At 37.5% G+C, this 72,089-nt stretch overlaps 2 protein-coding genes and 2 long non-coding RNA genes across 5 annotated transcripts; all 4 read right to left on the bottom strand.

The window, feature by feature from the left end:
• Positions 1-546: 546 nt before the first annotated feature.
• Positions 547-6,762, bottom strand: LOC132630870 (uncharacterized). Its single transcript, XR_009578717.1, has 2 exons — positions 6,476-6,762; positions 547-870 (listed from the first exon to the last, which is right to left on the bottom strand). It is a non-coding gene; the product is annotated as an uncharacterized LOC132630870 (long non-coding RNA).
• A 9,054-nt stretch (positions 6,763-15,816) lies between these two features.
• LOC132630854 (phenolic glucoside malonyltransferase 1-like) lies at positions 15,817-17,520 on the bottom strand. Of its 2 annotated transcripts, XM_060346458.1 has the most exons (2): positions 16,671-17,520; positions 15,817-16,538 (listed from the first exon to the last, which is right to left on the bottom strand). In XM_060346458.1, the coding sequence occupies exons 1-2, from the start codon at positions 17,383-17,385 to the stop codon at positions 16,030-16,032; spliced, it is 1,224 nt and encodes a 407-aa protein (XP_060202441.1). In that variant the 5' UTR covers positions 17,386-17,520; the 3' UTR covers positions 15,817-16,029. The 2 variants fall into 2 exon arrangements, with proteins under 2 accessions (XP_060202441.1, XP_060202438.1); XM_060346455.1 differs by having other exon boundaries at positions 15,817-17,516.
• Positions 17,521-37,561: 20,041 nt separating this feature from the next.
• On the bottom strand, positions 37,562-39,577 carry LOC132626092 (uncharacterized). The gene is made up of 3 exons (XR_009577082.1): positions 39,124-39,577; positions 38,601-38,657; positions 37,562-37,840 (listed from the first exon to the last, which is right to left on the bottom strand). It is a non-coding gene; the product is annotated as an uncharacterized LOC132626092 (long non-coding RNA).
• Positions 39,578-41,192: 1,615 nt separating this feature from the next.
• Positions 41,193-48,167, bottom strand: LOC132609141 (phenolic glucoside malonyltransferase 1-like). Its single transcript, XM_060323002.1, has 3 exons — positions 47,724-48,167; positions 41,723-41,845; positions 41,193-41,680 (listed from the first exon to the last, which is right to left on the bottom strand). Exons 1-3 carry the CDS (start codon positions 48,165-48,167, stop codon positions 41,246-41,248), a joined length of 1,002 nt encoding a protein of 333 aa, XP_060178985.1. The 3' UTR covers positions 41,193-41,245.
• Between the last annotated feature and the right edge of the window lie 23,922 nt (positions 48,168-72,089).

The raw sequence follows: 72,089 nt of genomic DNA, 5'->3' as shown, positions 1-72,089 counted from the left end.
CACGTCTGAAGCATTGGGCTGCAGAGTAGCGGTAGGACGGACCTCCGCAGGCCTCTCTGTATCTGGGGTTTCAGTATCTGATGCAACCCTCTGAGTCTGAGGCGCAATTTCTAGATTAACGTTAGCGGTAGCCCTTTGACTAGTAGTTGTAGTCCTCTTGGTGTACTTTTTTTTTTGCAGGCATTTTCTGAAATACTAATATGCACGAGTTAGGATAATTCCTGAAAGCATAGCTCTAACTGCACAAACTAGAGTATGAAAGAAGTGAGACAATCCTAGATGTCTTGGTGGTCAACTGTTTATATGTGTGGGCGCCACACATATGTAAAAGTGACCCCACTAGAGACGGTTTCATAGACTCCCTAAGACACTTGAACTTAGGCTCTAATACCAAGTTTTGTTACGCCCCGAACTATGATCGGGGCGTAACACGGCACTCGATTCCTGAATGCATGTGACCGAGCGAATCACATGGCTTACTGACTCAATGTGGGCATGAACTGATGCGAAATAAACTATGAACATGCATAATTTAAGTAAAGCGTGGGATCAAAAATCATAAATATGAAAATATCATAATGTCATAATGCGGAATAGTATGAATAAACATAATAATAATGAGCCAACATAGGTAGACGACTCTGAATATCTAACATAACATAACTGACTAGTCTATGAAACCTCTGACATGAATCTGACTACTAAACTGTTTACCGGGACAAGACCCCCGGCATACCTTAACTGCAAGACTGAAATAAACATAAGTAAAGATAAAACCCCGAATAGAACGCGGCTCACCAAAAGATGATACGTGCTGAGTCCTAACATGCTGATCCGTCATCTTGTAAATCTGCATAGTGAAATGCAGGCCTCCAGGCAAATAAAGGGGACCTCAGCACACTTGAATTGTACTGGTATGTAAAGCAACTAAATGAAATAAACATGACACATGAAATAATAGAACTGAAACTGAAACTGTAAGATGAACATGAACATGAGCATCATCTGACATGAGTAAATTTATAAAGTGAGTAAAACAGGTGGATTGACCCTTCACTACATTGGCATATGTAGTTTCAGGCTATCTGAGCCTTCTCGGTAAACCTATGTTACTCCAAAAAACATGAACATGGATATAGTTAGCATCTGGGCAATGGTCTGTATAACATGGCTTATAATCATGACTTGTAAACTTGATTCATAAACATCGCTTGCAAACATGATTTCATGAGTATAGTATAACATGGATATAGGTACATAGTATAACTTGTATAAAACATGGATACATGTAGAATTTCATGAAAAGATGTGTAGAAGTTCATATCTTGAATTTAAGAATCCATGGAATGCAAAGTATGGATTTTTCCTGGATTATGAACAGATTCTCAATAACCAGAATGGAATATTAAGAACACAATAACGAATTAATCATACAAACATAGTGAATCATGGTACATATACTTAGGGTTATCATGAACATGTTTAAAACCATAATTTTTGTAAACTCTCGTATAATCATGGAAGAACGTGGCGTGGGGAAGAACAATGATGTTCCCACAGGTAGATAGCAAACCTACATACCTGTAAACGCTCTAAAACTTGTAATAGAATTCCAAAAGCTTGAACTTTGAACCTTGAGATGGGTTTTCTTGAAAACCCTAGGTTAGGAATGATGAAACCTTGTTAGATTACATGAAAACGTGTTAGAATTGACTTGTAAGGGCTTGGGATGGCTTACCTTGATGTTTTGGATTGACGGGAGAAGAAAACCTTCGTGCTAGGTGATAAGTTGGTATTTTACCAACTTATCTCTTCTTTAATCTTATATTTTTGCTATATTTGATTGAGAAAATAGTGTATTTAATATCGTTTACATCTATTTTACAGGTTTTATGTGATCTAGAAGTGATCGGAAGAAACCAAGTGAAAATAAAGTAAAAAAGAAGCCAAATTGGACAAAACTGGACAGTTTTGCAAAACTGTCAAAACTGGACAGTTTTGCATATCTGAAAACTTAGGGCTTATTGTTATTTTTGGACTTGGAAAAAGTGGGGAACTACAAAACGAAGACAAGGGAGCAATTATATTCATCTTTGGCCATTTTACAAGCTTTGGAGCTAGGGTTTTACACCACACTTTGGAGGAAAAGATTGGAGCTCTTTAATGATAAATTTCTTAACCCTTTCTTCAATTCCTTGCTTTGTATTGCATATTTAAGTGTGTTGTATTTTATTCTATTACTTGAAACTTGTTTATGAAAATATACATTGTTAAAGTTTTGGATCAAACTCTTGTTATGCTTATGTATTGAATGATGTTTATATCTAATGAAGTGGGTCATTGTTTCTTTAATTAATCTCGTTTTGAATGATTCTTAAGGAAGTAGCTAACCCTAAGACTCACCCATTTACTTTGATTGAGCTCGGAAGAGTAAATCTAGGTGGGAAAGATTAATTAACAAGAATTTGGGGCATAACCCTCATCTAATAACTTGAGCTAGGAATAGGAAAGTTATTTGAGATTCAATTGGTTGCGCTTGATATCACACTCTAAGGCTTGGAAAAGCTTAGAGTGAAATTCATTGATTTGGTTGGAAGACTTTCAATGAGATTTTAGAAACCATTATCTATTAACATAAGCTCGCTCTTAATTGTAAAATCATAAAATATATTGGATCGTTACTTGAGAGTTCCTTGTATCCATGCTTGTGGTCATTGATCATTTTACTTGCTTTCTAAATTAGTTTATTTTCGCATTAGTCATAATTTTCTCAAAACCAAATATTGAAAAAAGTGTTTGGCTTAGCGTAATTGGTGATAATTCCGTACTTGTTTAAATTGCCTAGTATATTGTTCCCTGTGGGATCGACCCCGACTCATAGTTGGGTAAATTATATTGCGACGACCGTGTACATTTCTCTTTAAGGAGTGGATTTGGACGTTATCAATTTTGACGCCGTTGCCGGGGAACAATTTGGCGTATTTAGGCAAGTTTGGGAAATAAGCTAACTTGCTTGGTTCCAAACTTGTGAATATTTGTGTAGTTGTTTCTTTGCTTTATTTTTTTTTTTAAATGGCATCATTCCATGAAAATGAGTCGGATGGTAGTTGTTCACATTTTAATGACCCTTGTCCTTATTGTGGAGGACCCCACTATTGGAAAACTTGTTTAAAGTCTCCCAGGGAAGGATTGAGCGCACAATCTCGAACCCATGAGTGGAGCATATGTGATAGATGCGGAGGTCAAAATGGCCATTGGGCTAAATGTGATTATTTGTCCGTTCTTTCCTCGAACCCCCACTATGACGATTCTACTTTTTGTTGTGACAATGATAGGGAAAGGGAAGTGGAAGAAGTTGAAAATCGTCAAAATGGAGAGTTCAAGCTCATGATGGAGTGCCTACTTGACGGAGGAAATGAAAATCAAAAAGCCTTGGAAACTTGCATCCAAGATGGCTTGATGATTGAAGACAAAAAGCATCCATAGGCATTTGAACAAAATCAAGAAGTATTCTCAAATGCTCAATATGAGAGGGTAATGCCCATGTTGGAGGTCAATCATGAAATAAGGAATCAAGAATTGAACACTCTCCAACCAAATCCATGCTTATTGGAGATGCCGGAGAAGAAAGGAAATTAGAGTCAATCGATGTCATGGAAAATGTTGAAATTGACTCTAGTTCATTTTTGGGTGAGAATATAAAAAATGAGGCAAATTTGAAATTTGGGCGCATTGGACCTCATTCTAACCATTTTTCAACATTGTGCTTAGTGCATAATATGGAAATTGAACTACTCGAGCCTATGGTGGAAGTTGGTGATGAAAACACTTGGTTTTAGTTTTGAAGTTTGCTATGCCAAGAAGACAAAATGACATTCCTCACTTAAAGGCCAAAAAATGCAAAATGCGATACCCGAAAGTTGGCCTCGTTGCTTTTCTACCACCGCCCCATGAGCGTCATCATAATCTTGATTCAAAGTTGGGGCGCAAATTCATATCCTCCAAGTGGAAGGAAAAGTGGTAAAAGTAACCGTCGTGCCACGACGTTAAATCAAGCGCTTAGTGCGAGGCAACCCATCGTTTTAAAAATTTTAAGTCTTTTTTGAAATTTTATTTTTTAGAATATTTTATTTTATTGTTTTTGACTAATCTGCAAAGTTTCATAATTTTTGGAATTGTTTTGAGCAGGGCGGGTTTTCAAAGCAGCCATAAACCAGTAGCTGCTGCTGAAATATGGTTCCAGGTGACATCACCTGCGGTTTGCAGGCCATGCCTACGTTTTGCAGGTGCTGACAATAAAAAAAATCAGGTGACATCACCTGCGAACCGCAGGTCATGCCTACGAGTCGCAGGTGCTGACAGTGAAAAAAAATTATTTTATTTTATTTGCCATCAAACTATTTTATGTTTTGTTTTGATTATGTGCATCGAGGACACTGCAATGTTTGTAGTTGGGGGTGGCATGTGGTGGCACATTATATTTTGGTTATGCTTGATTTGTGTCCTTGCCGGGCTTTTGTCTTATGTATGGATATTGTGTGCATTTGCCGGGCTTGTTCTGTGACTGTTGGTGTGGCTGTGGATAGATGTTGTTACAAATGAAAATTGCTCAAATTTTTTAAAATTTCGTTCTTTTGGCATGTTGTGGATTAGTAACTTTTATTATTTTATTTTCGTTCTTAATTAGGTAGTTTAAGAGTAAAAATGGTGTTGGGATGTGATTTTTTGCCCCTTGGCTAACTTTTGGCTTTCTTGGTATCAACTTATTTAAACCTTGGCGTATGAATTCTTGATTTTTGAAAAAGAAAAAAACGATTGAAGTAAGAATTCTTGTTGTGACTTTTAGACTCAATTTTTGGCTCTTACTTTCACTAATTAGTCTCTTTAGGCTATGAGTGACTTTTTGAGTTCATTTTGTTTAGTTGGTTTTTGGATACATATTTCACTTGAGTTTGCATGTGCCATGTGTGTGTCACACCCCTTTTTGCGCCCCCACGCTATAAACGCGTAGGTTTTATTAGTATTAAAGGGTTTTTCCATTTGAAGTGACGGTTTTGAAAAGGGATTATTTTATTTACAGAGTCGCCACTTGGAATTGAGTTTTGGTGTTCCAAGTCACCTAATGAATCCCTAATAAAAAGGAAATGACTCTTTTATTATGGTCCGCGAAAACAGAAGACCGGGTAAGGAATTTTGTTGACCGGGGAGAAGGTGTTAGGCATTCCCCGAGTCCCGTGGTTCTAGCACGGTCGCTTTATCGATTTATACTTAGCTTAAACTAATCTTTGGACATATTATGTATCTGAGCCTTGATTTGCTCGTACTTTTATTTATTGAACTTTTTAGTGGTCTTAAACCGGATGCGTACCCGCATTCCGAATCTTTTAAGCATCTCAAAGTAAGATGCATAACTGCATTCTTATTCGAAACAAAATTAATTATTAAAATGAGTTCGGCCAAGGTGCGTAACCGCATCCTTGAGTTAAAAAAAAGCGTCTCGAAAAAAGATGCGTAACCGCATTCTTAATCGAAACAAACATCTTGAAACGTGCCTAAAGCTCATCTAGCGTTAAAGGCAATTATTTGTCTCTAAAATCCGAGACTTATTATTATTTGGTTATTATTTTTTAGTCCCTTTTTCACTCTTTGACAATGAGTTTTGAATAAATTCGCAACCCATCTCGCTCCCTTACAATTGGTTTTACCACTCTTTTCTTTTATACTAGACAACGGGGTTTGAAATAATTCGCACCCCCCATCTCGTTCACTCACATTTAGTCAATTAATATGGCCTTAACCGTTAGTCTTGGCCTGACTCTATTATTTTAAAAAAAAATATATTGAGAAAATATACAACCGAATAATTAAATTAACAAGACCTCCATTAATTGCAACGAGCAGAATATCCAATAGAGAAAAGTATAAAGAAAACGACATTACCCCTAATTTTATCAATATAACCGAGGCCTCCATTTTTTACATTTTTGTTTTCTTCCGGGACATCCCACCCGGGAATGAATACATAATATTTAAAAGCGAGTAAAAGAAAACATACGCAAATTAAATGAACCTAACATATTTGCCTAAAGTTTATGTCGGATCTTAAATTTGCTGATTAATGTTAACGAATCCATAAGTGCTTCAGCGATCCAAATAAATTAAATAGAAGAAAATAAGATATTTTAATCCCATGTTTCATGCATAATTCACAATCATGACTCAAGCTCATTTGATTCTAGTTATTAACCCACCCCACTATACTTTTACTACCATTAACAACATTTATATTATTTAAAAGAAAATTCATCATCACAGCAACGGTAATAGCATGATTAAACTAACATACTAACCCAAACAATATTAACTTAGTTTCAATGCAAAGTAATAAATACACCACTTTACGTACGCAGAGCCAAACCAAACGAAACGGATTTATTTCAAAGAGGAACAACAAAGTATGAGCTTAGAAATGGACCTTAAACGGAACTTTGAACCGGAACTCGACGAAAACACCCAAGCTAAACCAGATCTACGGCGAATCTGATGCCGACAATCCCAAACAATAGTCCTCAAAAGTTTTTTTTTTAAAATGAAAATCAAACTCACACCAAAAAAGAACGAAGGGGCGGGCTACTGATTTCTTTTTTGGACTGTTTTTTTTTTTTTTTTTTTTAGTATTTAACAGTGGTTCGTTTGGATGATGGGTGTTTAGGTGAGAAATAGAGATTGAATGATTGGTGTTTAGGTGAGAAATAGAGGAAAGGGTCTGTGTGATGATTCTTTTTGCTGGGTTTTCAGTGAGTAAAATGAAGAAGCTCAAGATTATGATGGGTCCTTTTCTTCTCCTTTTCTTTTTTTTTTTTTTTCCTCCTGTCCGTTACTTTCTCTATATATAAGAAAAAGAATGGAGCAGGAGCATGTGCTGTTACTCTGCAAAAAACAGAAAAGATGCTCTCCTTCTTTTCATGCGTTTTTATTCTCTTTTTTTTTTTTTCCCTTTTTTATTATGTGGGACCCACCCCCTAACAGTAAAATTTTTCAAAAAAACGTGATCTCTTCCCATTTTGATAAGATTTGTTATGGAACTTTGTCATTTTATGATGAGGTGGTGTAATCCCATTTACTCTTTTTTTTTTTTAAATGTAAAATAAAAAATATATATATATATTTAATAACTATTTCTAGATAACTAAAAAAAAAAAAAGTTTAAAATAAATGAATGGCTAAATAAAATTAAAACCTATAAAGCATATTTTTGTAAACTTTCTTTCTTTAAAACGCAAAACCTATACTCTAAAAATAGCAAATATTTTTGTTCTTTTAGATTTTCGCAAATAAGCCTACTAAAAATGAAATAGTAGTTAAAATCCAAGATTAGACTAAAAAAAATAATTAATCAAAGACAATGACGACATCCCGGGAGGGTCAAAAATTACGTGTCTACAGTGTGGTGAGGTTTTTGTGAGTTCTTTTGCATTACTTGTGGTCTAGAACTTGACCGGAATGTGTTTCAAGGCGAAATTCTAGACTACACTTGGTTTGAAAAATGATATTAGGCCTTCCTTGGACCGTTTTTGTGCCTTAAATATCCTACCCTTGCATGTTTTTCCTACTTAACCCCTTTTGAGTCTTTAACCTTTTCTTTGACAACCATGTTACAAGCTTTACCCGGTTCTTCATTGATCCATCTTTTGGTTCCCTACCTCCTTAAGTGCGTTGAAAGTGCAAACATAGGCTAAAAGCCTAAGTTTGGGGGTGAAATTGAAAAAAGTTGTTATGTGGGAGTTACTTTAAAGGTGAAAAGGTGAATTTTTTTTGAAAACTTCCTTGTTATTTTGAAAAAAGAAAAAAAGGAAGGAATAATAAGAGTTGTGAATAAAGGAAAGACTAGTTGGTGAAATGAAAAATCAAAAATGAAGAAAGGGGTGGAAAAGTTTCAAAGGAAATGTATTTTGAATGTTGAAAATTGTAGTGCTTAGGGAGGTTTTGAGTCATTTTTACCCAAATTATGCCCTACCTTAACCAAAAGCCTATATTACAACCCTTTAAGTCCTAATTGATTTTGAACCATGTGTGTTTACATGAGTGGAAAAATACATGAAGGGCAAGCTTATGGTACTTCTTGTGTGCATTTGAACATCTTTGTGTGAGAGAGAGTTAATTCTTTCTATTTGATATCCCATTTGTGTTTTGAATTACATTTTCTAAGTGTGGGATTCTCTCTTGAGTGTGAGGGCACATGAGAATTTAAGTTGGGAATTTATTCCATTTTCCAATTGAGAGGAATGAACAAATGAAAGTTGTTTTGTGATAACGAAGGCAAATATTGAAGCTTTAGCGTCATGACTTGATTGCTACTTTGATTAACTTGGTGTTTGAGCACTTGAAATGAAAATGATGTTTTTGAGAAGAAGTTGGTGATTCATATGTGTTGGATTAATTGTTGGTGCCAATCAAAGTCATGTTTGTGCTTAAAGTAGACTTTTTGACTTGGTATGAGGTTGGTGCACTATTGAATCGAACCCTTAGAAGGAGATTGTATGTTTTGAATTGCTTGAGGACAAACAATAGTTTAAGTTCGCGGGTTTAATAAGTTGGTATTTTACCAACTTATCTCTTCTTTAATCTTATATTTTTGCTATGTTTGATTGAGAAAATAGTGTATTTAATATCGTTTACATCTATTTTACATGTTTTATGTTATCTAGAAGTGATCGGAAGAAACCAAGTGAAAATAAAGTCAAAAAGAGACCAAATTGGACAAAACTGGACAGTTTTGAAAAAATGGGATAATTTTGCAAATCTGAAAACTTGGGGCTTATTTTGTTATTTTTGGACTTGGAAAAAGTGGGGAACTACAAAACGAAGACAAGGGAGCAATTATATTCATCTTTGGCCATTTTACAAGCTTTGGAGCTAGGGTTTTTACACCACACTTTGGAGGAAAAGATTGGAGCTCTTTAATAATAAATTTCTCAACCCTTTCTTCAATTCCTTGCTTTGTATTGCATATTTAAGTGTGTTATATTTTATTCCATTACTTGAAACTTGTTTATGAAAATATACATTGTTAAAGTTTTGGATCAAGCTCTTGTTATGCTTATATATTGAATTATGTTTATATCTAATGAAGTGGGTCATTGTTTCTTTAATTAATCTCGTTTTGAATGATTCTTAAGGGAGCTAACCCTAAGACTCGCCCATTTACTTTGATTGAGCTCGGAAGAGGAAATCTAGTAGGAAAAGATTAGTTAACAAGAATTTGGGGCATAACCCTCATCTAATAACTTAAGCTAGGAATAGGAAAGTTACTTGAGATTCAATTGGTTGCGCTTGATATCACACTCTAAGGCTTGGAAAAGCTTAGAGTGAAATTCATTGATTTGGTTAGAAGACTTTCAATGAGCTTTTAGAAACCATTATCTATTAACATAAGCTCGCTCTTAATTGTAAAATCATAAAATATATTTGATCGTTACTTGAGAGTTCCTTGTATCCATGCTTGTGGCCATTGATCATTTTACTTGCTTTCTAGATTTGTTTATTTTCGCATTAGTTATAATTATCTTAAAAACCAAATATTGAAAAAAGTGTTTGGCTTAGCGTAGTTGGTAATAATTCCTTACTTGTTTAAATTGCCTAGTATATTTTTCCATGTGGGATCGACCCCAACACATAGTTGGATAATTTATATTGCGACGACCGTGTACACTTTTCTTTGAGGAGTGGATTTGGACGTTATCACTAGGGCTTGGGAATTGTGAAAACTGATTTTCTAGTCAGTGCATCATTGACGATCCTTCGACGTATCGACGGTCCGTCGATTCGACCGTACTGTAAGTAGTCTGAGAAAGTCCAAAGAGTTTGCAAAATGAGGTTCCTAGGGATGGTGCATTATTGACGGTCCGTCGATCAATCGACGGTCAGTCCCTTTGGCCGTCGAATGCCACCCGTAGAACTGAGTCTGGTTTTTCGACTTAACTCCTCTTTTTTGGGGTGTCGGGATCCCTGAGTCATAGACGCAGCTTAGTTTAAAGGTTCGAGGTGTTACACGTCAATGGTGATTAAACAATTCAAAAAGACCAACTATGTGGAGAGAAATGAGGAACCTCGAGTGATGAAATACCAGGGAACACCAAAGAGGATGCTGAAGAGCGCGATGCCAGCTACCACATGCTTATGAAATTGAGTATAATTAAAGAAGATGACATATTTTATTTGATTAACTTTAACTACCTAATAAACGAATAAAAAGACAACAAAAAAAATCCAAAATTTGAACCGAAACTAAATAATTGAAATACTTTATTTCAAGTTGAGGTGTTCAATTGCAACAAAGCTTAGTTCGAGTGTTTAAGGGCTTGTTTGGAAAGCCACCCAGGTAATTGCAATTGAGTATAACTACACAGTTTGGCCTTTTTGTTTGACCAAGTAATTACTTGATTAGGTGGGAATTAGGTGTAATTACAGTCTCCAATTCTCGTAGGAGGGGGGGGGGGGGGGGGGGGTTGAGAATTGGGTGTAATTACAGGGTAACTTTTTAGTTTTATTATAATTTCTTTTCTTTATTAATTTATTTTAATTTCTATTATTTTAATTTCTTTTAATTTTTAAAATATATTTTTCTTTTTATATTATTTATCCTTCATTTACTTTCTTCTCATTTCCAACCTTTACTTCTTATGGTTCCATGTAATTTGATGAAAGATGAAGAAGATTAAGAAATGCAAGAAAACCAAGAAGCAAAAGATTGAAATTCAAGAGGAAGAAAGTCCAAGAAGCTCCCCAAAATGTACTCCTTAAAGCTTGCTTTGCAACTGTTATTTATGGGGTGTGGATTGAAAAGAACACTAGACTCTATCAGAACCAGAAATAAGGAGGCCCCGATACATGAAATGAAGACCAACATATGCATCCGGCTTAGGAACAATAAGAGACTTTTTGAGTTCGTGAGCTCTTTGTGAATAGCATACTAGAAGCATAGTTTTTTTTGTTTGATAGTATACATACAGGTGTAGGGCTAACTGGATAGTAGCTCTTGTTTTGTAAAGTTTTAGCTGGTGATTAATAAAATCTTTTAATTGTTAAAAAAAAAAGTCCAAGAAGCTCAAGTTTAAAGATTAGTTTCATCCAAGAATGAAAATTCTTGTTTCTTGTATACTTTTCTAAATAGGTTTCTTATTTCTTATTATAGTAGGGATTTAATTTTCCATCATTAGTAGGATCTTTATCCTAGTTCTAGTAGGATTTTAGTTTTCTTTATTCTTTTTCTAATAGAATAGGGATATTACTTTTCCTGTTTTTAGCTATTTACTTTTTAGAGTAGAACAGAGATTTGTAGTCATCAAAGAAGAGACCATTCTTTCTTTGATTCACGTATAAGACTAGATAAGTGTAGGAGATTCCAGAGGGCCTATATAAAGGGTTCTCATATTTTGTTAAAGAGATCCACGGGTTTTTGAGCTTAAACCCTAGTTTGCAATAGAGTTACTTTCTCATTTTGGTGTTCTTTATCCTTGTTTTTGGTTCCAAGCAAGGTGTTGATAGTTTTTATCTTGTTTTCAGTTGCATATGGTGTTTCTTATTACGTTTATTGATTTCAAGTGGTGACTTAGGAACTCTATAGGTTCTTGATCACTCAAGAACACGTTTGTCGATTTAAAATTCATTCTAGCTAGTTCATCTCTAGAACCTTAACTTTCGTTTCATGGGTCCACCCTAAAAATTTATTTGTTTTACACGATTCAATAGGTTTTTTCATAGTTCAAATCTTCATCTTTCACCTCGTCTTGGAATCACCTAATTCCGAGACTTATAGCCTGAGTTACATCCGTTTCTTGAAATCTAACCCATCAAATCGCTTCATAGACAAGATCCTGGTCGACTGGTTCTTTGTTAACTCGAAGAATCGCATCATAATTGCTCGTAATTTTTTATTGTTTTATTTTATTCATTTAGCCTAACTGTGTTATTATTTTAATTTTTGAAATTACACCTTTTAATATATGAAAGAATGAGTCATTAACAAATTTTGCATATAATGAATGACATTATTAGAGTAAAATTTCATTGTGAATGAGGCTATATACTTATATTTTTTCTTTTCTTTTGAATTATATTTACTTTAATTACGGTGAAAATTATTTATGTACTGTTGGAATTTGACATAAGAGTATTATATTAAACGTTTTTTTTTGGATTTTGAATTTAGGTTATATTATTTATTTTAGTTTGTTTGCTTTAGTACTATTAACTTGCATTTCACATTGCATGTTGTTTATTTTTCACATACAGTTGATAGATTTTTTTTTGTCAAACATTTGAATAATGTTATGACATTATGTTTATAATTTTTTTTTTTGTCAAACCTCCAATCCATGATGTTCTCACAAAAAAGGCCTGCTTTTAATTTTTATAATTATTAAGCTTAACAAATAATTAATCTGAAATATTTTTATCAATTATTATTTTTACAATATTAGATACAAATATATGAATATTAATTAATATATTTTCAAGAAACAAATGTGTTTTTAAATACCTAATTTAATATCATTTATAAAGGCACATGTTTTTTAAATATTAATTTTAATTATTGATTATTAAATTTTATTTTTAAATTAAGCTAACTACGTAATTACACTTGTGCAACCAAACAACACGCTTGTAATAACACTGTAATTACATTATGACAAACTAACAGGTTATTGTAATTACAATATTGTATAATTATTAGGCTGTGTAATTACCATAGGTGAATCCAAGATTTCAAGAGAATGGGTTCACCTTGTTTTTTTTTTAAAGACGCAAAAGTGCATTTAGTAGGGTTTAATCCCACAACCTTAAGGGATTAAACCCAACACTTAACCAATTCTCCACTCGGTCTAGTTTGATCATGTGTTCCTTCAGTTAATATTAAATATATTTTAAGAATTATATACATAATATATCGAGTTTAGTCAAATGACCATGTGTTCACGTGACCCATTTTTAATACATAGATTCGCTCCTGACAATTACTATCCTAGTAATTACACACCAATTTCAATAACCAAGTAGCTTTCTGAACATACCCTAAATGAAATATCTGGATAAATTTAAAGAGCTGACTATGTATTAAGCCCGTATCAATATATAATATTGCATGTCATAGAAACTGTTTCTTGTAGTGACTAAAAAGGTGACTTCATACATGGATTATTAGAAAGTTACCCTCACAACGTTGGAATGCGAAAATTAATATGGAAATTAACACGTGTGGCTGATATTGGATTAGACCTGTTCTAGATTAAAGCTGTTCACTTGGTTGATGTCGGAGACTGAGCCATAGATTATTTATACTCCTCCCGTCCCAAAAAAATTATCTTCGTTTAACTTGACATAAAGTTTAAAAAATAAATGAAGAATTTTGAAATATATGATCCAAAACAAGTTTTAGATATTTGTGTGACTGTAAATCATTTCATAAAATTAAATTATTTTTAAATATAGAAAGAGAACAATCTTTTTAAAACAGACTAAAAAGGAAAGAAGGACAATTATTTTAGACCAGATGGAGTATATATTAAGAGAAAGAGAATTTCTTAATAAAAATAGTACATAATTAGGACCAAAGTTAGGGAGTTCTGCCAAATCTGTGACTTCAACGATAGATTTAGTTACCCCTTTTTTGTTGGAAATACAGTTCCAAATTAATTATTTTTAATCTTACAATAATTATCTCTCCAATTAGTCTTTTAATCTTTTCGTTAACTAACGAAATTCGGCTTAGCTTTGGTTTTTGGGATGGTTATAACTTATAAGCTGAATGGAATTGGGCTGCTACTGTAATCTCAAATGCCACAATAATTATAGTGATATACGTATATATAAAATGCATGTACGGTCAAACCTCTCTATAAAGGTAGTGTTTGTCCGAAAACATCATGACTACTATAGTAAGGTATTGCTATATATGTATATTGTCATTTGATGTTTAAATCTCATTTAGCTGTTATAAATAAAAGTACGCAAAAAATTACTCTATTTTTTATACTTTTTATGTTGTAAATGAAAATAAAATATTTACTAATTTTAAAATCTCAGTTGATTTTCATATTTCCTTAATTAAAAACTAAAAAGACTAATAAATTACTAATAAATCAATAACTAATTATACCATACCAACAAGGAATTAAAATCTAAGGAACATATGCATTTAAAATTAATTGATAATTTAAATATTTCGACTTTGAAGTAAGAATTTTACAATTGTAGGGTGTTTCATATATAAATCTCAATCTCTTAGCTGTTATAGAGAGATAATTCTACAAATAGTGTACCGCTATAATGAATGTCGTCGTTATTATAGGTAGAATGTTGTTATAAAAAAGTAACATATAACATAAAAAAAATCGGTTCCGAAGAAAATCAGGTTGTTACAGTAAAATGTTATTATAACGAATGTCAATTATAGAGAGGTTTGACTTTAGTGAAAAAGGTTAAAGTAAATACGTTTTTTTATTAAATACTTGAGCATGTTAAGTAAGGGGTAATGCTTTATTATATTTAATTAATAAAAAGATGGCGCCACTTACGGCGTGAATTATATTTTTTTTTAAAATGCTTTATATTTTTGAAAAATCAGTAGTAAATGCTTAGTGAAAATTGTAATGGATAAATGAGAAAAATATATAGTTGTAATACTTGCAATATTATTTGAAAATGCTGTAGATATTATTTTAATATTTTAAAGTAAAATAGCAACTTCTGGGGATAAATGGGTTGTAGCAAGACAGAATTAAATATCAATATTTATTATATTTAGACAAAATTCCAACCAGTTATAGCTCTAAGAAACAAAGAACGGTAGCACGTTCAAGTAGCGAAGCTGAATATAGACCTGTCTCTTCAGTTTCGGCGAAAGTTCAATGGGCCGTGTTTCTCCTTGGTGAAGTTGGGCATTCAATTTCCACGCCAACAATCTACTGTGAGAATAGTGTTTTAAAAGGCGAGGGTATAAGGCGGAGCGTTTTACATCTGTCTCAGTGAAGCGTAAGTCCGAGGCACGGGGTGTAAGCCCCATGGAATTTTAATTTTTAATATTTTATAAAATGATATAATTATAATAAATACTTTTAAATAGGTGAAATGACATAAGAAATTGAAGAAAAAACTATAAATAAGTGATATATATATATATATATGCTCCACCCCCACAAAAAAACTAATTAGAACAATCTATTGTACGCCACTTACAAGTACAAGTAACTGCTCGTTACTTTTTTGAGATAGTAGAAGACAAGATAAATAATTGAAAAAGAATATATATTAGGCATTCTAGCAATAAAAAAAGGTCTTGACTTTTAAATTTAATGTTTCAGTTTCTTTTTAAAACATTTGAGTAATTACACGTTGACTTTTGAGAATTTGGGCATTATATTAACGACTTATTTAACAAATTTCGTTTTACTTTGAAGAAGTTTTCTGGGCTTACACCCAACACGCCCCAACAAAAAAAACTCGCTCTAAATGCCCGGGCATACACCCCGAATTGCTGGGCGTACGCCTTTGGAGACTTTCGTCCCGACCCATCACCCCGGGGACATTTTTGATACGCCCCGCCCCAGGACTCGCCCCGAAAACGTCTTTTAAAACACTGTGTGAGAATATATCCACCATGTATACATGTCAAAATCTAGTAACTCCAAAATGAAACATCTGGAAATTATTTCACATGTTTCGTCCAAAGACCAGCTTGTTGATTTGCTTACAAAGTCGTTATCCAAAGAACTATTATCTCATCCCCTGTATCTATTGATATCATGAATAAATAAATGAAATACAAGGTTTTCAATTCTAAAATTTATTCTCTTATCGAAGCTCTTAACACAAATTAAGAAAGAGAACATACATTAGGAGCATAAAATGCAAAAATCTCATTTCAGTATAGAAAGAATGCCACACAATTGAATAACTAAGTGGCATCACTTGCACAAAATAAAAATCCAACTCTATTGTTTGGTGAAAATATAATTGTAGCGAGGCTTGCTATAGAAAGCTGAGCCCGTGGGTGAATATAGCAGCAAAAGCATTCATTCGAGTTTTAGACAAAGACAAGCCAACCTCTAAATCTCCATCAAAGTCCTTTGATTTACTAAGAGACATCGATATTCCACTACCAGTGTCAATAGAAACGAACTCTAACTTCGCAGGCCTTCCCCAGCCAAAATCAGTAGCATATAAGTCAAGCTTTGGTGATCCAGCAACTGAAAGCGACTGATTCATGTCTAAGGTGCTATATGACTTAAACCAGTTACCATTCAGGATCCACTCCTCATCCTTCATATTTTCCCGAATGGCTTCTCTAATTAATTCCACAGACATTGTAAAGCCTTCCTTCCCAACTAAGTCAGCATGTCTAATTCTTGCAACGTACCCTACTAGGCAATTCCCGAAATAAGATTGAGGAAGTGGTGGATTGAATTGCACTCTACAATCAGCTACACATCCAAAGAATTCCATTACGTTTTCGTCTGTCTCTTCTCTGGTCGCGTCCTCTGATTTTACCAAGCAAGTCCATACATAAGCACATATTACAGTGAAAGATGTTACATGAGTTAGACTCGGTCGTCTTGACAATATCAAATTCTTTAGTTTCCCAATATCATCTCGTGTTATAGTAAATGTACCTCTAACCTTGTCAGGAGGACTCACAATGTCGCACATCTCCAGCTTATGTTTCTTCATTTCGCCCCATGTCAACTTCCCGAGTTCATAAGGGTCTTTGATTACTGACCTATCATAAAATGGAATGAACTCATTTGCTAAGAATTGTTCATGTCCACCGAATTTGTTGAGCCGAGCCCACGCCCTTACGAACCCTACTATGGTAGCTCCATCACCGGCAACATGATTGTTAGTGAAACCAATAGATATGCCAACATTTGGAAAAAGTGTCACTTGAATGGCTAAGAGTGGGGCTAATTGGACCCCCGGGGCATCCTTAGGTTCCGCCAACTGAGGAAGAAAGTGATAAAAATCCTTAGCAGTACGGGGATAGTCACCAATAAGATATTTGAAATCCATATTAATCTCAAAAAAGGTAACAGATACAGAATCTCCCCTTACGTAACGCAACTCAGGAGATTCGCTAAAATTTAGTGGACATGCAACATTGCCAGCTAAGGGTGTATAGTGTTTGAGAGTGAGGGAGAGTGAATCTTTAAGAGAAGGAATAATGTTTTGGACGAAATCAGGTTTGAAAATAGGGAGCTTGTAGAATAGTAACCGCCTCATACGATGGAAAGCTAACCACATATGATCGAAATAAGTAAGAGGGAGTGTCAACTCTGCCGCGCTGCCTGGAGGTGGCGCAACTTGGCATTGCTCAATTACGGATGCCATATTAATTATAACGTTTGGCTAAGAAATACACAATATATAGAATTGAGGATTGGCTTATTAATATACATAGAATTACACGCCATGAAACTGTTGCTTCTGCTGACTCAAGAGATGACTTCATGGTCTCTGACTGTAAAGTGTACAAAGGCAGATTCATAATTTAAAGTTTATGAATTTCTACATTGAGCTCAAATTAATATAATAAAAATAATAATAACTATTCACAATCAAATATTTATAATTATTTAATTAATTTTTTAATATATATATATAGAGTGTAAATAAAAATTATTGAGTTCACACGTAAGTAAGCGGGCTTCTAAATCTGCACCGGAAAATGTACCTTACCGACAACACGGCAATGCATTATATGGCTGTAATGGACGTGTTAATCTTGTCAGAATTGTTTGAATTGTGTCTTGATGCATATGGATAGGCACATGTGGCTGATTATGGATTGTGCCCACCAGAGGCCAGAGCCACATATGCTACACTAGTTTCATTGTATTTGTCAACCACCGACTGTTGTAAGTCTTTTCCAAATGAGTTTGGTGGATCTCTCCTAGAAAAATTTAGACCAGCACAATATGTAAATCACAGTATTAATTGTTTGGTAAAGCTTTTAAAAAGTTCAAAAGTATTTCTTCTATTTTTAAAATGCTTATTTTAAGAAGTTGAGATATTTTGGCTAAGTTTTTAGGAAAATTGCTTTTGAATAATAACAAAAGTTATTTTTTAAAAGCTAAAAAGGTACGTAATTTTTTCTCATAAATACTTTTGGAATCTTGACCAAGACAAATCATTGCTTTTATATTAGCAAAAAAAAAAAATCAAATTAATTAATCAAACACAAACTTTTACTCTCCAAATTTTGAAATCTCAATCAAACCGGCTATAACTATCAAAGCAAAGCTATTCATTGCAAAAGACCGAAATACCCTCTATTACTTAATTATTATTTATTACTTAATATGTATTTTCACTTCTATCTATCACATATTGTGATTTGATATGAAGAATATGACACAATTTTACGAATTACGTACGTAGCTGATAAACCTCAACGCTCAGTGTGATTTTTGTGCTTTCTTTGATGGTTTGTGTTTACGGCAAACTAGTGATATAAGGACGTGTCTTTTGCATAAACATTTATTCCGAGGCGGATTCAGAATTTGAAGCTTGTGATTTCCCAGCTAGCAGTGTCTGGCGAATTCAGAATTTGAAGCTTGTGATTTCCCAGCTAGCAGTGTCTGTTGTTACTGGGTTCTCAGCTCAAATTTCTTATATATTTGAAGGGTTTCACATTATAAATACAAGGTTCGGATAAAAGTTGTGAGTTCCCGTAAACCCACACCCAATTATGTGGATCCCCCCTGCATTTCTTACTTAATTTTAATTAATTAATATGTATATTTGCTTCAATTTATCACTTAATGTACGTGATAAATTCATGTGATTTGATGCAAATACTGAACATTAGTTCTATTTTAGTAGTCTAATCTGCATAACTTAGACCAAGAAAAAAAGTTCTTTGGTTACACCTAGGGGTGGCAAACGGGAGGGTCGAGTCGGATATCGATCGGGTAGAAAACGGGTTAATCAAAAGCGGATCAATTATTCCACCGCTCATATTTAACACGGATAAAAAATGGGTTACCCGACGGATAATATGGATATTCATATTATCCAAAGCTACTTCAAAGATGTTAGCTTCGTCTAGCTAATATGGAGAAGATTAATTTACCTGCTTATCCACAAATCCAATTCCTGGTACATAGTTGCAACTCGTGGGAAGAATAGAACTTCAAAACTTTCCAATGACACCACTTCCAAGAAAACCTTTTTTGGAAAATACCCACCCAAGCCCCGCCATTCTCACCCCACCACCACCACCCACCCCAAGCGTGCACCCACCCCACCCCACCCCACCTACTCCCCAACAAAATCTCACCCCCACCCTCGAACGCAATTCATCTTCACCTACCCAACCCTCACCAAACTATCCCAAATTTTCTATTTCATATATTTTATTGTACTTTTATAAAAAATTATAAAATAAAAAAAAGAATTCTTGCCCCCCCACCCTCGCCCCATCCCCCCCCCCCCTCCCTCACACACACCACAATCCACCACCCATCCACACCAAATTTAACCACGCAAATTCCTAATTTTTATAAATTTTTTATAAAAGCAAAATACAATATATGAAGTAAAAAATTCGGGAGGGGGTGTTACGACCCAAACTGGAGGGCCGCGACTGACACCCAAGACCCTATTCGGCTGAGTGCCATACTATCATTCTATTCATGAGTCACAACTTTTTGCAAACCTTTAAATTATGAAATGACGCTTCCGTCAGGTAAAACATGAAAAACTTTTTAATAAAACTCTTTCATCAAATCAGGGACTTCTCTCTTATTGTTAATTCAAAGAAAACCTTTAGTCACAATAAAATCTTTAAAACAATGCATATGAACACATAGACCTACATGGCCGCTTTACATAACTGTCGGCATCTCGACGCATTATCCACAGGACACTGTCTGCAAAAGTCTCTAATAGGTAACAAGATACCATTATATAAGTTGGGACAGGGCCCCAGCATACCCGTAATGCATCTGACACAAGGACATACATAAGTACTCTGACTCGACAACACTCCGAACAGAAATGGAGCTCACCAATCCAGCTGATAGCCTGGGAACATCCTATAACAAATGTCCTCTACTCATCTGTATACACCTGCGTGGCATGAAACACAGCGCCCCCAGGCAAAGGGACATCAGTACGAATAATGTACTGAGTATGTAAGGCAGAACTAAAATAATACATCTCAACTCGAATGATAAAAGAGTAACAGACTCAATCTGTACCTGTAACTAACACTGAGAATTTTGTATGTGCATATGAAATTTCAAAACATCATGTGTATATATATAATGCATACCTTCGCCCTTCTTGCAACCCCTTCGGGCATAATAGCATAATGCCCCCGTCGGGCAGCCCCTTCGGGCATCATAATCATCGTGGACCAACTGATCAGGTGGTTTGCGTATATAGCGCCATAGCCCTTCCCCTTCCCCATAAAATCACGTTGTACATATACATAAGTGTGCAATGCATGATAATCTTTGTAAAACATCAAAGGACTCCCTTCGGAGCAACTTTTAGTTCAAAATGGGATCTTCTTCCCCGTTTCATTTGTCTCCTTCGAGACTTAAAAATCAAATATGAAATGCATATGAATAAAGAAGCCTTATGAAAGTCCCCTTAGGGATTTAGACATCATTATGAAAACATACAACTTATGGATGCCCCTTCGGGACTTAAGAAGTCAAGGAACTCAGGATATGAACAACACCAATATAAACATAGGGACATGAGCTCCTACATCTAGGAGTGAATTCATTATGAGTATTGTCACGTTCTTACTTATCATAGATCATGCCAAAATGAAAGAAGGAATAGCCTTAACATACCTCAATCTCCTCAAGCTACAATACCTCCCAACGCAGCACACAATGGAGTTTAATCTACATAAGCACAACAAGGCATATGGTTAATACCATTTGGAGACTTAGTCGAATATCTTCACGCTAGCAACTCGTTTATATAAATTTGGGCAGCATCTCCCTTATAACCTTAACTTCCTCCAATTTCATATATTGGCAACAACAAGTAGAACAACCAAATACTATATCTGTACCAACATTATCGTCAAGCAATCAAGGAGTGACGAGCTCCCGAGGATATATACAATGGTGTACTCCACACCTGACCTCCTTTTAACTACAATCAAGCTCTAAACGAGCTACCAAACCCCCCACCGATCTCCATACAATAAGAAAACAACCCATAACCTACTTATATACAATTACTACAATTTCAACTCACGGCTTCCGATCACCGTCCCGTGAGTTTTTACTGAAAATATACCTTGAACGCTCATACAAGCTCGTGGAAGATTACATACGTCAAATCGTATCTTTGGTGTTTCCTAGCCAACGGTAGTCCGGTTGATTCCACACAACTCCGAGAAATCTCGTTTCTTGCAGGGCTTAAAAGGATCAATGCCATGTTTGGCGTGTATTGATACTGAAATATGTATCGTAGTGACTTGCTGGTCATGGTTATTGCTTACGAGAATTATTTTCCCATCCCTTATAAAAATGGAACGGTACATAAAATGAAAACAAGATTCTGTATAAGTTGGCTAAGAAATTGTGATAGCACCTGAATGTTTAAAAATTAAACACGTAGACACTAACATATTTTTCAAAATGTCAAAGTAATCCATAAAGCACTAGATGGAAAAAAGCAGTAAGAGGAAAATTAATTCCTATCCTAGCTTACTGATTTAATGGGTAAAAATATTTATTTAATGAAAAGATAAGACTTGCACACTAAGAGATATGTAGATAATTATTATTCATGGTAACAAATATATGTTTTATCAAAATTAGAATTTTCCAACCTAATATGAAGAGGACAAATTTTTGTACTATTAATCCTCAAATCGGTAAAAGATAACTTTCTTTTCTTCTGAGAAAATAATTTCTATCTTAATAATAAAGAAAATCCCATTTATAAACTTCCTCCTATCAAATCCATAATTTAAAACATATCCAAGAGGTAGTAATAGTAGTAACTATTAAAAGAATTATATTTATCATACTATTACAAGAAAATATTTGACTTAAAAGAAAATACCATATCAAGGCAATATATATATATATATATATATATATATATATATATATATATATATATATATATATATATATATATATATATCAGTTTCAAAATTCGTCAAACTTATAGGGTCTTATATCTATAACCTCATGTATGGCCCTAATCCCTTCCAACTCGTTGGTTTTAATATGACGCATCCTAACTTTAAGGTACGAGGTGTTACAGGGGGTAGGGATGCGGGGGTGGGGTGGTGTAGAAAACCAAAATAAATACTTTTTAAAGAAATTTAACTTTTTAGAGGGGATTTTTTTTGGGGGGGGGGGGGGGGGTTGTAGAAAACCAAAAAAAGAAGAAAAATTTAAAACTTTAAATTTTTTTGGAGGAGCTGGGTGGGGTGATTGGTAAAATGCCAAATGTAGGACTTATTTTTCCTAATTTCATTAGAAAAGTCATTTTTCTAATTTTTTAGGAATTTATTTACCAAAAAAAAAAATATTTTGCAAATTTTTTTGCCAACGGAACATGAGAAAATTAGCATACTGAACACATCTTATATATTGTGAGTTTTATCCATTTTACCATTAAATTACCTATATTTTAAATGGATAATATGGGTTGACTCATATTGGATCCATTTTAAATGGGTTGGGTATCCAATTCATTTTAAATGGGCTGGATCGGGCGAATAACCATATTTTTTACCCATTTTGCCACCCCTTACACCGTTTCCTCTAAATTTTGATTGTCAGCAAGAATAGAAATAAAGTCCTGGGGCGACTTTTGAAAGATTTTGTAGTTTGAAAAAAAGAAAAAAGAAAAAAAAAAACAAAGTCGAAAGGCCAAAGTTGGAAGAACTGGCGGTCGTACGCTAAGCTCTCCCTTCTCTAGCCTATCATGGCGATTTAGTTTCGAAATTCAGATATTTTTCACGCAGAATTTCAATTTAAAATTCTCATACATTTTCAAATTCCCAAATTGAAACGATAATTCCAAACAGACACTGCCTTTAACGAACAGGCATGTCTGAACCTGTTGATAACCAAATGCATGGCTATAAACTTCGACGCTTCGCCTCAGCTTTTTGACCACCGAAAATTAGCAAACATTTTACCCTCTGTCTTCTGCATTCTACATCATTTTTTAAAAGCAAAAAACGTAAGTGTCTAGTGTGATTTGCTTCGCCATTTGAGTTCACTGAATTTTTACAATTTGCATTGAAGCTATTTTCAGAATAGTTTTAATTTCCGTTCTATCCTAGGAGAAATTAATCTATGTACCTTAGCATCTGTAAGGGGGTTAATATTTTTAAGGACACACAAGAAAATTGTGGGTTCGAAAAAAATTCTCTATTTCTTCTACATTTTTTTTTGGAAAAAGGACAAATATACCCCTCGTTATACTTTGGGTCTAAATATACCCCTGCCGTTATACTATTAGTTCAAATATACCCTTCCTCCATTAAGTTTGTCCAAGATGGACATCCTATCTGTTATATCCCGTATTTTCGCGCATTTGGAAAATTGGAAATAATTTTGACTTGTAAGAAATAAGGTCATAATTGATTTTATTTAACACATGAGTTGTTTATGAAAGACTATTGATGAGGGAGTATTAAGGAAGGCTAGGGGCAAAATTAGAATTTTGAAAATTAGTTTCGGGAATTACAAAATAGGGCCCATAATTAATTGGGCTAGAAAGAGCAAAAAAACAAAAAAAAAAAAAAAAAAAAAAACAAGGCCCAAATTGTTGGGGGTGGCCGGCCATAGTATGATGGCCCAAGCCCATGGGGGGGTCTAATTTGTATTATTAAAAAGATGACTAAGTCATCTTCAACTTGTGGAAAAATCAAGAAACTTGTAGAACATAAAGACCACCCCAACTTTCGGCCATGACCATGGAATTTTAGCCCTTTGAAATCTTCCTCCAAAAATTATTTTCTTGTGGTATTTCCACTAATTCAAGGACCCTCTACAACGTGGTGTAGTTATTTCAGAAGATAGAGCTCTTGGTTTATCCATTTATCAAGTGGGTTTAGTGAAGAAGTTTGGAAGAAAAAGGTAAGATTTTGCTCCTTTTACTTTGGAATATATATATATATATATGTGTGTGTGTGTGTGTGTGTGTGTGTGTGTGTGTGTGTGTGTGTGTGTGTGTGTGTGTGTTGTAGCATGTAGAAATAAGTAGAAATTATGGAAATATGAAATTTTGCAAAGTGGGTGTATATGGGTGTAGGTGGCCGTGTGTATATGTTGCTATATAGGCAAAATGAGTTGAATTTTATATAGTATTCTAGTTGTGGTTATTGTGGACTTGATATCAAAAATGAAAGTTGAATAAATTTGGTTGAGGTTGGAAATGTTGGGTTTGGCTGTGTGGTATGGAAATGGGAATGTGACTGAATTAATCTTGTTTAATATGTTAATTGTGTTGTTGTGATCTTTATAATGTAAATGAAGGTTAAATGGGTTAAGTTGGCATTGAAATTGATTGTAGAAGGTTATGTCATTTTAGTATGATTTTATGATAATATGAAAATGAAGTGTTAAGGTGTAAATCATGATTATTGTTAATGAAATGAGGTGACAAAAATGTGTTAGGAATGTTTATGTTGAAAGTTTGAAGTTTGGAAGGAATTATGGTTTTATGGAAATTTTGGTATATTTTGTAAATATTGTGTTAAATGAGAGGAAATGCTCCCGAATGGAATTGGAGTGATCTTGATTGTTAATGTATATGGAAATGTTGGCATTGATTTGAAAATGTAAGTTAGATTGGAAGTTGTTGCATTATCGGAAAAGAAGACTATTTATGTTAGAATGCGTTTCTAGTCGATTATTGATGTTGTTGGTATTGTTGTTGGTTTGGTTGTTGATGTTTGGGGCCGAGTTAAATCTCGGGGATGCTATATGTATAGGGGAGATGCTGCCCAAATTTCTGTAGACAAGTATGAATTAAGAATGAATTCTTAAAGGCTTGAAATTGATATTTGGTAACTGTGACCAATTGTAGATTTTGAAGAAAACGGGAATTGAATTTGGGCTAGCGTAAAGGACGAAAAAGGTATGTAAAGCTATCATTTTCCTTCTCTTGGCATGTCCTAGGTGTACTAGGAGTGGATTTGGATCTCAGGGAGTATTCGGTTCATAGAAACCCGCGTTTAAAAATGTCCCTTTTTCATTCAATAGAATTGAATCCTATATGTACGTTTTGTTGAAAGAATTGTGTAAGCTTTCACAAATTTCCTAGAAAGTTAGGGAATTTCCCTAGGACCTCCATGGGTGACTCTATAGGCTTAATATACGTACTTTGAGCCCATCGCTTCAGTTGACCCGAGGTGGGCCCACTATGCCCGATTTGTCCCCTATTGTATTATTGTTTTATCTTCGAGTAATATTAAAGGAATGTTTTAACCATTCCTCTAACTACTAAATAATAATTGTTTTAATAGTTCCCGTGAGTCTTGTAAACTATTTTGGAATATGGAAGCGACCTCAGAAAGATTATTTCTCTGTAACTTATTATGACATCCGAAATACACTTACTACGATTCTGTCCGATTTCATTGTTTCGATTTTTCATTCGATATGTCTTATTGAGTCTCTCGAAATATATGGTATTTTATGTTGCATTTAGTTTCTCACTACTCCACTCGTGGATGCCTCAATGTTTCCCTCACTGAGCCCGGGTCAGGATATGTTGTCAAGCGTATTCCACTGCATTGTTCGCCGTGCCTCGATGTGAGGGGGAAGGTTTACTTGTACATGGGTTGTGGAGTATGCTGTGTCATGTACACATATTCTGATATGACATGATATGATATGACCATCTGATATGATATGTTATGTTACTGGGTTATTCCCTAATCTGGAGCATGATGTGTTGTGGCGCCAGTGTCGGGGTGGCGACCACGTTTTGTTCACCGAGTCCCTTAACGGGGGCCGGATATGATATGACGTATGTTTCTGTATACGTTCTTTATGTTTTGGAAATATGCATTTGATAATCCGGATATTACACTCATTTTCTGTACGTTTTGTTCCGGTTATGATTTTGTTTCTGTGCTTCAGGTTTTACATATTCAGTACATATTTCGTACTGACCCCCTTTCTTCGGGGGCTGCGTTTTCATGCCGCGTAGGTACTGACGACCGATTTGCTGATCCGCCTGTTTAGGATCCTACTCTGCTGTCTTGGAGTGCTCTTTTGTCCGGAGCCTACGTTTTGGTACAGTCTTATGCCATTGTACATATGTATGCTATTCAGGGGTATGACGGAGCCCTGTCCCGTCTTATGATTCTGTTGTGATCTGTAGAGGTCTGTAGACATACATGTGGGTTCTGTATATGTTTTGGGTTGATATGATCTGTGATGGCCTTATCGGCTTCCACATGCTATATCTGTTCATTCGTGATAGTTAGTGACGCCATTTGACTTCTATATTTATATATTCTGCTAATATGTCGGTTTGGGTTAAGGGGTATGTCCGGGTGTCCAGCACGGACACTAGTCGCGGCCTACGGGGTTGGGTCGTGACAAAAGTGGTATCAGAGCGGTTCGTCCTCGGAGTGTCTACAGACCGTGTCTAGTAGAGTCTTGTTTATCGGTGTGTTGTGCACCACACCTATAAACAGGAGGCTACAGGGCATTTAGGATACTACCCTTCTTTCTTATCTTAGATCGTGCGATAGAGCGATATTATCAGGATGACTCCTCCCTAACGAATTGTTTTGTTTTCAGCCATGCCTCTAAAGAAAGCGACAACTGCCCAGAAGGGCAAGTCAGCAGCGGCCGGAGAGACTAGCCGGGCTCGGAAAGTCACTCGGACCCTTGCTCAGATTATACACGATACTGCGCCCCGGCCAACAGACTCTACTACGTCATCATCATCAGAGGAGTCTGGAGCAGCAGCCGCTGCCATTATGGATCAGGGGGCGGCTTCACCAGTAGCTCCAGAGGCTCCAGCGCCTGAGCCTTCAGCTCCACAGCCAGGGGCTGAGGATCGGGCTATGAGAGATGCGGTCCAGTTGTTGACCAGACTGGTAGCAGGGCAGGTTCATAGGCATGGACTTGGGGATGATCGTGCAGACAGAAGTAATAGTTCGAGAGCTCGTTAGTTCCTGACCTGTAATCCTCCAGAGTTCTTCGGGACAAAGCCCGAGGAGGATCCCCAGGAGTTTGTCAGAGAGATGCGGCGTACGTTACACTTGATTAAGGCTTCTGCGACCGAGTCAGTTGAGTTGGCTTCATACCGGTTTCATGATGTAGCAGCTAATTGGTACGAGTCCTGGGAGTTATCCAGAGGCGACAGCGCTCCCCCAGCAGTCTGGGATGAGTTTACTGAGGCTTTTCTTGGCCACTTTCTGCCTCCGGAGTTACGGCGGGCTAGGGCCGACAAATTTTTATTGCTGAGACAGAGAGGCCGCAGCGTCCGAGATTATAGTTTGGAGTTTGACTCATTGGCCCGATATGCACCTGCTATGGTAGCTACTATGACTGACAGGATGCACCAGTATATTATGGGGCTGGACCGTTATTTGGTCGACAGTTCTCTAGTGATGGCCGCTCAGCCCGGGATGGATATTGGCCGTATACAGGCGCACGCCCAGGGTATGGAGGACAGGCACAGGGGGCATCAGCCCGACAGGAGCCAAGATCGGAGACAGCCTAAGAGGGCCAGATCAGCTGGGTATTCTGGGGATTTTCGGAGTAGGCGGTCTCAGCAGCAGCAGCAGTAGTCTAGCAGACATTCTTCCCAGCCGGCACAGAGCACACCTCCACAGTTCTCAGGCAGGAGATTTGATAGCCCAGGGTATTCAGGAGCAGGCCAGAGCTCCAGGGCTTCAGATTCTCGGGTAGACAAGAGTTCCGGCCAGATGAGGCCATCTAGGCCTCAGTGTTCTTATTGTTGGAGATACCACCATGGAGAGTGCTACCGGGCTACAGGCGCTTGTTTTTCTTGTGGCCGCCAGGGCCATTCTGTGAGAGATTGCCCGTATAAGGGTAATCTAGGTGGTGCAGCGCAGCCTACCAGATCAGTTGCTAGGTCATCATCTTCTTCGGTGGCTATGCGCCCTACGGGGCCGGGTACATCAGCACCAGCAGGTCGCGGCAGAGGCCATGGTGGAGTTTCCAGTACTAGCGGTCCTTCGAACCGCATCTATGCTTTGGCCAGCCGCCAGGATCAGGAGGTATCGCCAAATGTTGTTACAGGTACATTATTGGTTTTCTCTCGGTCTATATATGCCTTGATTGATCCGGGTTCTACTTTGTCATATATTTCCCCTCTCGTCGCTAGTAAAATTGGTATAACGCCCGAACCTATAGAGCCATTTGAAGTAGCCACGCCGATTGGGGACTTTATTATAGCGAGATAGGTATATAAAAATTGTTCTGTAAATCTATGTGGCCGAGATACTAAGGAAGATCTGGTGGAGTTAGGTATGATTGAATTCGATGTTATTATGGGTATGGACTGACTAGCTTCCTGTTATGCTAATGTTGATTGCCAGAAAAAGGTTGTTCGTTTCCAGTTTCCCGGGGAGCCAGTTATAGAGTGGGCAGGTAATACAGCATCGCCGAAAGGTAAGTTTATTTCATACCTTAAGGCGAGGAAGATGATCAGAAAAGGCTATATTTATCATATGGTTCGTGTACAAGACTTGAAAGCAGAAGCATCGACTATTCAGTCAGTCCCTGTGGTTAATGAATTTCCAGATGTATTCCCGGATGAGCTTCCAGGTCTTCCTCCGGAGCGAGAGATAGATTTTACTATTGATTTGCTGCCAGATACTCAGCCTATATCTATTCCCCCGTACAGAATGGCACCTGCAGAATTAAAAGAATTGAAAGAACAGCTGAAGGATTTATTAGAAAAAGGCTTCATTAGACCCAGCACCTCGCCTTGGGGATTCCTGGTATTATTTGTACGGAAGAAAGACGGGTCGCTGCGTATGTGTACTGATTATCGGCAGCTAAATAAGGTAACCATAAAGAATAAATACCCCCTCCCCAGAATTGATGATTTGTTTGATTAGTTGCAGGGCGCTAAGTGTTTTTCGAAGATAGATCTGCGGTCAGGCTACCACCAGGTACGGGTAAGAGAGGCTGATATCCCTAAGACAGCATTCCGGACCCGATACGGGCATTATGAGTTCAGAGTGATGTCTTTTGGGCTGACTAATGCTCCAGCGGTATTCATGGATCTGATGAATCGGGTATTCAGGCCGTTCTTGGATATGTTCGTGATTGTATTTATTGACGACATTCTGGTTTATTCACGGTCCGAGGAGGAACACGCAGATCATCTGAGGGCGGTACTTGGGGTCCTTCGGCATCAGAAATTATATGCAAAATTCTCTAAATGTGAATTCTGGCTAGCTTCAGTGGCATTCTTGGGGCATATTATTGCAGCTGATGGTGTCCGAATGGACACACAGAAGATCGAGGCCGTAAAGAATTGGCCTAGACCCACGACGCCCACGGAGGTACGTAGTTTTCTGGGATTAGCAGGCTATTACAGAAGATTTGTGGAAAAGTTTGCTTCGATTTCAGCGCCTTCAACAAGGCTAACTCAGAAAGGAGCTAAGTTCCAGTGGACTGATGGTTGTGAATGAAGTTTCCAGTTGCTGAAAGAGAGGTTGACTACAGCTCCAGTTCTGACTCTTCCAGAGGGACCAGAAGGGTATGTTATTTATTGTGATGCTTCTGGTGTGGGGTTAGGCTGTGTATTAATGCAGCACAGCAGAGTTATAGCCTACGCTTCCCGGCAGCTCAAAAAGCATGAAAGAAACTATCCTACTCATGACCTGGAGCTTGCAGCAGTGATCCATGCTCTGAAGATATGGAGACACTATTTATATGGCGTCCATGTTGATATTTATACAGATCACAAGAGCCTCCAGTATACCTTTAAGCAGAAGGAGCTAAATTTGCGGCAGAGAAGATGGTTGGAGCTGTTGAAAGATTATGATATTGATATTCTGTATCACCCGGGCAAAGCTAATGTTGTTGCAGATGCACTCAGCCGCAAGTCTATGGGTAGCTTGGCAGATTTGCAACCAGATAGGAAAGAGATAGTACATGACATTCACCAGCTGGCTAATCTTGGGGTTCGTATAGCCGATTCTGGAGGTATGCAGATTTCTGTCCGAGGGGTTTCTAAATCATCTATTAGGGAAGATATTAAGCGGCACCAATATGAAGATCCTATTTTAGCACAGTACAGGGACACCGCCCGTGAGAAGGAGAAGACTCCGTTCGAGTTTACAGCGGACGGAACATTATTGTACAGAGGCAGGTTGTGTGTAACTGATATTGCAGGGCTACGGCAGCAGGTTATGAGCGAGGCACACTATGCTCGTTATTCTGTTCATCCTGGAACGACGAAGATGTACCATGACCTCAGATTCCTATACTGGTGGGATGGCATGAAACGGGACATCGCAGAGTTCGTTGCCTAGTGCCCGAATTGCCAGCAGGTTAAGATTGAACATCAGAAGCCGGGTGGACTGTTGCAAGAAATGGAAATTCCGACATGGAAGTGGGAGATAATTAATATGGACTTCATTACAGGTTTGCCTCGCACTCCACGGAAGTATGACTCCATATGGGTTATTGTTGATAGGCTGACAAAATCAGCCCATTTTCTCCCCGTCAGAACTACTTATTCAGCTGAGGATTATGCCAGGTTATATATTAAAGAAATAGTGAGACTTCACGGAGTTCCTATATCTATTATTACTGACAGAGGTGCCCAGTTTACAGCAAATTTCTGGAGATCTTTTCAGGAAGGATTAGGGACTCAGGTGAGTCTGAGCACAACATTCCATCTTCAGAGCGACGGGCAGGCCGAGCGCACTATACAGACGCTAGAAGATATGTTGCGGGCCAGTGTTATTGATTTCAGAGGTAGCTGGGATAATCATCTGCCGCTGATTGAATTTGCTTATAATAACAACTACCATTCCAGCATCCAGATGGCACCTTATGAAACTTTTATGGCAGAAAATGCAGGTCACCGATCGGCTGGTTTGATGTTGGCGAAACTGAATTAATAGGCCCAGATATGATCCAACAGGTAGCTGATAAGGTGAAACTTATTCGAAAGCGGTTATTAGCAGCCCAGAGTCGACATAAATCATATGCTGATAAACGACGTCGACCTTTGAAGTTCCAGATTGGTGATTGGGTATTCCTGAAGGTATCACCTATGAAGGACGTGATGCGATTCAGTAGAAAGAGGAAGCTCAGTCCACGATTCGCCTATGAGCTAGATCTACCATCTGATCTGGAAGCGGTACATCAGGTATTTCATGTATCCATGCTTCGTAAATGTGTTGGTGATCCTTCCAGAATATTTCCAGCAGATGATATTCAGGTGACGGAGGAACCATCTTACGAAGAGCAGCCGGTAGCCATTCTGGACCGCTAGGTAAGGAGATTACGGAATAAAGATGTAGCTTCCGTTAAGGTGCTGTGGCGGAATAATAACAGGGAGGAGATGACCTGGGAAGCTGAAGAGGAAATGAAGAAGAAATATCCTCACTTGTTTCCTACGCCCACAGGTAATCTAAATTCCTTACTTGGTTATATTCAATAATAAATGTGTATCAATTTTGCTGACCATAAAAGAAAATCCCCCGAAGTGCTTACAGACCCTATAAGGCTAATCTAACATTCGAGGACGAATGTTCTTAAGGGGGGGAGGATGTTATATCTCGTATTTTCGCGCATTTGGAAAATTGAAAATAATTTTGACTTGTAAGAAATAAGGTCATAATTGATTTTATTTAACACATGATTTGTTTATGAAAGAATATTGATGAGGGAGTATTAAGGAAGGCTAGGGGCAAAATTGGAATTTTGGAAATTAGTTTCGGGAGTTACAAAATAGGGCCCATAATTAATTAGGCTAGAAAGAGCAAAAAAAAAAAAAACAAGGCCCAAATTGTTGGGGGTGGCTGGCCATTGTATGATGGCCCAAGCCCATAGGGGGGGGGGGTCTAATTTGTATTATTAAAAAGATGACTAAGTCATCTTCAACTTGTGGAAAAATCAAGAAACTTGTAGAACATAAAGACCACCCCAACTTTCGGCCATGACCATGGAATTTTAGCCCTTTGAAATCTTCCTCCAAAAATTATTTTCTTGTGGTATTTCCACTAATTCAAGGACCCTCTACAACGGGGTGTAGTTATTTCGGAAGATAGAGCTCTTGGTTCATCCATTTAACAAGTGGGTTTAGTGAAGAAGTTTGGAAGAAAAAGGTAAGATTTTGCTCCTTTTACTTTGGAATATATATATATATATATATATATATATATATATATATATATATATATATATATATATATATATATATATATATATGTGTGTGTGTGTGTGTGTGTGTGTGTGTGTGTGTGTGTTGTAGCATGTAGAAATAAGTAGAAATTATGGAAATATGAAAGTTTGCAAAGTGGGTGTATATGGGTGTAGGTGGCCGTGTGTATATGTTGCTATATAGGCAAAATGAGTTGAATTTTATATAGTATTCTAGTTGTGGTTATTGTGGACTTGATATCAAAAATGAAAGTTGAATGAATTTGGTTGAGGTTGGAAATGTTGGGTTTGGCCGTGTGGTATGGAAATGGGAATGGGATTGAATTAATCTTGTTTAATATGCTAATTGTGTTGTTGTGATCTTTATAATGTAAATGAAGGTTAAATGGGTTAAGTTGGCATTGAAATTGATTGTAGAAGGTTATGTCATTTTAGTATGATTTTATGATAATATGAAAATGAAGTGTTAAGGTGTAAATCATGATTATTGTTAATGAAATGAGGTGACAAAAATGTGTTAGGAATGTTTATGTTGAAAGTTTGAAGTTTGGAAGGAATTATGGTTTTATGGAAATTTTGGTATATTTTGTAAATATTGTGTTATATGAGAGGAAATGCTCCCGAATGGAATTGGAGTGATCTTGATTGTTAATGTATATGGAAATGTTGGCATTGATTTGAAAATGTAAGTTAGATTGGAAGTTGTTGCATTATCGGAAAAGAAGACTATTTATGTTAGAATGCGTTTCTAGTCGATTATTGATGTTGTTGGTATTGTTGTTAGTTTGGTTGTTGATGTTTGGGGCCGAGTTAAATCTCGGGGATGCTATATGTATAGGGGAGATGCTGCCCAAATTTCTGTAGACAAGTATGAATTAAGATTGAATTCTTAAAGGCTTGAAATTGATATTTGGTAATTGTGACCAATTGTAGATTTTGAAGAAAACGGGAATTGAATTTGGGCTAGCGTAAAGGACGAAAAAGGTATGTAAAGCTATCCTTTTCCTTCTCTTGGCATGTCCTAGGTGTACTAGGAGTGGATTTGGACCTCGGGGAGTATTCATTTCATAGAAACCCGCGTTTAAAAATGTCCCTTTTTCATTCAATAGAATTGAATCCTATATGTACGTTTTGTTGAAAGAATTGTGTAAGCTTTCACAAATTTCCTAGAAAGTTAGGGAATTTCCCTAGGACCTCGATAGGTGACTCTATAGGCTTAATATACGTACTTCGAGCCCATCGCTTCAGTTGACCCGAGGTGGGCCCACTATGCCCGATTTGTCCCCTATTGTATTATTGTTTTATCTTCGAGTAATATTAAAGGAATGTTTTAACCATTCTTCTAACTACTAAATAATAATTGTTTTAATAGTTCCCGTGAGTCTTGTAAACTATTTTGGAATATGGAAGCGACCTCAGAAAGATTATTTCTCCGTAACTTATTATGACATCCGAAATACACTTACTACGATTCTGTCCGATTTCATTGTTTCGATTTGTCATTTGATATGTCTTATTGAGTCTCTGGAAATATATGGTATTTTATGTTGCATTTAGTTTCTCACTACTCCACTCGTGGATGCCTCAATGTTTCCCTCACTGAGCCCGGGCCAGGATATGTTGTCAAGCGTATTCCACTGCATTGTTCGCCGTGCCTCGATGTGAGGGGGAAGGTTTACTTGTACATGGGTTGTGGAGTATGCTGTGTCATGTACACATATTCTGATATGACATGATATGATATGACCATCTGATATGATATGTTATGTTACTGGGTTATTCCCTAATCTGGAGCATGATGTGTTGTGGCGCCAGTGTCGGGGTGGCGACCACGTTTTGTTCACCGAGTCCCTTAACGGGGGCCGGATATGATATGACGTATGTTTCTGTATACGTTCTTTATGTTTTGGAAATATGCATTTGATAATCCGGATATTACACTCATTTTCTGTACGTTTTGTTCCGGTTATGATTTTGTTTCTGTGCTTCAGGATTTACATATTCAGTACATATTTCGTACTGACCCCCTTTCTTCGGGGGCTGCGTTTTCATGCCGCGCAGGTACTGACGACCGATTTGCTGATCCGCCTGTTTAGGATCCTACTCTGCTGTCTTGGAGTGCTCTTTTGTCCGGAGCCTACGTTTTGGTACAGTCTTATGCCATTGTACATATGTATGCTATTCAGGGGTATGACGGGGCCCTGTCCCGTCTTATGATTCTGTTGTGATCTGTAGAGGTCTGTAGACATACATGTGGGTTCTGTATATGTTTTGGGTTGATATGATCTGTGATGGCTTTATCGGCTTGCACATGCTATATCTGTTCATCCGTGATAGTTAGTGACGCCATTTGACTTCTATATTTATATATTCTGCTAATATGCCGGTTTGGGTTAAGGGGTATGTCCGGGTGTCCAGCACGGACACTAGTCGCGGCCTACGGGGTTGCGTCGTGACACTATCCTACGTGGCACTAACATTTGATGACGTAGCATGCCACCTCACCACCCTAACCTATTTTACTTCTCTCCTCTATTGATCCTTTCACCACTAAAATTTCCTTTCCCCTCCACAACTATTGCCACCATTGCTTCAAACTTCAAAGCAGCAACAACAAAACAACTGTTGGTTCCAATTTGTTGTTTCAAATGGAAATTACTTTGTTTTTTTTTCCTTCCAATTTGCCCTAATTCCTAAAGCTACTAAGTACTAACAACAGATATATACTCCAGTTTAATTCAAAGTCTAATTTATGCCTGATATATAGGATCAACAGCTTGTCAAATGATCGCCGAAAAATGAAAGGATTTAAATTTAAATTTAAATTTCGATATATCCCAAATAGCCTTCGTCAAAATAAAAAGTGAACTAGTTAGTTGGAACGACAATTGTCATCACTATTGAATGAAAAAAATTTCATCCATATTCGACCTGCGTTTTAACAAATCAGATGGACACGTTAGTCAAATACCTTAAAAATTTTATCCAGTTTGCGGGCAGGAGTTCTAGTCCACCATATGCGAGAAAAGAAAATTTTAGTGGTGGTAATGGTAGCAATAGTGGTGGAGGGGAAGAAAATTTTAATGGTGGAAGAACAAAGAGGGGAAGGGTAAAATGGGTTAGGAGTGGTGACGTCATCAAATGTTAGTGCCACGTAGGATTGGATGTCCACCTTGAAACATTGGGAAACATCCTAATTTTTTCATGTGAAAACACAACTATTTTTTCTTTTCTCACTGACTCAATCAAAATGTATGTGGAAATAGCCACTGGACATAGTGTGTTACACCTCGGAAAAATTTCATGTCGTCATATGATAGATAAACTAATGTAGGGTGAGGCGAATACGATGTTTCTAAAAGTAAGAAAGGATATTTAATGATCCTAGTTAAGATTTCAAAGATGTTGGAAGTAAGAGGAGAAAGTTCCTTAAGAAGGGCAAAGTATATGTTGTGTTTTGGAAAGATTCCGTAAAGTACCGAGCTAATGTTGACTTAATGATGTAAAGTACAATGTTATACGGACCGTATAAGAGTCCGTATAACACCCGACAGGCTGATGTATTTTCAAATTTATAAATGAGATCCCACTTCATTATTTTCATTTTTCACACTTCACCACTTCTCTCCAAGTCTCTAGAACATTCCATACGTTTCATATACAAGAATCCAAAGGAAATCAAGGGCTCATATCATTAATCCAAGGGAATCAAGTATAAGGAAGCTCTTAGGGGTTGCTAGAGTCAAGAAAACTTTATGGATTGAAACTAGGGTTTTACTTCAAGTGAAGTACTTCCATCCAAGGGTTATTCCTACTCAATCAAAGGTTCATGTCATGTCATTTGGACTATGGAGAGGTTGAAAGACTAGGGTAGAGGAAGAAAATAGAAAAGGAAGTCAAAGTGTGACTTTTATGATACTTATGAGTAGTAATATATATGTAGTCATAATTCTTAGTATGATATGGATATAATCTTGTTATGGAAGGTAAAAATGGTAATAAAGAAGCATTGTATGTAAGTGTGCTAAAATGGGTATGAAGTTGTTGGTATGAGTTGAACATGGGGGTGAATATTGAAGGCTTGGTGTAATGTGATTACTTGAATTGGATATTATGAGTGTATTGTGGATGTTATTGTGATTGTTGGGAGTTGTTTTGTGATATGGTGGAAGTTGACGAAATAGGGGAAATGCTGCCCAATTTTCATTAGACTATGAATTATTCTAGTTTGAATTTAAGAGTGTCATTAAGGCTTAACCATGGCATGCATGAATCCTTCTAAATGTAGATTATTCAAGCTTCAACGGTGAGCGTTAGATAGTTGAGAAGACAAAGAGGTATGTAAGGCTAACCCTTCTTTCGATAAGGCATGGTTCCTTGGCTATATATATATATATATATATATATATATATATATATATATATATATATATATATATATATATATATATATATATATATATATCATTTTATGAGTTATATAATGTCCTCCAAATGATTCTATCTCCAAAGCTACTAAAGCTCATGATCCTCGATATTTTCATGATTCCATTGCATCCTTTGCAAGATAGTTGATCCTCCAAGGATAGACGTAACAAAAACGATAATGGTAATGATGTTGATGATACTTATGGACCTTTATGTATACGTGTCTAGTTATGTATGACTATTACGTGACACCGAGCTTATATAGCCGGGTATGATACCTATCGCGAGCACACCACTGCAGTTGGGTACGGATACCACTGAGCCTTGGTAGGGCCAGGTATGTCTAATCACCGAGCCTTGTCATGGCCGGGTATGCGAAACACCGAACTTTCATGGTCGGGTATGGTATGGACACGGATATGAATATGAATATGGATACGAACACGAATGTATATGTATGTATGTACACGAGTACACTTTAGAAATGGAAGGTCCCTATGAAAGACAAGTAAGTAAGTAAGTAAGGAAGTAAGTAAGTAATTATGATGATGGCTTTACATCTCCCGATTCTCCCATCTTATGTTATTTCTTATGCTGTCTCTTATGCTCCTATTATGATGTTGATTATGCTTTATGTCACGGGTACCCGGGGCTAGCCACCGAGCACCACTCGCTCTAATACTCATCTTACTCATTTAATGCTCTTTTACCAATTTTATACAGGAATTGTAGGAAAATCATATTTTATATAAAAACATAAATACTTATATACATTTGCCTCTCGGCCATTAAAATAACATATACATAATAATAACATCTTGCGAGACCATCTGACCCACACTGCGTATCTACGAGCCTCTACTGACATACTAAACATATAGACGGAACAAGACTCCGTCATGCCCAAAATATGCATATATACCAAAAGAAGAACCATAAGCACCTCCGGACAATGGAGTGCTCTCAATCAGTTGACAGCTACTAAGGGTCTGGACCAAGCTCACCTTCCTGTCTACCTGTGAGCATGAACACAGCGTCCAAAGAAAACGGACGTCAGTACGAACATTGTACTGAGTATGAGAGGCATAAATAATAAAGAAAGACAGTGTTAATATAATGTGAACATCAATATGAAACATCTGAATCTGAGTGACAATTATGAAAGAAGTAATGCATGCTGTCTTATTCATGCTCATCATAATTTCATATATGCATAATATGCAAGCTGCCCGTCCATATCGGAACGGTGTAATAATCAATAACATTAGCCCGCGTCCAGGCCTCCCGCGTCCGGGGTACCATCTCATGCCGCCCACTAGTGGTGTCTGCCCATGCCAAAAGGTCATGGTGTATCCGTATAGCTGCCCGCCTTGGCGGTGACTGCCCGGCCAACTAGGCGCGGTGTAATGTGATCATGACATGCTCATAAAAAATACTTGTAATAATATGCTTATCATAATATGCTTATCATAGTACATGCATAAGACTCAAGATCAACTATACTCTGTCGGGGTGGCGTAAGGTCGTGATCCCCGATTTCATTATGGAGCAATTATTGACATTCTGCCTCACCTTGAAGGAATTAGAACATAAGGTGAGTGTAAGCAATAAATAACATCACTATCAATATGGCACCATCATATCATATCTCTTATCTTATATAGACATTTATGGACTTAGGCTTCTAGCTTTCCGGAAAATAGGAACTCATGAAGAGGAAAAGAACTTATGCTATAGGATTCATGCCATTAGAAAGAAAGGACTAGCCTCACATACCTTTGTCGTTTAGATATGTTATCCTTCACTTGCCCTCCCCCAATGTCACGCCGTTACCTTCACGGGAGAATTTGTATTAACATTAGTTAATCGATTATAAGAACGCGTTGTAAATTCTAGAGAAAATCGGGCAGCATTTCCCCTGTAAACTTAACAATCCTCGAAATTCCAACTTAGCCAAACATCAATAAAAATACCAACAACAATAATATCAACAATTTCATATCAAACTAGAATTAAATCCATTCTTACTTTACTTCCAAAACAGCCCAATATACATCCGGATGCCAATGTTTGTACACACTTCTTTATTTTCGTATATCCATAATATAATAACAACAACAACTACAGCCAATTCCCCGATATTCCAGTACACCAAACAATTTATAACAACCACCAAACAGTCCACATGGTAACAATAATAATTTATCCGATTTCCAGCATAATTTTTGTATTTCTTTCATCTAGCAATCTAGATACGACTTGAATAAATCAAATACGTCTAGGAGAGAGGATTTCTTACCTTATATGCCAAGAAATACTTTTCTTCCACCTTCTCTTTGAAAAAAATTCTCTGATTTGCTAGGATCCGGAGGAAACCGATGTTATAAACATAAAGTCGACGGAGGAGGATAACTATACATGGTCTTGGAGCAACTCTCTCCCTAGGCCAAATTCCCCATTTTCACGTTGAACCAGTGGCTTGAAAATACCATGGCTAGTGCCCTTTTATTAGCTATACATGGAAATGCTAATCTTCTTGGATGCTATGGTTCTACACAACTAATAAACATATATAGCAACATACGGTGGTGCTAGATATCTAGAGAACCTTAATGTTTAAGAATTAATATATCAGATGTGTATATATATATTTATATCCTAGCACAAAAGGAATGCAACAAATATAAACATATGCTGGATACGGTGGTGATTATTTCTATGTAAAGAAATGGTGTCCCACGTGTCTTAATAGAAAGTATAGCTTATCTCTTTGCCACCACATCTCTTTGCCACCACTTTATGTTGGAAGACGTTCCATGGTAATAATGATCTTAGCAAAATGACAAAATATCATAAGTAATATTGTCAAATAGAAAGACTTCAACCTTATTCAAATATATTATAAAAAATATTTTATAACAATTGACACGTAAATATGGAGATATCTAGAAGAGTATATCTTGTCTAATTTTCCAATCTCATATAAGGAGTACAAATTTTTGTACCATAAATTTTTAAAACGGTAAAAATATAATTTATTTTCTTATGAGAAAATAATCTCTATCTTTACAATAAAGGAAAAATCACATTTATAAACTTCCTCATATAAGGTTTATAATTTAGAGCATATCTAGAAGTAGTAATTTTAATAACTTTATAAAATCATATCTATCAAACTTTCTACTAAAATATTTCACCTAAGAGAAAAATACGGGATGTAACACTTTACATAATCAGTACAATATTCGTACTGACGTCCTTTTATTTGTGGACGCTGCATCATGCCCGCAGGTGGCCAGAGAGACAGGCTTAATCCATAGCTTTCTTATTCAGGGACTACTTAGAGGAGCTCCATTTCATCCGGAGCTACAACTTTTGGTATTATTCTTTTGTGTACATACATGCGCTCGGCGGGGTCCTGTCCCGCCTATATGATGTTACCTACTCTTCTTAGAGGCTCGTAGACCGTTGTATATGGTTAGATGTCTTGAAGCCTTGTCGGCTTATATTTTGTATATCATTTTGATGGCCTCGTCGGCTTATGTATATTGATGCGGGCATAGTTGCTAATGATGGTATAAATGTGTTGTTGCCCAATGAGTTTAGCATTATTTATGTATAGCATTCATGAGTAAGCTATGTGGTCCACCCAGCTGTGAATACGAATGTACGATAAGAGGTACCCGAGTGGGTTTGCACCGGGTGCCGTCATGGCCCCCGGGTTGGGTCGTGACATAGTGATTTTTAGTTATGACCTCACTAACTAGACCTTCGAAGCCCAAATCGAGCTCAACTCAAGTTTACTCAAAGATCACTCTAGTTAGAAAGCTCTCATCTAGAATATTAAATCGGAGAAATTAGGTCAGACTTCAAAGCTCAGATGTCAATCCGAGGTTAGGTAAAGATAGGATTTTTTTTTTATCGACATGTTTTTACTAATTTCACCTATGATTAAGATCATGGTGATAATATCTATTTCAAGAACATGATTATATATTGTTGGAGGCTATTTGATAAGAATCTTCAAATTAAATGTAGTCTCCTAATGTTCCATCGGCCTCCTCCACCCCAAGGTGGATTAATAAAGAAAAATCAACTCTCCTGATTTTTGACCTAATGAAGAAACCCCTTTTAGCCCCTTCATCACAAAAGACATATATTAGGGGAGCAAAATGCAAAAAAGCTCATTTCAGTGCAGACGATATGTCACATAATTGAATAGCAAAGTATATTATCTGGACCAGATCAAGATACACTAAATAGCGTTTGAAAAATGATTCTTATCGGGACTAGTATATATGTCCAATTATTGCAGCTACTATTTGAATTATTTCATTTGTCAATCCACTACATCATGTGTGTGTATATACATATATGGAACTTTCTATTGTTTGGTGAAATTATAATTTTAGCTAGGCTTGCTATAGAAAGCTGAGCCCATGGGTGAATATAGCAGCAAAAGCATTCATTCGAGTTTTAGACAAAGATAAGCCAACCTCTAAATCTCCATCAAAGTCCTTTGATTTACCAAGAGACATCGATATTCCATTATCACTGTCAATAGAAACGAACTCTAACTTCGAGGGCCTTCCCCAGCTAAAATCAGCAGCATATAAGTCAAGCTTTTGTGATCCAGCAACTGAAAGGCACCGATTCAAGTCTACATTGGTATATTGTCTAAACCAGCTACCATTCAGGATCCACTCCTCATCGTTCATTCTTTTCTGAATGGATTCCCTAATTAATTCCACAGCAATCGTAAAGCCTTCCTTTCCAGCTAAGTCAGCATGTCTTATTCTTGCAATGTACCCCACTATGCAATTCCCAAAATAAGATGGAGGAAGTGGTGGATTGAATCACTCTCTACAATCTGCTGCACATCCAAAGAGTTCCATTACATTATCGTCTATATCTTCTCCGATCGCGGCCTCTGATTTTATCAAGCAAGTCCATACATAAGCACATGTTACGATAAAAAATGTTACATGAGTTAGACTCAATCGTCTTGACAATATCAAATTCTTGAGTTTTTCGATATCATCTCATGTTATAGTAAATGTACCTCGAACCTTGTCAGCAGGAGTCACTGTGTCACTGATAACGTCCAAATCCACCCTATTAATTAGAATGGGCACGGTCGTATGCAAATATAATTTACCCAACTATGAGTCGGGGTCGAATCTCACAGAGAACAATATGTAGGCGATTAGGAAAAGTAGGAATTTTCACCAATAATAGCTAAAGCCAAACGATAGATAATATTTTGGTTTTGTTTGAGAGAAAATTATAACTAATACAAAAATGTAAACTAACCTAGAAAGCAAGTAAAATGATCAATGGCCACAAGCATGGATACAAGGGAAACTACGCTCAAGTAACGATCAAATATACTTCATGATTTACAAATAATAGTGAGTTTATATTACTTAGCCTCGGATAATGACTCTAAATTAGCTTCTTCCGAAGACTAACTAGACTACCTAATTGAATATCCCTAAAGCAATTAGGAGCATTAAGAACACCCGAATATGGCTACAAGTGGTGTCGCCTATCCCTAGGTCGATTTCCATTAGATGAGGGTTAACACCTCAAATTCTTGTTAATTAATCTTTCTCAATCCCGAGTTTGCCTCTTCCAAGTTTAAACCGAAATAAATGGGCAATTCTTAGGGTTAGCTACTCCCTTAAGAATCATTCAAAATGAGATTAATTAAAGAAACAATAACCCACTTCATTAGGAATAAAATCATTCAACACATAAGCAAAATAAGAGATTCAATCCAAACTTAAACAATGTATACTTCCATAAACAAGGTTCAAGTATTGAAATGAAATACTACACACATAAATATTCAATACAAAACAAGGAATTGAAGAAAGGATTAAGAAATATCTCATTACAGTGTTTCCAATCTTCTCCTCCAATGGTGTTGGTGATGAAACCCTAGCCTCCAAGTTTATGTGTTATGCCAAAGATGAAAATGTTTTGCCCCCTAGTCTTCCTTTTTATGTTTCCCAATTTTTCCAAGTCCAAAAAATGACAAAATATGCCCCAGATTTTCGTTTTTGCAGTTCTGCCCGTATTTTGCAAATCTGTCCCGTTTTTGCAAAACTGTCCACTTTTGACAGTTTTGCAAAACTGTGCAGTTTTGTCCAATTTGACCTCTTTTTGACTTTATTTTCACTTGATTTCTTCCGATCACTTCTAAATCACATAAACCTGTAAAATAGATGTAAATGATATTAAATGCACTATTTTCTCAAGCAAACATAGCAAAAATATAAGATTAAAGAAGAGATAAGTTGGTAAAATACCAACTTATCAAACTCCCAAACTTAAACTATTGCTTGTTCTCAAGCAATTCAAAACATACAATCTCTTTCGAAGAAATCGACTCAATAGTGCACCAACATCATACCAAGTTAAAAAGTTTACTTTAAGCACAAAAACGTGACTTTGATTGGTACCAACAATTAATTCAAAACATATGAATCACCAACTTCTTCTTAAAAACTTCATTTTCCTTTCAAGTGCTCAAACACCAAGTTAATCAAAGTAGCAATCAAGTCATGACACTAAAGCTTCAAAATTTGCCTCCTTATCACAAAACAACTTTCTTTTGTTCATTCCTCTCAATTGGAAAATGAAACAATTTCACAACTTAAATTCTCATGTGCCCTCACACTCAAGAGAGAATCCCACACTTATAAAATATAATTCAAAACACAAATGGGATATTAAATAGAAAGAATTAACTCTCTTCTCTCACAAAGATGTTCAATTGCACAAGTAGTACCATAAGCTTGCCCTTCATGTATTTCTCCACTAATATAGACACACTTGGTTCAAAATCAATTAGGACTTAAAGGGTTGTAATGTAGGCTTTTAGTTAAGGTAGGGACATAATTTGGAAATAGTGACTCAAAAACCTCCCTAAGCACTACAATTTTCAACAATCAAAGCACACTTCCTTTCAAGCTTTTCCACCATTTTTTTCATTTTTCATTTCGCCAACTAGTCTTCCCTTTATTCATAACTCTTTATTATTCCTTCCTTTATTTTTATTTTTTTCTTTTTCAAAATAACAAGGAAGTTTCCAATTTTTTTTTCTACTACTTCATTTTTTTCTTTCACCTTAAAGTAACTCCCACATCACAACTTTTTTCAACTATCACCCTCAAACTTAGGCTTTTAGCCTACGTTTGCACTTTCAACGCACTTAAGGAGGTAGGGTACCAAAAGATGGATCAATGAAGAACAAAAGGTTAAAGCTTGTAACATGGTTGCCAAAGAAAAGGTTAAAGGCTCAAAAGGGGTTGACTAGGGAAAATATGCAAGGGTAGGAAATTTAAGGCAAAACGATCCAAAGAAGGCCTAACATCATTTTTCAAACCAAGTGTAACCTAGAATTTCGCCTTGAAACACATTCCGGGCAAGTTCTAGACCACAAGTAATGTAAAAGAACTCACAAAAAAACCTCATCACACATGGCACATGAAAACTCAAGTAGAATATGTATCCAAGAACCAATTGAAACAAATGAACTCAAAAAGTCACTCATAGCCTAAAGAGACTAATTAGTGAAAGTAAAAGCAAAAAATTAAATCTAAAAGTCACAACAAGAAACCTTACTTCAATCATTTTTCTTTTTCAAAAATCAAGAGTTCATATGTTAAGGTTTAAATAAGTTGGTACCAAGCAAGCCGAAAATTAGCCAAGGGGTAAAAAATCACATCCCAACACCATTTTTACTCCTAAACTACCTAACTAAGAACGGAAATAAAATAACAAAAGTGACTAATCCACAACATGCAAAAAGAACGAAATTTTCAAGAATTTGAGCAAGTTCCATTTGTAACGTTTATCCACAGCCACACCAACAATCACAAAATAAGCCCGACAAGGGCACACAATCAAGCATAACCAAAATATAACGTGCTACCACATGCCACCCCTAACTAAAAACATTGCAGTGTCCTCACTGCACAAGCAAAAACTGGACAGTTTCTGCAATTTTCAGCAGCTACTGGTTTGGGGCTGTCCGAAAATTCGACCTACTCAAAACAACTCCAAAAATTCTGAAACTTTGCAGATTAGTCAAAAACCATAAACAAAACTATTCTAAAAAATCAAATTTCAAAAATAATTTAAAATTTTTAAAACGATGGGTTGCCTCCCACCAAGCGCTTAAGTTAACGTCGCGGCACGACGGTTACCTTTTACCACTTTTCCCTCCATTTGGAAGATATGAATTTGCGCCCCAACTTTGAATCAAGATTCCGGTGATGCTCATGAGAAGGTGGTAGGAAAGCAAAGAGGCCAACTCTCGGGTGTCGCAATTTGCACTTTTTGGCCCTTAAGTGAGGCATGCCATTTTGTCTTCTTGGCATAGCAAACTTCAAAATAAAAATGCTTTCTTCTTCATCTCCAAAAATCTCCATTGGCTTGATTGGTTCAACTTCCATATCATCAACCAAGCACAATGTTGAAAAATGGTTAGAATGTGGTCCAATGCGCTCAAATTCCAAACTTGCATGACTTTTGACATCCTCACCCAAAAATGAACTAGAGTCTTCAAAAACTATTTTATGAACTTTTTTATGCAACACTAGTATCATTTCTTCAACTTCGGCATCTTGCATTATTTTTGGATTGGTCGGTAGGCAATACATCATTAACTCATGAAAATCAATCTTGACCTCTTCTTCATTGGAAACCAACTAAAAATTACAATCCATAACCTTTTGATATTGAGCATCACATGCTTCAACTTTTGCATTCAACTCGGTCTTCAATTCTCGGATAGAAATTTCAAGTAGCTCTACTTCTTGACTTTGCTCAACATGCATTTTTAGATATTCTTCAATCATCCATGAAAAGCCTTCACGGTGATCCCCATAGACTTCAAGATGTTGAGCTTGATTCATTAGCCAATCGTGGCTCACAATATCCACTTTGTCAAGTTTTTCTTCATGGTGAGAATCGTCCAAATCTTGTAAAAATCCTAACATGGTGAAATCCATGTTTTGGATAGTTTCATCATCTCCATTTTGAACTACTTCCCACCATTTGGCCACAATTTTCCCATATTTTTCATTTCTCTCCATAATGCCACTTAACATTTCCTCAATTTCCTCTTTTCGAGTATTGGAGATTTCTTCTTTATGACTTAGCTCATTTTCTTCAAGTTGAACCACTTCTTCAATTTCACAACTCTTGTTGTGGTCACAAGAATTTTCGGGCTCATCTTGTAAATTTGAAATCTCTTCTTCAACTACTTCATTTTGAGGAATAGGCACATCCATGGAAATTGAAAATTTTTCATCCTCAAGTGATTTGTTCATTTCCAAAATGGATTGCCCGGCGAGTTCTCGCTCCTCCTCCCTTTCTCGGTCAAAGTATGCTTGGAGCAATTCTATGATACCTTCATATCTGGTACTTTGCCCTTCGTTTGCCATATCATTGTTCCTATCAAACTTAAAAGCACAACTAGTATTTTCATTAGAACAACTTGGGGGAGGGGAAGGAAAATAATTAGGACAATCACTCCAATGTCCATTCTGACCACCACATATATTACAAATATTCCCATCATAGGATTGAGACGGTGCACACATCTCTCTCCCGGGAGCATTTTCACAATCTCGCCAAAAGTGAGGTCCTTCACAATATGGGCATGGGTCATCAAAGTATGAACAACTACCATCCAACCAATTTTCATTATATGATGCCATTTTTTTTAGCAAAAGCAAAAACTGAACAGTTTTGCAGAAGCAAAAACTGGACAGTTTTTCAGAAACTGGACAGTTTTGCAGAAACAAAAATTGGACAGTTCTGCAGAAACTGTGCAGTTTAGCACAAACTGATTTTTTTTTTAATTTTTATATAAAGCAAAGAAAGTTTGGACCAAAGCAAGTTAGCTTAAATCCCAAACTAACCCAAATACGCCAAATTGTTCCCCGGCAACGGCGCCATTTTTTATAACGTCCAAATCCACCCTATTAATTAGAATGGGCACAGTCGTATGCAAATATAATTTACCCAACTATGAGTCGGGGTCGAATCCCACAGAGAACAATATGTAGGCGATTAGGAAAAGTAGGAATTTTCACCAATAATAGCTAAAGCCAAACGATAGATAATATTTTGGTTTTGTTTGAGAGAAAATTATAACTAATGCAAAAATGTAAACTAACCTAGAAAGCAAGTAAAATGATCAATGGCCACAAGCATGGATACAAGGGAAACTACGCTCAAGTAACGATCCAATATACTTCATGATTTACAAATAATAGTGAGTTTATATTACTTAGCCTCGGATAATGACTCTAAATTAGCTTCTTCCGAAGACTAACTAGACTACCTAATTGAATATCCCTAAAGCAATTAGGAGCATTAAGAACACCCGAATATGGCTACAAGTGGTGTCGCCTATCCCTAGGTCGATTTCCATTAGATGAGGGTTAACGCCTCAAATTCTTGTTAATTAATCTTTCCCAATCCCGAGTTTGCCTCTTCCAAGTTTAAACCGAAATAAATGGGCAATTCTTAGGGTTAGCTACTCCCTTAAGAATCATTCAAAATGAGATTAATTAAAGAAACAATAACCCACTTCATTAGGAATAAAATCATTCAACACATAAGCAAAACAAGAGATTCAATCCAAACTTAAACAATGTATACTTCCATAAACAAGGTTCAAGTATTGAAATGAAATACTACACACATAAATATTCAATACAAAACAAGGAATTGAAGAAAGGATTAAGAAATATCTCATTACAGTGTTTCCAATCTTCTCCTCCAATGGTGTTGGTGATGAAACCCTAGCCTCCAAGTTTATGTGTTATGCCAAAGATGAAAATGTTTTGCCCCCTAGTCTTCCTTTTTATGTGTCACTTGAATTGCTAAAACCGGGGCTGATTTGAACCCCAGTGTATCCTTAGGTTCCCCCAACTGAGGAACAAAGTGATAAAAATCCTTAGCGTTACGGGGGTGGTCACCAGCGAGATAATTGAAATCCATATCAGTCTCTAAAAAAGTAACAGATACAGAATCGTCCATCACATAACGTAGCTCAGGATATCCACTAGAATCTAGTGGACAAGAAACATTGCCAGCTAAGGGTGTATAGTGTTTGAGAATGAGGGAAAGTGAATCTTTAAGAGAAGGAATAATGTTTTGGACAAAATCGAGTTTGGCAATCGGAAGCTTGTAGAATAAAATCCGCCGCATACGGTGGAAAGCTAACCAGAAATGATCGAAATACGTAAAAGGGAGTGTAAACTCCACTGCACCGTCGGGAGGTGGCGCAACTTGACATTGCTCAATCAATGTATCCATTAGTGTTTGGTTAAGAATTTCAGTAAAGGGGAGTCTATTTGGCTCATAAATATATAGAATTGCACGAAATATGAATCTGGACGTTAGTGGCTAACTTGTGCAGGTGGCCGGAATGGGGCGAGGACGACCAAGAAAGACAGATACTGAGCGGCTGATACAGGATATCCGATTAGTTACCGGAAAATAAAATACATGCTCTAACAAGTAGACAGTCCATGGAAGGTCTTGACGAAGTTACCAACTTTAAATCAAAATACGACTATTGCTCCGGGAACGAGTGCTATTCCTGGGGTGTTGGTGTTACACCTCGTAGTCGTGTACGTGGAATCTATTGGGCGTTAGTTGGTTAAGTCTAGACGTGGCACATTCATCTCATGGTTACGAGGGTTTGAGTTCATATAATAATCTATGGAAGACTCGGGGACCAAGCAAATTAAGAAAATTAAATGTGTCGAAAAATTTGAAACAGGATTTTGAGTCAACTTTGGAGGGGTATATCTCTATGAATATTAGGAGTTTTAAGGTGTTTCAAAATTCTAAGACGAAGTTCGTCGAGTCTAGTTTCTAATACAACAAACCACTCGTTGATAGGACATCGGAATAGGGAATTATAAACGTTACAAATTGAGCCGATGAGCAGAAACAACACTGCTACAGCACTGTAGCTACAGTGCTGCGGCCCAGCCCCTATAAAAAAGGTCAAACCCTCATTTTCTTCATCCAAAAATTTCCAGAAAATTCCACTCCAAAAAGGCTCTTAAATATTACATAGATGTGAAGATTTGAGCAAAATTCTAAGCTCTAGAGTGCTAATCGAAGTCCGGACAACGTATAGTCGCGCGTATCATATCGTTTTGTGTTGAAGATAGATTGGAAACAAGTGGGTATTGAAGAACTTGCCACTTTAGTGAATATAAGGTATGAATCCTTGAATCTTTTTCCTTATTAACATTGATTAAGGAGTAGTTTAAGAATAAAAGTGGTAATTTGTTGTATTGATGTTGTTGGCTTATGGATTGAGGTTGGAAGAGGATTTTGGATGAAAATACATATAATTGTCTTGTAGAATGTTAAGGATGTTGTTGTTGATGTTGTTGGTATTGTTTGGGAGTTGTTCTGATATTTGGAGGAAGCCGATGATATAAGGGAAATGCTGCCCAAATTTTTGTAACCCCAAATTGGACTTCCATAAATGGGTGCTCATGAGTTGAGGGAAATAGGCAAATTAGTCTTTCACAATTAATACTTATAAGTTGATGGATTTATGATGAAGGTTTGATTAATGATATCTTTCTCGATATATATTGGCTCGGGTGAAGGGCAAGCGTCGATATAAGGAATTCTTAAGTGGTGGCTCGACGGATAAGGTATGTAAGGTGTTCGTTCCCTCTTTCTTTGGCGCGAATCCAATTAGTACATAAACACGAGCGTTCCATAACAAATGCCACTTCATGCCTATGCTTGTATTTCAAATATTAAGGTCTTGTGGTTTGATTGGTTTTAAGAAATTATTTCACTCGTTGTCATCGATTATTCCTTTGGACTCGAGATGAATTCCATAAACTATTCGGGGGTTAACGACCTTATGTCACCCCGAAAGGCCAAGAATAAGATCCTTGATTTTCTCATGCAAAAGCAGCCTCAAAACAGTGCTACGGACGGAAAACAGAGTTCTGCGCAGGAAGCTTCAGGCAATTGTGCTTTCCCCCCTCATCGCGGAAGAAAAGCGGAAGCCCTCAGAACTGATGCGGAAGGAAAGCGGAACTCTGCACAGTCCCTTTTTTCAGTTCAGCCCAATAATGGTATATACATATATATACATGTATTGCACTATTTTACTACACCGTGCCGTGCTATAGTCGGCCGGGCATGGCGCGTAGATGCGCACACCACTGCAGTGGGCATGTTATGATATTGCCCCGGACGCGGGCTAATGATGGTAACACCGAGCCTTAATGGCCGGGCATGATTTTACATATATGACACCGAGCCTTACGGCCGAGCATGGATACTCTTTATTATATATAGATATATATACATATGAGCATACAAATGATTTTATCATGCATTGCATTTTGCGCTACTTCCAGATGTTGGATTTTTCTTTTTGCCTATACTAATGTCCCATTTTATCTTAATTGTGTTGTTGCCTCCTGCCTTACATACTCAGTACATTTATCCGTACTGACGTCCCTTTGCACGGGACGCTGCATTTCGTGCTGCAGGTCCTGACAAATTTGTTGAAGAGCAACCACAGTAGGACTTCCCAGCTTCAGCGGTGCTAGCAAGTACCTCTACTCCGGGCTTGCTATCTTTTGGTATTTTTCTTTTGGTGTAATATATGTTCATAGGTATACTCCTAGAGGCTCATGGACATTGTGGGATATGTAAACATTATGTATGGCCTTGTCAGCCTTGTTTTGGCTTCTTGATATGTTTTGATTGCCTTGTCGGCTTTGAGATATACTTGATGATGTAGCGACCTTGTCGGTCCGCGTGTGTATATATGTGTTGATTTATCGAATACCTTTATGTTGGATCCTTTTCCGCGAGCAGACATTCTTGAGTTATGGTATGTGATGTCCAAGTAACAAATAAGTCACGTGACTCCGGCTTACGGGTCGGAGCCTGTCATACTCCTGGTCGGGGGTGTGACAGTTGGACCACGTGAATGCTTCAAAGGGACCGATTAAGGCGGCTAGCCCGACAATCCCAATGAATGCTAATTCAAAAAGGAAGCCGAATGCAGGTGAAGGTACAAGGCCAGGTAGTACTCCGATAACACCAGCTAGTGGGGTGTTAGCTATTGGTACTCCACCAGTGGAAAAACCCCCTAATTTGGGAGGGGCGAGTAACCCACTTACTAGCAAATCCCCGAACCCAGTTGATGCAACAACTAAGACATCACAATTAGAAGGAGGTAAAACTTAGGCTAGCATAGTCTCAGGTGGGAAACTAACTGCTAGGGGAATGGATCTAGATTTTGTTACTCCTATGATAAAGGAGGGTGAAAATTTTGTGCAATTGGAACTGGAGGATACTGTGGAAGAAACAGAGAAGTGGAAAATTGCACTTGTGATATATATCATTGGTGTATCTTCTACTATTGGTGCAATGGACAGATTTCTAAATAGCCAGTGAGACTATGAAGTGAAGCCAAATTTATTACCATAATGATGATTTTTTCATTGTTAGATTTCAGAAAATGGAGGAGAGGGATGCAGTACTTCAATCAGGTCCCCATACTATCGCAAGTTGACCAGTGGTTATGAACCGTGGACTCCTAACTTCAATTTGAATGAGGAAATTCTAAGTACCATGCCACTATAGGTGATGTTACCTAATCTCCCCTTGTATTTCTGGAGTAAAAAGGTGTTAAGTAAGATTGGTAGTGTTTTGGGCACTCCGTTATGATGACTGCACCACATCTAAGTTCAGAATATCCTTTGCTAGATTGTTGGTGCAGATGGATATAACTAGAACACTGCCTAGGTCTATTAAGGTCGTGGATTCTCATGGCCAGGTGACTGATCAAGTCGTAGAGTACGAATGGGAGCCGGAATACTGCAAGCTTTGTCTGCAAGTAGGTCACTGCTGCAAGGTGCCTGCACAAGCTAATGCTAAAAATACAACAACTAAGCAACCTACTCCGCAACCTAGACGGAGGGATAATCGATATAAGCAAGAATCGAGGAACATACCAGGGGCTCGAAGGACAAATCAGTCAGGCACTGAGACATTGAAACCAGTGGTTATTAAGCCAACTGGATATGGTGCCAATCCAAGTGATGAAACAAACAAGGATAGTAGATTAGAGGTTACTCAACAACCAAGTATGGAGGTTGGGAAGCGTATAACTCAACAAGATACAAATACAAGGAAGGAACAGATGGATGGGTGGATATTGGCCAAGGGGAGCACATCTCCTAGCAAAGGGGTAAATTTGCTATTCCTACAGAACAAGTTATTGATACAAGTAATAGGTTTAATATTCTTAATGAGCAACCAGCTACAGAGAGTTTATTAAGAGTACGGATGCCGCGGGGTCAAGCAATACTGGAGGATCTGAGGGGAAAGCACCACCAATCCCTATATCTTTATGAATATGGTTACTTGGAATGTTAGAGGGCTAAATAAGTCCTATAAACATAGAGAGTTAACAGTAGCTATAAGGTAAATGTCACGACCCAACCCCGTGGGCCGCGACTGGCACCCTAGCTGGGTACCCGTACATACCTACCTGACCGAATTTCGTATCGTACAGATTTTTTTTTTTTGAAACAGAAATTACAAAAGTAGGCCGATACAACTACGGCACGCGCACAAACATATATATATATGAACATACAGAAGCATACGGATAAGCCGACAAGGCTAACATACAGACGAAACCCGTAACCCACACATCTATCTACAGGCCTCTACAGACATACAGAATCATATGACGGGACAGGGCCCCGCCGTACCCAGAATTTTCCATACATACAGAACATACGGAAAACAGAAGATATGTACCAAAAGAATATGCTCCGGATCAAAGGAGCTCTTCAAAATAGCTGAGTCAGGAACCTATGCTGGCGGCGTATCACCTGGCGCGTCTGTACCTGCGGGCATGTAGCGCAGCCCCCGAAGAACGGGGGTCAGTACGAAAATGTACCGAGTATGTAAAGCAGAAATATAACAGATATAAGCATAGTCCGAACCAGAGTCACAGAAATATAACGGACAGAACCATAAATCAGACTGACGGACAGAGTCATGATCCAGACAGACATACAGAATCGTGTTCCATACAAATAAATCGAATTATGGTTCGGACAGACAGACGGAATCATAATACGGACAGACGAGCAGAATCAGAATCCATACGGACATACAGACATAGTCGTAATTCAGACAGACAGACAGAAGTATGTCGGACAGAATTATGCATGCAGAGTAGTACAGAGTCATACAGAATCATACAGAGGCATGTGCTTATATAAATATAGATAGCACACGCATACATTCATACAGATCCCGGCCCTGTCTGGGGGCGCGGTAACAGAACCTGGCCCTCTTAGTACGGGACGCGGTGGACAGACAGAATCAGATCAGATCATATGCCATCCTAGCCGCCATCCCCATACACAAATCATAATATCATACAGACATACAGATCCCGGCCCGTACGCCGAGGGACGCGGTGAATAATGCAGAGAAATATGCACGATAACAGAACCTGGCCCGGGTCGCAGTGAAAGAATGCATTGAGACAGACACGAACCGATAAATGAGAAACTACTTACATACAGACTCAACATACAGACTCGATCAACCTGAAGGGTGCCAAATGGCGAGTCAAATCATAGTATCCAGATAGTATGCATAGTACGAGCCTACATCCTAGTCGGGAAGGCACGGTAGATTATTATCAGAATCAGAATCTTAGATGTTCAAAAATCATTTCGTATAAATCGCACAAAAATGGTTATATCATACACAAAATAGTAGTCCAAAGATTTTTAGAGAAAATCGGACAAAACGAAAATATTTAAAATTTACAGAAGATATCGGGCCTTGTGGGCCCGCCTCGGACCAACTCGAGGCTACATAGGTAAATTATTGCTAATAGACCTTATGAGGTCATCCATAGTCGTTTGGAAGTGTTCCGACTCCGTTTGGGGAAGTTTTGTACAAAAATTCACTTTAAAGGCAATTTGTAAGAAAATAGCTTCAATTGAATTGAAGGAATTGGAGCGGTTTTCCGTCTCGAATTCCGGGGAACGGAGTCGTACTTAAGGCTCGCGGCCGAGCCTATCACATCCAGAACATGCCTAGGAACATAGGGAAATGCTTCACATACCTCGATGGCGCCTTATGCTCGCTTGGCGTCAATCCAAATTTCGTCCAAAATCTGGAAATGGTCAAGTTTACCATTTAGTTAGTTTCAAACTTTCAATATTCCAACTTTACACATACTTGCCTACCGAAATTTCGGCAGCATTTCCTCTGTATATACGACATCCCCGAGACTTAGCTCGGCTCAATTCATCAACACAACAACCCAGAAATGACATCAAAACATCAATGGACATTAAAACATAAACTAAGGCATCATTAGCCATCTTTCGACATAACGAAACATTTTTCGTTTCAAACTTGCATTTCCAAACCAAACTTATTATTTTCATATCCATTATCCATCAAAATCATTACGACATACACCGGAGGCATCCATACCATTTTCACATAATATTCATAAGATACACAAACATTCCAACTTTCCATTAAATCGCTACTTTTCCAATCTTTTCCTAACTTTCAACATACAAGTTCATAACACATTTCCATCTTCCAAATTCATCAACAATAATCATAATTTGCCTCTTGATACCTTCATTTCCATTTTTTCATAAATCATAACAAAGTTGCATACTTTCCTACAACAACTTGATAACCATTTTTCCAAAACAATAAAGATTGTTATCTTTTCCATTCACTTCACCATAACATACTTAATATACAAACAAGATCAAATTCATACTCCATCAACACATGACCATACCACACGGCCACCTCCTACATTCTTCAATTTTCACTAATTCATTCCACTTCCATTTCTAATACAATTTCCACCACACTACAATTAAATTACAACAGGAATTCAAATCATCCAAGACATGTAATACATATACATATATTCGGCCAACATGCATATCTTTCCACACACAAAATTTCCATGTTTTTCATTCATTCACACATACTACAACATACATATACCATTTATAACATAACAAAAGCATTAAATCCTCACCTTTCTTCAAGTTCTTCACTTGGAGGATAGAATTGCTTTCTTGCCACAATACTTATACCAACTTGTAGAGGGCTTTGCACTTGGTAATATTCCCACAAGAACTTGATTTTTAAACCAAAGATTAGGCCTCAAAAAATTTTTCTTTCTTTTTCTTTCTTTTCCTCCTTCAAACCCGAAATGCCTCTTTCTCTTCCTCTCAATTCTTTTTCTTGAAGCTTCTTTGGATAAACATGTATTATTACCTCTTTATATTAACTAGTCATGTGACTAATCACATGACTTATGGCCATGGATTTTGGGCCAATATGGCCGGTTGGGCCTCCAAGTTTGGGCCTTGTTCTCTTATTTTTTTTTTGAGTCCAACTTGGCTAATTTTGTAATTTATGGAACAAGTTTCCAAAATTCCAATTTTGCCCTAGGCCTCCTTCCGTAATTCCACACCAACGTATTCATAACCTACACATTCATACCAAGAAATGTCCAATAGTGGCCTTATTCATCACAAGTCCATTTATCTTGAATTTTTCGAATAAGCGAAAATGTCGGATGTAACATCCTCCCCCCCCCCCCCTTTTAAATCATTCGTCCTCGAATGTTAAATTGACCTTATGGGGCATCATACTACTTCGGGAGGGTCCTCTTTATAATCGTCCTTTGCTGACTTTCCGACATGGCTTCTTTACCAACATTATGCGGAATTGTTTTTTTTCACATCACTGATTCAAATGCCTCCATAATATACTTTCTCATACCCCACATAATCATCGAACCATAAGTTATATTCTTGTAACAGACGAACGCTTCCCAGATATCATAGTCAATATCATTTCTTGTTACTCTGCTGAGTTCCCTACCACATTATCGTAATCCCTCTTCATACCAGACACTTCATACCAGCAGCTTCCGAATTAGGACCGGACGCGTAGAAGCATATCGGACGGATTCGTAATCGGGGGCAGACGTACTAAACTATGGCGGACGGATTCGTAGTCGAAATCAGAGGTACGGAAGTATGTCAGACAAATCTGAGATCGGAGTCCAACGTACAGAGAGGTATCAGACAGATTCGAAATCAGAATCAGACGTACAGAGGCATATCAGACGGATTCATATCCAGAGTCAGACATACAGAGGTGTCAACCAGAAACAGATTCAGAATCGGATGTGCAAAGATCTATCAGATGGGAACGTAATCGAGTTCAGGAGCATAGAGGCGTAATAGACGGAGCCTTATCAGAATCGGAAGTGCAAAAGTATAACAGAGAGAATCCGAATTAGGGTCAGATCACTCCTATTAAGGCTCTAGTGATTCATGAAAATTTCCCTTTATTCGTAAACTTGTTCGCCAAGTGGTCATACAGATCATCGTCCCTTTTTCGCTTCATGTATTCGGTTTAGTAAAACCTTCTGTCTATCACAACATCAGTCGCCGGGACTCGGCTCTGGATCCATACAGGCATCAGACGAAAATCGTACTCATACACATTCACATACACATACGCACATACAGATATATCTACTAATATCTTACTGGCAAACGTCTCTGACTGTTATCGAATTCGCTCAATTTCCCGAGCGGTATTGCACCTTTTCTTTTTGCCCATTTAGTCCGCCTCGTTCTGCGCGACCCCTGTAAGGGCACTAATTACTCCACACATTCTCTTTTCCTTTAGATTACCCCAAATTTTCATTTATATCTATCATACTTACACTTGTGCAAAACTTTGCATTACTTCCCAGGGGGTCACCCATCCCAGAATTGCTCTGGCTTGAGCACGCTTAACCCCGAAACTTTCATGCATTTTGACGCGTTAGGGCTAATATAATTCCGTCGATTACCCCGCAGGGCCTTTGTCACATAATTTTAGGGCAGATCGGGGTCTTAGCAAATTTTCGGAAATATTTTGTAGCGGGTCCCACCCCCGGCTAAGTCGTACCATTACCATGTCGCCTTTTTGAATCTTAAACATTCACCTTCATACACATATACATGTGATTACGGATAACCCACGGATTTAAGTCTTCGTCCCACGAATTCCACCTCCAAATAATCGGTGGAATCTGATAAAATATCACCGTAAGGTGTTCTCCGGCCACTGGCAGAATAAAACTAAAGTCCGACAAGTATTGCGGGACCTTTTTGTACTTAGTCTACATATTTACTTCCATATTTCTGGAAAAATTTGGGCAGAGGTTCCTCTGTTTTTCTTACTATCCGAAACCTGTACACCAGAAATACCAATTATGCCTCATGGGGCCAACACATATACACACACATACATATCATATCTTGTCGTATCGCAGCCACACGGGGCTGATAACCTCAAGTAAGAATTATAACGTCGTCGACACCTACCACACGTGCCCAACTCAACAGCATCGGAGGCGCTTTCCTGTTTACTTTCATCCGGGATTTCTAGACTCACATTGACGGTGGGGACATCTCAGTCGCCCTTGCCTTTGGTCACTAGGTCTCTAATCCTTTTAAATTTCCGTCGTCTTCATAGAACAACGTTTTACAGATATCATACACATATCGAAAATTCTAGGAAACTTACATACTCATAACTGATCAACTCGAGTCTAACCTGGGGAGCTGCCGTGGGAACTGTGTCCCTCATCATCGTCGTCGGTCTGGCCCCCACTGTTACCTGCATCTGAATCGGAGGAGTGTAGGTAGCCTGGCAATTCCTGGTTCACCGACGGCCAGGACAAAGGGCTGGAATAGGGCGTAACACTCTTTGGGGAAGCCTGTCTAACATACTGCTCCACTACCGGAGCTGCTGGCACATCCTCGGGAATCTCCTCCCTCGGCGTCCCAGAGGAGTGCTCTAGTGGCTCAGCCTCGGGGCTATCCTCCTCCCTGGGAGTAAGAAACTCTGGAGGTATCGTCGCTGGGTCCTCCGAAGGGTCGGTGTCATAACTATCTTCCCTGGGAGCCTCTACTCTGGGGATCAAAAACTCTGGAGGAATTGTCTCTGGATCCTCCGAAGGATCTGTCTCAATCGAGTAGCTGGGGATCTGCCTACTCGGTCCTGGTGATGTCCTAGGGGCCTTATTAGCACCCCCATCCCCATCATCCGAAGCGCTCCTCTTCATTATTTATCAACCTACGATCACCTGCAGGAAGAGGGTCAGAAACATTTTCCCCAAATACCGACACTTCTGCTCTTCTGGAGCCTCGCTGTAGATACAGCAATTCGTAGGGGAGAATCATCCTAATCATATAGCTTTATCGCACGATCTAAGAATCCAAAGAAGGGTAACATCCTAAATGCCCTGTAGCTTCCTGTTTATAGGTGTGGTGCACAACACATCGATAAACAAGACTCTACTAGACACGGCCTGTAGACATTCCGAAGACTAACCGCTCTGATACCACTTTTGTCACGACCCAACCCCGTGGGCAGCGACTGGCACCCTAGCTGGGTACCCGTACATACCTACCTGACCGAATTTCGTATCGTACAGATTTTTTTTTTTTGAAACAGAAATTACAAAAGTAGGCCGATACAACTACGGCACGCGCACAAACATATATATATCTGAACATACAGAAGCATACGGATAAGCCGACAAGGCTAACATACAGACGAAACCCGTAACCCACACATCTATCTACAGGCCTCTACAGACATACAGAATCATATGACGGGACAGGGCCCCGCCGTACCCAGAATTTTCCATACATACAGAACATACGGAAAACAGAAGATATGTACCAAAAGTATATGCTCCGGATCAAAGGAGCTCTTCAAAATAGCTGAGTCAGGAACCTATGCTGGCGGCGTATCACCTGGCGCGTCTGTACCTGCGGGCATGTAGCGCAGCCCCCGAAGAACGGGGGTCAGTACGAAAATGTACCGAGTATGTAAAGCAGAAATATAACAGATATAAGCATAGTCCGAACCAGAGTCACAGAAATATAACGGACAGAACCATAAATCAGACTAACGGACAGAGTCATGATCCAGACAGACATACAGAATCGTGTTCCATACAAATAAATCGAATTATGGTTCGGACAGACAGACGGAATCATAATACGGACAGACGAGCAGAATCAGAATCCATACGGACATACAGACATAGTCGTAATTCAGACAGACAGACAGAAGTATGTCGGACAGAATTATGCATGCAGAGTAGTACAGAGTCATACAGAATCATACAGAGGCATGTGCTTATATAAATATAGATAGCACACGCATACATTCATACAGATCCCGGCCCTGTCTGGGGGCGCGGTAACAGAACCCGGCCCTCTTAGTACGGGACGCGGTGGACAGACAGAATCAGATCAGATCATATGCCATCCTGGCCGCCATCCCCATACACAAATCATAATATCATACAGACATACAGATCCCGGCCCGTACGCCGAGGGACGCGGTGAACAATGCAGAGAAATATGCACGATAACAGAACCTGGCCCGGGTCGCAGTGAAAGAATGCATTGAGACAGACACGAACCGATAAATGAGAAACTACTTACATACAGACTCAACATACAGACTCGATCAACCTGAAGGGTGCCAAATGGCGAGTCAAATCATAGTATCCAGATAGTATGCATAGTACGAGCCTACATCCTAGTCGGGAAGGCACGGTAGATTATTATCAGAATCAGAATCTCAGATGTTCAAAAATCATTTCGTATAAATCGCACAAAAATGGTTTTATCATACACAAAATAGTAGTCCAAAGATTTTTAGAGAAAATCGGACAAAACGAAAATATTTAAAATTTACAGAAGATATCGGGCCTTGTGGGCCCGCCTCGAACCAACTCGAGGCTACATAGGTAAATTATTGCTAATAGACCTTATGAGGTCATCCATAGTCGTTTGGAAGTGTTCCGACTCCGTTTGGGGAAGTTTTGTACAAAAATTCACTTTAAAGGCAATTTGTAAGAAAATAGCTTCAATTGAATTGAAGGAATTGGAGCGGTTTTCCGTCTCGAATTCCGGGGAACGGAGTCGTACTTAAGGCTCGCGGCCGAGCCTATCACATCCAGAACATGCCTAGGAACATAGGGAAATGCTTCACATACCTCGATGGCGCCTTATGCTCGCTTGGCGTCAATCCAAATTTCGTCCAAAATCTGGAAATGGTCAAGTTTACCATTTAGTTAGTTTCAAACTTTCAATATTCCAACTTTACACATACTTGCCTACCGAAATTTCGGCAGCATTTCCTCTGTATATACGACATCCCCGAGACTTAGCTCGGCTCAATTCATCAACACAACAACCCAGAAATGACATCAAAACATCAATGGACATTAAAACATAAACTAAGGCATCATTAGCCATCTTTCGACATAACGAAACATTTTTCGTTTCAAACTTGCATTTCCAAACCAAACTTATTATTTTCATATCCATTATCCATCAAAATCATTACGACATACACCGGAGGCATCCATACCATTTTCACATAATATTCATAAGATACACAAACATTCCAACTTTCCATTAAATCGCTACTTTTCCAATCTTTTCCTAACTTTCAACATACAAGTTCATAACACATTTCCATCTTCCAAATTCATCAACAATAATCATAATTTGCCTCTTGATACCTTCATTTCCATTTTTTCATAAATCATAACAAAGTTGCATACTTTCCTACAACAACTTGATAACCATTTTTCCAAAACAATAAAGATTGTTATCTTTTCCATTCACTTCACCATAACATACTTAATATACAAACAAGATCAAATTCATACTCCATCAACACATGACCATACCACACGGCCACCTCCTACATTCTTCAATTTTCACTAATTCATTCCACTTCCATTTCTAATACAATTTCCACCACACTACAATTAAATTACAACAGGAATTCAAATCATCCAAGACATGTAATACATATACATATATTCGGCCAACATGCATATCTTTCCACACACAAAATTTCCATGTTTTTCATTCATTCACACATACTACAACATACATATACCATTTATAACATAACAAAAGCATTAAATCCTCACCTTTCTTCAAGTTCTTCACTTGGAGGATAGAATTGCTTTCTTGCCACAATACTTATACCAACTTGTAGAGGGCTTTGCACTTGGTAATATTCCCACAAGAACTTGATTTTTAAACCAAAGATTAGGCCTCAAAAATTTTTTCTTTCTTTTTCTTTCTTTTTCTCCTTCAAACCCGAAATGCCTCTTTCTCTTCCTCTCAATTCTTTTTCTTGAAGCTTCTTTGGATAAACATGTATTATTACCTCTTTATATTAACTAGTCATGTGACTAATCACATGACTTATGGCCATGGATTTTGGGCCAATATGGCCGGTTGGGCCTCCAAGTTTGGGCCTTGTTCTCTTATTTTTTTTTTGAGTCCAACTTGGCTAATTTTGTAATTTATGGAACAAGTTTCCAAAATTCCAATTTTGCCCTTGGCCTCCTTCCGTAATTCCACACCAACGTATTCATAACCTACACATTCATACCAAGAAATGTCCAATGGTGGCCTTATTCATCACAAGTCCATTTATCTTGAATTTTTCGAATAAGCGAAAATGTCGGATGTAACAGTAAAATAATATGGGATTTCTTGCAGTATTTGAGCATAGAGTTAATAGTAATAAGGAAGCCAGTATTGTTAAAAAAGTGGCCCCAGGATGGAATTGGGAAACTAATAACAGTGTGGGAAGCAAAAGGAGGATTTGGATTATCTGGGACTCAAGGAAGGTGAAGTTCACCATGACTGAGCTAGATACGCAGTACATACATGGTCATATAAGAATTTATCATATTAACTACATTTTTCAATTTACAGCAGTCTATGGATTACATACAGTGGTGACCGGGAGAGATATATGGACTAAATTGACAGCTATGCATAATAACATCCCTGACCCTCGGTTAGTTATGAGGGATTTCAATGCCATCATGAGGGTTGAAGATAGAATAATTGGTTCAGAAGTTCAGGAATATGAGGTGAAAGATTTCAGGGACTTTATGTTAGATACTGGAATGCATGAACTGCAGACTATAGGGAAGGAATACACTTGGACAAATAACCACACTTACAGTATCATTGATAGAGCACTAGCTAATGCCACATGGATGACCTCAATGACTGGAACCTGGGTTTTCAGACCATTCCCCTGTGTGTATCAGGTTCAACAGACAGGGTAGTAGTGGAGGGAAGCCTTTCAGATTCTTCAATTGTATGGAAGAACATGTTTTATTTGCTAGTACTGTTGAGGAATGTTGGCACAAATCACAACCTACCAAATACATGGGACAAATATGGAAGAAACTGAAAATAGTTAAGCAGGGGTTGAAGGTGCTGGATAATGAACACTTCACGGGTGTGGAGCTGAAACTTAAACAAATCAGACAACAACTACATGAGACACAGGAAAGGATGAACCATTCTTTACTTGATCCTGCTCTAATAGAGGAAGAGAAGGGGCTCAGAGGTTTGCTGGAAAAGTGGGGCAGCATAGAAGAAAGTATATACAAACAAAAATCGAGAACTCAATGGCTAAATGTGGGGGATTTTAACTCCAAGTATTTCTTTGCTAGCATGAAAAACAGACACTCATATAATAATATTAGGTAGATAATAGATGTGACTGGTGTGATGTTATTTGATGAAGCGGGGTATTAAGAATGAGATTTTGAGGTTCTATAAAGCATTATTGGGGTCCTCAACTAGCCCTCTTCCTGCCATATACCCTCAGGTGATTAGCAATAGTAGACTACTGACTAGACAACATCAGGTTGAGTTGATCAAGCCTGTTACTAAAGAAGAGGTCTATGATGCGTTACAGAGTATTGATGACGGGAAAGCTCCTGGATGTGATGGACTAAATTCTTGTTTCTTTAAAAAGGCTTGGCCAACTATTGAGGGTGAAATAACTAAAGCAGTTTTGCACTTCTTTAAATCTTTCAGTATGGCCCAGGCTATCAACTACACTTATGTCACGCTTATTCCGAAAGTTCAGAATCCAGCATCAGTGAAAGATTATAGACCAGTCTCTTGTTGAACCATATTATACAAGATCATTTCTAAGGTACTAACAAAGAGGCTGCAATGAGTTATGGAAGTACTGGTGGATAACTGTCAATCAGCATTTGTGCCAGGAAGGATGATTACTGATAATATAATTCTCAGTCATGAATTAGTCAAAGTATATGAGAGAAAAGGCCTGTCAACCAGATGCATGATGAAACTTGACATGCAAAAAGCATATGACTCACTGGAATGGGATTACTGTGAGCAGATTTTAGTAGGACTAGCTTTCCCCGATAAATATGTAAAGTGGATCATGACTTGTGTGAGGAGTATGTCCTACTCCATACTCTTGAATGGGAAACCAAGAGAGCCCTTTGAAGCTAAGAGGGGACTGAGGCAAGGGGATCCTCTGTCCCCCTACCTTTTTGTACTTGTTATGGAATACCTAACTAGGGTTGTCAAGAATGTAAGTAAAGTTCCGGACTTCAATTATCATCCTAAATGTGAGAAGATGCAACTAGTACAACTCGGGTTTGCGGATGACCTCCTCTTGTTCTGTAGGGGTGATTTAGGGTCTGTGCAGTTATTATTTGAATGTTTTTCTCATTTCTCTCAAACTTCCGGGTTAACTCTAAATAGACAAAAAAGCTATATTTTTTGGGGGGTGTATCCATTGAGGATCAGTAGCTGATTCTGGATTATCTTGGCATCAACCAAGGTGTCCTACCAGTGAGATACTTGGGAGTTCCCCTTAGCCTAAGAGGTTGTCTGTTTTGCAATGTCAACCGCTGCTGGAAAGGATGTTGGGAAGAATAACTACTTAGACATCTAGGTTTCTTTCATATGCAGAGAGGTTGCAATTAATCAAGAGCATCCTGTTTTCAATGCAAACTTTTTGGTGTCAAGTTTTCATCCTCCCAAAGAAAATCATCCAGCAAGTTAAAGGGATTTGTAGCAGATACCTCTAGATAGGAGGAAATGAGGTTAACAAGAAGGCATTATTGGCGTGGGAATGAGTCTGTTTCCCTAAGGCTGCTCGGGGAATCAACGTTATGCAGTTAGAAATTTGGAACCAAGCTTCCATATGTAAACACTATTGGAATGTATGCCGAAAGAAGGATCGACTATAGATTCAATGGTTCCATAATTACTACATAAAGGGACAGTGTGAATGGGATGTCTATCCGAAGCAAGCGTCATGGGTAGTGAGGAAGATCATGAAGGCTAAAGCTACTTTTGAGAAGGCAGGATACACATATGATGATATTCTTAGACAGGATCAAATTTCCATCAAGAAACTCTACAGCAAGATAAGAGGAGACTTCCAAAAGTGGACTGGAGGAAACTTATTTGCAATAATGGTGGGTGTCCAAAATGGTTATTCGTTCTACAACTTGTGCTACTGGGCAGATTCTACACGAAGGACAGGTTGGCGCCTTGGGGAATGATTCAAAATGAGAAGTGTGTTCTGTGTGATGTGGAAAATGAAAGCATAGAACACTTGTTCTTTCAATGCATCTATACTTACTCAGTTTGGGAAACATTATTGAGATGGTTAGGGGTTGGGAGAAGTCCAATGGGGTGGCAACAAGAAGTGCAATGGGCGATCAGTAATGCGAATGGATCAAGTGCCAAAGCTGGTGTGTATCGCATAACCTTAGCGGCATGTGTTTATTACCTGTGGATGGAGAGAAACCAAAGGCAATTCCAAGGGAAGAAGTGCACTGGTCAGCAAGTGTGTAGGGGTCTAGTCCAGGGAGTTCACTGTAGGGGGAATTTATTTCCCAGATTTGCTGATCATCTTAGAAGGTTGGATTACTATCCCGCTGAAACATAGTGATAGGTACACTACAGGGGGTATAGAGAAAGAGGCTAGTTGATTTGTAGGACTTACAGTCTTGTTTGTTTGAGTGGTCAAGCTTGTTTGTTTGAGTGGTCAAGCTTGTTTGGCCTCTGGGTTTTGTTTGCTGTGCTGTAAATATTTTCCTTGGTAATATACATACTTATTTACCAAAAAAGAAATATGAATCTGTTGCTTTTGATGAAATGTACTTTATTGATAACATATATGTGGCCAATATGGAGGCCTTTGGTCTTTATTTGTCTCAACATGAAAGTAAAAGAATCTGTGGATAAAAGCTGCTAGGAGTGGGTCAGAAATTAAGTTCCACGTCTTTTTAGTGTACAAATGATTTTCACCTGAAGTCTTTTAACCTACTTACATACTCGTTATTTGTTGCAGGTAGAAAAGCAAATATTTTGACTAGAGATATGATCATCAGTTATTCCATCCCTTGTATGTTTTGTTTTAGTTAGATTAAGCACGACATATAAAAAATATGAATAGTATATTGGCATGATCCAATTTGTCTAATAAACTGTAATGGCACCTAACCCCTACCTGTTAGGCGAACTCCCTAGCATACCAAGATCCATTTTTATTATGAAAAGACGATAATAAGTTTGAAAGAGATTAAACAACATAGTGAAATAATTTCGTGAACCCGAACAGTGCAGAAATACCACTGCAAGAAAGAAGATATTTGCCAACAAAATTTTTTTGTTGCCATAGTATTGACTATTGTTGCAAAAACTACATTTGACAACAACATTTTTCTATTGTTGCATAACTTTTTCATCGGCTGTTATTGCAACGGCTTGCCAAAAGTATTTTTTGCAACAATATACTATGACAACAAAAAAAGTTCATTTTTAAAAGTTTCATCATATATGCCAACAATAAAACTAATTTGTTGCCAACTATTGAATTTTGCCAACAATATTATTTTTGTTGCCAAAGATTTGTTGTCATTTCTGTACTTTTTTGTAGTGTACCAAAAATACCCCGAGGGTGTGGTGTTACAGGTCATGAGCTACTAATACATAGTCAATACAATAATCTCAAATTAAAATCTGTCCGGAAGGAAGGACGACAATAAAAAGATAGAGGGTGTCCAGTGTTGCGAACAAATCCAAGGAGCTCACCCCAAATATCTCCAACAGTTGCTAGACTCGCACTCCAGCTACACTAGTGCACTGATCAGTAAAAAGTGTAGCAAGTGAAGCATGAGTATAACAATGAGCGCACATCACGATTTTCCGACTACCTAAAATCGGTCGGGAAATCTTCGTTTTACTACAACTGTCACTACAAGAAAAATGGCCTTTAGCGAGGGAAAATCTAGTCGTTAAAAGTCCAAATCCGGTCGCTACAAGTCAATAACGACTGGAAACAATCCGGTCGTCTCCGGTCGTTAAAAGCCTTGTCGTTAAAAGTTAACGAACGGATTAGAAAACCGGTCATTAAAGACACTTTAGCGACGATGAGATATACGGTCGTTATACCTCTTTTTAACGACCAAATTTTACCCTTGCTAATTGTCATTTCCCGTCGTTAAAAACCTTTAATGGAGGGAACAAATCCAGTCACTGTTAGTGCTATCAGCGATCAATTTTATGTTCGTTGATAGTTCGTTAACCTTTAACAATTGAAGAGTAATCATATGGTATAAAAACATCTAAAAACAAATGAAATTACCAATTTTATACAAACTTTAATCGTTAATTACAAGGAATTAAAGCATCACATTAAAAAAATAAAAGAAATGTATCCATCCAAATTGTGTGACATCACATTTGTCAACTACGACAAAAGAGAACAGAATGTAACATGTACAAATGAAAAGATCTTTCTAAAAAGTCCTACCAAAATAGAAAATAAGTTCCTTCTGTGCTTAACTTGTGCTGCACTTTCTTCAAGAATAGCTTCTTCAGACTTACAAATCCTTGAACTGTTGAAAGAAAAAATTTCATGTCAGCTTATAACATAACTCATAATAACTACCTTATTTTTTTTCCTTCCACAAAAGCAAGCCTTATTTTGTGCTTAATCTCCTCCAAATTTGGTATGCAATTTGACAACCAAGCTTCGAAATATAACGCCTCAGTAGCAGCTTATCTAATTGGAGGGGACCGATCTTAAGACTAAAACCACAACCAAGCCACAGACTGGCATTGAGATCAAATTAGTTTGAAATAGGTCCAAGAAGCAAGGTGCTCACTTTCAGTTCAAAGACTACAAATGACATCAGAACAGGTCAGATCTAATGTCATGGACAACAGTAAATCAGTAAATGGAGGTGTATAGATTTAACATAAGCTCAAAATTCTATCGAGAAGTTTCTTGAAGTGAGTTTATTATTCTAGGTGCAAAATTTACTATTGAACTATCTAAATGATTTCGAACCATGTGTCATTGTGTACTGCTAGTAGAAAAATCCAATTGTGAATCCGTGTGTCAAAGAAATGATTCTGAAATTTTATTCTGTAAAAACAAATGCAGGAAATCATACACTTTCATATTCACATTAATTCATGATATCTCAAGGTAAATCTAAGAGTTTATTAATTAACTCTTCTATGATGAAAATGTATAAAAAAAAAAGCAAGGAGAAACAAAAATCATTGAGGCAGAAGCAAAGGAAGGCATACCTTTTACTGCTAATATATGCCAGTATTGATGTTGAAAGCAGATGTATCTGAATTTGTTCCTTCTGACCCATTTATTGTGATTTCTTAAAACTCCATCTACTAGTAGAAGCTAAGAATACACATAAAAGCTCTCGAAATCGACATGAATACCTAAAAGATTGGTTCTTCTTAGTGTTCTTTTAAGTGAACAAATACTAGCAAGTCTTTTTTTTTTCCATCTAAACAAGTCACTTTTTAAAGAATTCTTCCAAGTAGCACATCGCCCAACTATAGTAGATATAGACGTAAAGCTTCGCAAGTCAAGCTTATTTATTTTAAGCTCTTTTAAGAATGGTATAAGTCAATTTTGAAGCTCATGAGAATCTTTTTTCCTGATAATTCCCTTATAACCACCTCAGTATCATTGAAATGATCATTTACATTAAACATAAGGTAAGTAATTAAACAGTGTAAATAGGCAACATCTAAATCTTCATTTGATTACTTTATAGTATCACATGACCAGCCGAACAGATGATAGGTCAAACCAACACAAATCAAAATAGGATCATGTAGTGTGTATTTACAGTAGCCCAAGTACTGATCAAATAATTGAACTATCAACTACGACCGCGATCACATACTTAATTGGGTTCAGCAAATGTAAAATTCAGAAAGCGACAGTGGCAAAAGGCCAATGAAACTGTAACCCAATTCAATAAACACCGAAAAACACTCTCACACCCGCTCCACTCCAGTGAAATTTAGAAAGACAAGGAAGTCTACCAGTCCTTAATAGTCATAATAATGTCCATAAACAATCATAAAGTATCAATGTTTGGTGAAAGGGAAAGATGATTAACAACCAAAAGAAAATTGATGAAACAAGCATGTTCATCATTCTTGAATTAATTTAATTCCTTTCAAACGTTACCAAAATATCACCAGTAAAGAAAATAACATGTAAATTAAGAACCAAAAAGAAAATATTGTAGGAGCCTCAGAGATGGTGCAATGATATTGTATTATGTATCAACAACTCTACACCAATCCATAAACATTAAACTACTATTGCATTGCTTGAATATGAACCATTTGCGACAAGTAAAATAACCTAACACTTACAGAGAATTCCAAGAAATAAATATAGGGGCAGCTTTATGTATCGATAAAAAGCCACGATATCAGTATGTGCAGAGAATGACTTGATGCCCTAGCCACAATATACAAAAATTCAACAAATGAAAAATACAAAACAGAAAGGAAATATAAAAATAAAAAGCAACAAAACTCAAAAAATAAATAGACTAAAGCATGATGAATTAACAGTAAAATCAACTCAAGGGTACTATTATCACACTACCTGGATGCAAAAATTAACTTTGCAAAACCCTTTCACCTCATAAAAATCTCCAGAACAAAAAATATTATCACATGATAGTGACAAATGTTTAGAATTATAGAATTTCAGCAATTTAAGAATGTGTACAGAATAGTTAGGCAAGAGATAGGGACAAAAGTACATACATTTAGAGATTCTTAAGTTATAGTAGAGGTTAAGGCCCATGCCGTCATCAATTTTGCAGCGGATGCTATCACGAATTTCCCGATGAGTGTTGTCTATGGGTTTGTCTTCTCGCTAGTTTTCTTCAAATCCTGCATCCTTTATGTGTATGGTGGTCAGATTGAAGGTATGGCGAAGGGTGGAGATAGTGTAACCTTTATGCTCAGCGATGGAGATGACAACTAACCCTAGGCTTGTAGGAGACCAAGGAGAATTTGGGGTTTCCGTTTTCTTTTTTTGGCTAATAACTTAGTAATTATTTTTTTTTGTTTTGTGGGTTGGGGTGGGGGAATTTGGGCGGGGATAATTAATTAGCCGCTTTCTTTTCCGCGAAAATATTAGAATTAACAACTGGATACTGTGGTTTTTACTGACCGGTTAATGTCCCTTTGTTATTGTTGAAGTAAAAATTAATGAATTGTCGGAAAATCACGATTTTTTTTAGTAGTCAGCCCCTAGTTCGATGGCAAGCAAGACATCCTCAAAATTCATAAATTTCAAATCCTAAATCTATATCTCCTCGAGAAATGAAAATTCAATAACTTGCTTGGTCAGTCATCTCATACATCAAAAATAATACTAGTACTAACAATTCATGGAAAGTTCATCATTTGAGTTGGAGATATGGTGATCATATTTTTCACGTTTGTTATCAAGGAGTTCAAATGAAAACAAAGTGAAGTTGATAGCTCTGCTTCAGAAAACTTAGTTCCCAAGCATATGTGAATAGTAAACAATGTTAAAAGCAAAGTTGTACGTTGCTGATTGCATTAAATTAATTTGATTCCCATTTCTAGAGAGTACTGTAGTCTGTACCTTAGTAATTGGGACCGCTGAGTTTTTCTGGTTATGAGTTATGCCATAATTACACTGGGTTTTGTCCTTTTGCGTTTGCACAAATGGTCAAGTTTTATGCAGGAAATTATACCTAATAATCTTGAAAATGGGTTATCTTGAGTTTTCTACGGACAAATTTTCAAGATCAAAAGTCAAAACTTGTTAACTTCAAGTTTTGTACATGCATGAGCCGAGCAGGATCAACAGTTCAAATCCTCAAAGGTCATTATTGTAAATCATCCGGTTTTATGGAGGTATTACAACATCTTAGTTGAGCACTTAAGGGCTTACGTGGGTGGTGTTTGTTTACCCCGAATTTAGGTAATCAATTAAATTTGTAAGTGAGGCATAGGATATGTGGATGAGCTTTAATCTATTTGGTTGGAAGAAAATGTATATAGATTTGTTGTGAGCAAGTGAATCGAAATCGCTGATTTACACTAAATATATGTATTAAATAATATTTAAGTATTGGATGAATAAAGCTAAAGGACACACAAATCCGGACCAATATCAGTGAGAGGGAGAGGGAGAGGTTTTATATATTTTGCTATTACAATGTTCTAGATTTGAAAAAGCTAATATTTGAAAGTAGGGTAATGCCTCCTATTTATAGTTTTGCCTTATGGGTCTTGTACAACATAAAGCCCTTTTGAATAAAGAAAACCCTAAAAGGATAAGGTTTGGTCATACGGTCTGACACCCGTACGATTGGCAGTACAATGTGGCAGAACGGTCTTGACGCGTGGCAATTGTGTAACTGATCACCCGGACCAACGGCCACGATTAATCGGACTAACGGCCACGATCAACTCGGCTATGGAGAAACCGGACTAAACGATTCCCTTCGCTTTCTTCTGATCAACCACTTCTAGTGCGATACCTCCGGTTCGAAGGAAAGTCTTCATGCTCATGCTTGTTTCTTTCTTCCCTCAATTCCCGGTCTCACCGGTCTAGCATAAGTCTGATTTTTACCGTATACAGATAGTCCCCACACTTTCCGGATCGTTGTTTTACCGGAGTAACGGGAAGTGGATGAGTCACGAAACCGGTGGTTCCATAAGCTCGTTGTTATCTTTTCATTTTGGCGGGAACAGTTGCGTCACGTCCCACTGTCATCAGCCACGTGTCTCATCCCGAATGGCCAGCTCTGACAACCACCGTAACGTACGTCGTTTCAAATCACTTCTCATTAATTGTGGGACACGTGGCATCCCCCGGTTGGCTGGGATCTGTAACCGTCTCGGTTCCCATGCCTATATAAGGCCTTCAACCCTTTCACTTCTCCATTTTACTTCTCTTCACTTCTAATCATTTTCCATCTCATATTTCTTACTGATTCAACCGTTTTATCCCCTTGATTCATTGCTTATATTGTGTGAAAGAAAACCAACTCCGCCAACTTCTTCATTTGCCGTTTTCCTATCGAAAGTGCTGGTTTGTAACACTTTTGTTATATCCCGTAATTTTGCACATTCGGATAAATTGAAATAATTGTGACTTGTAAGAGGTAAGGTGATATTTTTATTTTAGTTAATATATATATGTTGTTCATGAAAAATGTTGATGCGGAAATACGGAGGAAGGCCAAGGGCAAAATTGGAAATTTTGGAAATTAGTTTCGGGAATTACAAAATAAGACCCATAACTAATTGGGCTAAAAAAAAAGGCCCAATTCATATGGGTGGCCTGCCATGGAGGAAAAAATGGGCCAAGCCCATGTGCCCATTAAATTCAAGACTATTAAATAACAAAAGGGGCCACAAAGTCTTCATTTTCAAGAAGTTTCAAGAACAACCAAGAACTTGAGAGAAAGAGATAGGGTAGTTCGGCCAACAAGAGGAGAAGAGAAAAAAATTAAGCCACCAATCTTTGATCCAAAAATCATAATTTTCTAATATTCTTACTAATTTCAAGACCCTCTTCAACATGGTATAATTATTTTGGCAAGAAAATCACTTTGGTGGCAAGTGGAAGATTAAAGAAAAGGTAAGAATTCTATCCTTTTTATATCATGGAAGGTTTATATATATGTTGTAGTATGTGGAAATGAATGAAAAGTATGAAATTTGTGTGTTGTGGGTGTCACACCCCAATCCGGATAGGGCGTGACGGGCACCCGACCCTTACTTAGAGCCGAGCGAACCCGCTGGATCTCATTGTACTCATAATCCTTAGTCATGAACTGAAATGCATAGGGAAAGCTTTTAACAAAAACATTTTTTTTATCTTTCTCGAATCAAATAAAATTTGTAATCATATAAA

The sequence above is a fragment of the Lycium barbarum genome, chromosome 1 (genome assembly GCF_019175385.1).
Source record: "Lycium barbarum isolate Lr01 chromosome 1, ASM1917538v2, whole genome shotgun sequence".
In the NCBI taxonomy this organism is placed as follows: Eukaryota; Viridiplantae; Streptophyta; class Magnoliopsida; order Solanales; family Solanaceae; genus Lycium; species Lycium barbarum.
The sequence above is the reverse complement of the archived record's forward strand: the minus strand, read 5'-3'. Positions and strand labels throughout refer to the sequence as shown.

Coding starts and splice junctions, on each gene's coding strand:
- LOC132630854 (XM_060346455.1), bottom strand. CDS start 17,385: ATGGCATCCGTAATTGAGCAATGCCAAGTTGCGCCACCTCCAGGCAGC.
- LOC132609141 (XM_060323002.1), bottom strand. CDS start 48,167: ATGGATACATTGATTGAGCAATGTCAAGTTGCGCCACCTCCCGACGGT. Junction 41,846..47,723: donor CCCCGGTTTTAGCAATTCAA/GTGACACATAAA, acceptor GAAAAACTCAAG/AATTTGATATTGTCAAGACG. Junction 41,681..41,722: donor GAGAAGATATAGACGATAAT/GTAATGGAACTC, acceptor TGTAGAGAGTGA/TTCAATCCACCACTTCCTCC.